The following is a 72,089-nucleotide window of genomic DNA, read 5'->3' as shown; positions in this document are numbered from 1 at the left end:
CATGCGAAGAGTTGACTCATTGGAAAAGACTCTGATGCTGAGAGGGATTGGGGGCAGGAGGAGAAGGGGATGACAGAGGATGAGATGGCTGGATGGCATCACTGACTCGATGGACATAAGTCTGAGTGAACTCCGGGAGTTGGTGATGGACAGGGAGGCCTGGCATGCTGGGATTCATGGGGTCACAAAGAGTCAGACACGACTGAGCGACTCAACTGAACTAACAATCATAGTAACTACTTAGTGCATTTTTGCAACTCAGTTTTGTAATTTTTCGCATAATGATAATAACAAAAATAACTAACATATTTGCATCTTTTGGAGAAGGCAATGGCAACCCACTCCAGTACTCTTGCCTGGAAAATCCCGTGATCGGAGAGCCTGGAAGGCTGCAATCCATGGGGTCGCTGAGGGTTGGACACGACTGAGCGACTTCACTTTCACTTTTCACTTTCATGCACTGGAGAAGGAAATGGCAACCGACTCCAGTGTTCTTTCCTGGAGAATCCCAGGGATGGGGGAGCCTAGTGGGCTGCCGTCTATGGGGTCACACAGAGTCAGACATGACTGAAGTGACTTAGCAGCAGCATTGCATCTTTACAATGTGTCACATGCTATTTTAAGTCTGTTTACGTTATCTTATTTCTTCTCAAGACATTTATAAAGCATGTAAAGCTCTGAGTTTGAACTGAGGTGTTGAAGAAGACTCTTGAGAGTCCTTTGGACTGCAAGAAGATCTAACCAGTCAATCCTAAAGGAAATCAGTCCTGAATATTCACTGGAAGAACTGATGCTGAAGCTGAAGCTCCAATACTTTGGCCACCTGATGTGAAGAACTGATTCATTGGAAAAGACCCTGATGGTGGGAAGGGTTGAAGGAAGGAGGAGAAGGGGATGACAGAGGATGAGATGGTTGGATGGCATTAATGACTTGATGTGCATGAGTTTGAGCAAGCTCCAGGAGTTGGTGATTGACAGGGAAGCCTGGTGCACTGCAGTCCATGGAATCGCAAAGAGTCGACATGACTGAGCAACTAAACTGAACTGAAAGTTCTTAGTTAATACTATGTCAGGAGTTATACTCAATAAGGTCTGGAAAGTTTTCTGCTTATCTCAACCAAGTAGGAGAAACACATTTACCTAAGCAGTTCAGTCAACAAAGACTGTTGTCCAGAAACACTGTAACAAGGTATAAACTTATGTTAGCAGCTATAATAGAATACAATAATTTATATTCTAACAGTGTGGCAAGACTGTGGGAGTTATAAGGAGGGAAAAATATCACTTCTATCAGAATCACTAAGGAAAGATACTATTTGACTCTGCTTTATCTAAATAAGCAAGTCTTAGGAAAAGTAAAAGAAAAAAATCATCCAGGCAAAAGGTAAACAGAGAGAACATATAATGTTTAGATGAAGACGATGGACTTTGAAGTTAAACACAGTTGAACTCCTCACCTGCCTTGTGACCTTGGGCATGCTGTCTCTTTCTGCTGTTTTCTTGCCTAGAAAATGGATTTGGTGATTACAACCTATCATAGATTGGTTGTGAGGATTAAATGAGTTGTGCATCGAGCACATCGTAGCCCATAGTGTTAATATATATCCCTTTAAATTGCCATTCACTGTAAACAGTAAGGGATTCCCAGGTGGCACTAGTGGCAAAGAACCCGCCTGGCAATACAGGAGACATAAGAGACGGGGGTTCAATCAGTGGGTCAGGAAGAACCCCTGGAAAAGGGCATGGCAACCCACTACAGTATTCTGGCCTGGAGAATCCCATGGACAGAGGAGTCTGGCAGGCTAAAGTCCACAGGGTCGCAAAGAGTCAGACACAACTAAAGCAAATTAAAATGCACGCATGCAAACAGTAAAGTGAAAGTAGTTCAGTCCCATCCGACTCTTTGTGACCCCATGGACTATACAGTCTGCAGGCCAGAATACTGGGGTGGGTAGCCTTTCCCTTCTCCAGGGGATCTTCTCAACCCAGGGATGGAACCGGGGTCCTCCTGCATTGCAGGCAGATTCTTTACCAACTGAGCTATTAATTGCTAGATTAAAAAAATATATATTATCAAGCAGAACTAACCACATTAAACACATATATTAATTATAAGATGTGTCTTAATTTCAGAAATACTAAAATATGAAAAATGTGCATCTCAAAATCAAGGAAAGTATATTATCATCATTATAAGGACCATCATGCAATAAATCTTTAATGTAATTCTGTGTATTTAGATATGATCCTATTGCTAAAATCATTCCATTCTTAGTGGTTTCGGGACATTTTGTAGTTCTTAAATCACAAATTATGGTTAATGTTTAGTTTTCTCATTCACGTGGTCTCTCTGTAAATGTTCTCAGCACACAGTGGACACTCCAAAGATCATGGAGTTAGTATCTGACCAACTTGGGGGTGGTTGAGGGTGAGAGGTGCTCATTACAGTCCCATTCTAGAGCTCAAAGGAATAAGCATTTGGCTCAATGCCAAATGAATGCCAAAAAAGCATTTTTGCCTGAACTTTATAGCTGATAGCTCACTTCCTCTGTGTATCTGGCAGTCCTATAGAAGTAACCAGTACAGCAGTGGTTACTAAACTTTTGTGAGCATCTGAGTCACATGTTAAAACCAATTGCTGAATCCCACCCCCAGAGTTTCTAATTCAGTAGGTCCAGGGGCAGAGCCCAAGAACTTGACTTTCTAACAACTTCCTCGGCAGTACCAACGCATCTGGTCTGAAGACTACTCTTTGAAAACTACTGATGTGGAGAAAGTTGAGCCTCCAGAGCCTCAGCCAGGGGCAATCTTTCTCTTGGGGGCCCTTGGCTCACTCTAGTGGGATGGGTAAGTCGGCCTCAAGGCCCAGAAGACTTGTGAGTCTCTCCAGCCCGCTGCTTGCTCTGATTTTACCTCCATTTTGTTTGGCATTCTCTGCATCCAAAATGACACTGATATATTGTCCTGGGAAGAAGTGACTGTGATCCCACTGAGCATTATTAACCAGGGAAGAGATGGCTGGGGAGGGAGACTGCCACGTGTCCCAGCTGTTGTCACTACAAACTGCCCTTGTTGTCCCTGCAGGCTCCGGCAGCTTCTGCTGAGGAAAGCTGCTGAGCGAAGTCTGTGGAAACAGCTTATATCCCACATATGACAGGAAGCTGCTGAGGGAAGTCTATGGAAACAGCTCCCCAGCATCTGAACCCAGGAATTACAGCTTGAGGGTGAGAATGTAGTCTCCCTCATCGAGAGACTTCTGAAGAATTTGGCCAGATGCCCACTTTGTCTTCAGCTTCCTCTCAGCAAAAGTACCAAAATTTAAAAAAAAAAAAAAAAAAAAAGAGGGAATGCTCCTGAGGCTTTCCTAAGGAGCTTCAGCCTGACCTGCCATAGCCAATTACATGCACAAATTGCCTTCAGCCACACTCGCTGCAATTGTTCAGAAGCTAGCTGGGAGAATATTCTGGATTTAGAAAATATCTGTTGACTGATACACAGAGGAATTAGAACTGTCAAGACCCTGAACCATAAACATGTAAAATATATAACTCAAATAATTAAACGTATATGGCATTTTATTGGGGGGTGTTTGGTCAGAATAGACTTCTCTTTCTCATAATTGTTCACATACACCTTCTCCTGCTTTGCTGTTGTAACAGTCACTGCTTTGATGACCTTCATCCCTGATTAACTTTGTCATTTACTTCATGGTTCATCCAAGCATTACTGCTTCACTGCAGAACAGCAAGGGGCTTCCCAGGGGGCTCAGTGGTGAAAAATCTGCCTGCCAAAGCAGGAGATGCAGGTTCAATCCCTGGGACAGGAAGATCCCCTAGAGACAGAAATGGCAACCCACTCCAGTATTCTTGCCTGGGAAATCCCATGGACAGAGGAGTCTGGTTCATGAGGTCGAAAAGAGTCAGACACAACTTAGTGACTAAATAACAACAGAACAGCTACTCAAGGACTGGGACCATTCTCCTCCAGTTATTCACTCCCAGTTTCCAACCTAGTGCTCAAAACACATGAGGTACTTAATGAACATTTTAAAAATAATGAACTAATAATGTTAACATCAACTTCCTGATCTCTAGTCATTATTATTTTATCCCTGATACCCTTTCCACAAGTTTACCTCAGTTGCTTTCTAAATTTTATGCCACATGTAAAATAGATAGCCAAAGGGAATTTGCTGTATGACTCAGGGACTCAAACCGGGACTCTGTAACAACCTAGATGGGTGGGATGGGGAGCGAGGTTCAAGAGGGAGGGGATATATGTAAACCTATGGTTGATTCATGTGAGCGTTGGCAGAAACCAACACAAATTCTGTAAAGCATTTATCCTTCAATTAAAAAATACATACTTTAGAAAGCTTAAAAAAGGTCTCTATCCTGGTGATAACTACTCTTTGTATTTCAGAAAGCAGACTGAGATGGCTCAGCATGGACGAACATACTCATATACTTCTAGTGTTCACCAAAACATGTAAATCTCTAATTAGGTTTAATTAGGTTTTTAAACAGATTCTAAGCACTTATTAGAGTCTTTCATATCTTTTGTCTTATTTCTACTGCTGTGCTTTTCAAAGCATGTCCAAGTATACTGACATTTCCTACCCAGCAATTCTTTTCTTAAACCCTAAATCCTCTGTAAGCTGGCTTTCATCTACCCTTTTCAAGAACTGCATACTGTTCATTCACCAAAATCTTATTCTTAGCAAATTTTAACTACCTCTTTGTTAAAAGAGGGGTTGAATGGTGCCCGCCCCCCACCAAGAGATAAGTCCACTCAAAACGTGTAAATGTGAAAAAGGCTCTTTGCAAACATGATTATGTTAAGTACCTCAAGATTAGCTCACACTAGATTAGGGTGGGTTTTAAATGCAATGACAATTGTCCTTAGGAAAGAAGGGGAGAGCCAGACATATCAGAGGAGAGAGTCATGTGAAGATGAAGGCAGAGATTGGAGTGATGCATCTACAAGCCAAGGAACTCCAGTGGTTGCTGGCAGCTGCTAAAAACTAAGAGAAAAGCATGGAACTGATTCTCCCATTGAGCCTCTGGAAGGAAGGAACTTTGCCAACACCTTGACTTCAGACTTCTGGGCTCCAGAACTTTGAGAAAATATCTGTTGTTTTATGCCATCAAGTTTGTGACAATTTATTACAGTAGCCCTAAGAAACTAATACATCATACAATGGAATACTAATTAGCAATTAAAATAAATGAAGTATTTTTCCAGCTTGAAATAAAATTCACATATAACACTGTGTACATATAACACTGTGTAAGGTGTATAAAATGAGGATTATATATATATATACACACACACACGCACATTTTTATATATACACATACATACACACATATAAAATGAAGGGCTTGCCAAAATAAACCTAGGTAACATGTCTTTCACCTTACATAGTCACCTTTTTTGTGTGTCTGGTGGCAACATGCAAGATTCTTTTAGCAATTTTTAAGTATACAATACAGTACTATTGACTATAGCCATCATGCTATACATTAGATCTCCAGAATTTATTCATCTTGTAACTAGAAGTTTGTATCTTTTGACCAGTATGACTGCAGCCCCTCACCCCCAGCCCCTGACAACCACCATTCTACTCTGTAACTTTGACTTTAGAATTTTAGATTCCACATATAAGTGAAATCACACAGTGTCTTTCTCTGTTTGACTTAATTTCCTTTAGCATAATGCTCTTAAGGGTTATCCATGTGACCACAAAAGGTAAGATTCCTTTCTTTTTTATGGCTGAATAAGAAAGAATGAACTACTGAAATAATAATGTTGAATGAAGTTCAAAATAAAATACTGAATAAGAGTTCATGCAAAAAAAGTGTATGTTGTATAATTTTATTTGCATAAAATTCTAGAAAATCCATACTATAATGAGAGAAAGCATATCAACGGTTGCTTGAGGATGGAAAAGGTGAAGATGACAGACAGGAGCATGAATAAGCATTACAAAGGGGCATAAGGAAACTTTTTGAGTCATGGACATGTTCACTACCTGGATTTTTTTTAAATTTATTTTTAATTGGAGGATAATTGCTTTACAATGTTGCACTGGTTTCTGGAGTACAACAATGTGAATCAGTCATAAGTGTACATATATCCCCTCCCTCTGAAGCCTCCCTCCCACCTTCCCACAATCCATCCCTATCCAACCCCTCTAGGTCATCACAGGTGGCTTTTAATAATGATTTCATGGGTGTACAAATACGCCCAAATTTGCCAAATATGTGCTTTTATTGTGTGTCAATTATAATTCAATAAATTTATTTGAGAACTAAACTTTTTAATTTAATCTAAATTTAATCTTTGTGTGTGTGTATGGGAAAGATCACATGTATTAAGTACTGCCAACTTACTTTTCTCCTTCTCACTCTTGGTGATCTCAGTTTGTAGGAGAAGGCAATATCATGGCAGAAGAAGGGTTCCTCTCCTCTGTGGGATACCCCTTGTATCCTTACCAATGGTTTCTATCCATTTCTTTGAGAGAAGTCTCTGTATTGTTGATTGGCTAATCATTCAACACACATTTGAGTTGTTTCTATATTCCAGACATGGTTCTTGGCATGGTAGATATAATCAATATTGAATAAGACAAAAGCTTTCATGGCGCTTATGTTCTATGAGATGAAACATGCAGACAAACAAAACTAATAAGAATTTATATTAATATGGCAAGTGATGATTAAAATAAATGTAAATCAAAATAAAGGGCTAGTCAGTGGCAGCAACTGCTGCCTTAGACAGGAGACACAGAAAGACCTCTCTGAGAAAACATCATTTGCACATAGACCCGAAGTAACCAAGGTCACCGAACCCACGTTTAGGAGAAGAATGTTCCAGAAAGAAGGGACAGCAAGAATGGAAACCATTAGCCAGATGCTCATGTGTGCTGGGCACACTTGAGGAAAAGCAAGGAAGCCAGGGTGACTGGAGCAGAATGAGCAAGATGGCAGCGTGCAGGAAATGATGTCTAAGGGGTAGGCCTGACTTGGAAGCTCTGTGTACTTTGTTCAAAGCGTGATGCAAAGGGAATACGGGGTTTTGAGAAGAAAGTTATGTGATTTGTATGCCTTTAAAGATGATCATTTTGGCTGCTGCAGGAAAATAATGGACAGATTAAAAGGTTTCAGCAATAGTCTGAAAGAGAAATGATATGGCTTGACCTGGATGAGAAGTGACCAGATTCAAGATACAGCCAATGAGATTTTCTGAACTGAGACAGGAAAAGAGGCAACTTGGTGATTCCAGGGTTTTTTAATTAAGCAACTGCATGAATGGTGGCACCATATAATGTGGTGGAGAGGAACAAGTTTTCAAGGTGGGAAGAATCAAGAATTCAGTTTTAAATGGTAAAAGATTTGGAGTGGTTAGAGAGAACTAGGAACTTGAGCTAGGCTATGGCATGTATCTGGCCATAAAAGACTAAAAGTTCCTGTATGTGGAGTCATGGAGGGAGGAGCTTAGACTTTTTGTGAAAACTGACGCAAACAAGGAGTCAGGTCATGATGGGAATGTCCCCAGTGGCCTCTGAGAGGGAGGGAGAGAGTAATCTCTAATCAGAGCTTCTTCTGATGACCAATCTTTTAAGTAGTTCATAATAGTAAGAAGGTGATATTCAGGGAGAGCCTATGGTGGTCTTGGTGTGTCTCATTAGTAGCACTTAAAGCTCTAAAATCTCTCTTCAAAGCTAGGGGTGGGCAGTATAATAGATCTTCCCTAAATACTGCTGAAGACAAGTAGGGGCAAGCAATGTCCATGCTTTTATCCATGAACCTACAATGGTCTTTTGCTACAGGGCTCACACACTGTGAGTCCTCGTCATATGTCAGACCTCTCCTCCTTCACTCTGTAATTTCTGCCTGAGGGATAGTCTGGATCTTTTCTGCCTGATGGATAGCCTGGGCAGGCTGTGGGGAACTGGAAGGTACCATGTTAGTCCCTGTCTGCCTAAGTACACACCACACCACAAGTCCCATTTTATCACAATCTCCTCCTGTTGGTGCAGCACACTCTCTGAGTCTGTTCTTCCAGGGTTCCAGTTGCAGGGAAGAAGTAGGTCCTTGGTCCCTTCTCTTCTAAGATTTCTATACATATTGGGAGATTTCACATGTGTGTGTATGTATGCTCAGTTGTATCTGCCTCTTTGTGACCCCATGGACTGTAACCCACCAGGTTCCTCTGTCCATGGAATTTTCCAGGCAAAAATACTAGAGTGGATTGCCATTTCCTATTTCAGGGGATCTTCCCAACCCACAGATCAAACCCATGTCTCTTGCATCTCCTGCACTGACAGGCAGATTCTCTACCACTGTGCCACCTGGGAAGCCCCAATTTACATACACGATCACCAAATAGTAACAGGTTCCTCTCAGAGCTGCACATCTACATCTAACTTTTCTCTGATACTCATTTCCTGCCTTCTTTTTAGCACTATTACACCTATTTTTAATATCTATAGATAAAAACTATCTTTTTTTCTGCAGAGAACTGTTTTCATCCCTTCTAAAACTTTACAGCCACAACAATTCACCAATCTTTGCTGCTCTTTCAAATCAAAGACTTTTGGAATTCAAAACAAAACCATTTTTCTCAAGGTGCTGTGCTATGCTCAGTTGTATCCAACTCTTTGCGACCCTATGGACTGAAGCCCACCAGGTTTCTCTGTCCATGGGATTCTCCAGGGAAGAATACTGGAATAGATTGCCTTGTCCTACTTCACAGGATCTCTTTGACCCAGGGATCAAAGCCAGGTCTCCTGCATTGCAGGCGTGTGAGTCACCAGGACCTAACTTCTGAAATCAAAAGACCTAACTCTTTAGACCCTATTTTGAAATTCAAAATAAAACACGGATTCTTCTGGGCTCATTCCTATCATCTCTCAGAAGTACAGAATGTCTAAGGCAATGGGTGGAGGTCAATGATGTAACAAAAATTCCCAGAAATTAAAATTTCACAGTATTATCTCACTATTGTATCATTTGTATGAAATGAAGCCTGGGTTGAGGGTGGGAGGGGACAGTCAGTTGTCTCAGATCTATGAGGTCACAGCTGAGGTCACAGAAGAGTTGAAAAGGGCTAGGTTGATAGGTGAGATGATAGGAAGCTGTTGTGAGATGCGGCTCAAGGAGGAGAAATTCTAGGAGGTTAGGGGTAGGGAGAAGAGCTATTTGGGGTGCCCAGTTGGGTACGTTTCTGGACATAATTTTCTTATTAGTTTCTGACTCAGGTTTGGAGATGGGAAGGATGGGAGGAGGGGTTCTGGGAAGCAACTTCTCAAAGGAGGATTTAACTCTGAGTCACTGATTTGACCTGTCAGCCCCACATGTTTTTGACAGTATCAGCTTTGGGGTTTCCCTCATGCCTCCAAGACACTTGAAGGCTGGAGCTTACAGACCTACAGCCTGTGGTGCTACCCTTAGCTGCCTGACTAGGATGGAGGATGGGATGGGAAATTGTCCATTCTTGAATTTATTATATTACTACTTCCTAACTTTGTCTTAGAGCCACCGTTACCTCAAGCAGCCACTGGCCCACTCCCTATCCCAATCCCAGCCAGCTATTATTTTTTCACTGAGTTTCTCTTTTCTCTATCTACCTTCTCACTGGAATTTCTTTATCTGGTGCAAACACTTCTTCCCTCACACCCTTATCTTTACACATATGTGTACACACACACACACACACATTCACACAAACACACTGACCCATTCAAAATACAAGTGCTTCCTGAACTACTGAGACATCTGTTCTGGTAGTTCTCCAACAGGGAAGTCTCCTCTCATCATTTACCTGCCCTCTTCCCCTATTCATTTACTCCTCTCCAGGACGTGGAGTTATCTCCATCTTCAGCTCCAGAGCATCTAGTTTCCGTTCAGACTAATGGCACAGCATGCCTTCCAAGATCAAGAACAAGAGGGAGGAAGGAACTCCAGGCAGCAGAAAAGGTAAATGGGGTTCATGATGACCTTCAAATGTCCTTAGATTGGATATTTTCTGTGGGAGAAGAATCAAGGTCCCCTGTCTCCCATACCTGCCACAGCTGCGCCTATTTCCTAGTTGGGGAAAGTTGGGACTTTCACGTATCTTTTCTCCTCTCCTTAATGGAAGGAACGAAAGCAAGTCATTCTCATTCTACTTAGAAGGTAGGCATCAATCTGAAATTCCTGTAGGAGGAGTTAGTTGAGAATACCACCAAGGGGCATTTATTTATCCCAAGACCAACTTTCTCTAAGAAGTTCTTATGTCCTCTACAATGTAAATCAAGGCCAGATGCCCGAAACTTTGCTTTCCTTGTCCTAGGGTACAGAGAATGGCCAGAATCTGCTGCTTTAGGCTGAATATGAGACCCAGGCAATATTATCCATAAAATCTGGAAAAAAAAAAAAAAAAAACCTAGGTTTTCTGTGCACTTATAGGTCAAGAAAGATTCAGAAAGGAACTGGAGCCTTGGTTTGAGCTTTTAAAGTATGCAGGAGATGTTATAAGAATTTATAGGAAGCAAAAACTGACAATATTGTAAAGAAGTTATACTCCAATTTTAAAAAAGCTACCTAATGTATGATTATATTTATAGGACATTCTGAAAATGGTACAACTACACTGAGAAGAAATAGATCAGTGCTTAGTTAACAAAGTCTGGGAGTAATGGAAAGAGACTGATTCCAAAGAGATAAGAGAGAATTTTGGAGAGTGAAGGGGGTGTTCTATACCTTTACTGTGATGGTGATTATGTGATGTTTGCATATGTCAATGAGCAAAATTGTACATGATAAAGAATAATATTTACTGTATATAAACTATTCCTCATAAACCCGGCTTTATAAATTGTGATTCTAATTACTCAATGTCTTCAGCACCATTTTAGCCAACTTCCATGAAATGCACAGTACCACTATTTCCAAATGTATTGAGATGTCTCTCATCATCAAAACAAAGAATGCAGGAATAAAAAAAAACACAGGATTTTGTGTAGTAAAGACTTTAAAGACCAAAAAAAGAAAAAGAAATTAGTTTAAAGGAATTCAGGAAGAAAAAGAGTTAAAAGTGTCTTCTAAGGTTTCTAGGTGGCATATCTGATTAAGGTGCTCATAATGATTAACTGAGCCTCAAGTCTGAGAGCCATTGAGAAATTGCAAAGCCTGACACCTGGAGGAAGATAGAAGCAAGTTCTAAGAATATGAGGAATAGTTATGTAGTTCCACTACAGAACTATGAGAAGAAAATAGTTGGTAGGTATGGAGTCAGAGAGTTCTATTTGGGAAAGTGCATTCTTGTTGTTCTGTTCAGTTGCTAAGTCGTATCCACTCTTCGCCACCCCACGAACTGCAGCACGCCAGGCTTCCCTGTCCATCACTATCTCCGTGAGTTTCCTCAAACTCATGGATGCCTTTTAATCCTTATTGTTGCCTAATTGCTCTGGTTAGGATTCCCAATATCCTGTTGAATAGGAAGGTGAGAGTGAGATTCCCTGTCTTTCCCTAACCTTGTAGGAAAAGCTTTTAGCTTTTTACCATTAAGTATGACATTGGTTATAGGTTTGTCATATACAGCCTTTATTATAGTGAGGTGAATTTCTTCTATAACTAGTTGTTGAGAGTTTTACCTTGAATGGATATTGAATTTTATCAAATTATTTTTATGCATCTATTTAGAACATTATATGATTTTTATCCTTCATTCTGTTGATTTTGGGCTTCCCTGGTGGCTCAGCTGGTAAAGAATCTGCCTGCAATGTGGGAGACCTGGGTTAGATCCCTGGGTTGGGAAGATCCCCTGGAGAAGGGAATGGCTACCCACTCCAGTATTCTGGTCTGGAGAATTTTGTGGACTGTATACTCCATGGGGTTGCAAAGAGTTAGACATGACAGTGACTTTCACATTCTGTTGATGTGGTGGTGTATCACAATTGATATCCATTTGTAGAATCATTCTTATAGCCCAGGGTACATCTCATCTGATCATAGTGTATGAGCCTTTTAATGCATTGCTGAATTCAGTTTGTTAGTATGAAGTTGAGGATTTTTGCATCTACATTCATCAGGAATATTGGTGTGTAGTTTCCTCCTTGTTGTATCCTTATCTGGATTTTGTATGAGAGAAATGTGGGCCTCATAGAGTGAGTCTGAGCATGTGCCTTCCTCTTCAATTTTTTGGAAGAGTTTGAGGAGGACTAGTGTCAATTCTTTGGTAGAAATTACCTGCAAAGCCATCTGGTTCTCAGCTTTTCTTCATAGGGAGGAGTTCGATTGCTAACTTAATCTTCTTACTCATTATTGGTTTGTTCAGATTTTTGTGTTTCATCATGATTTGGTCTTAGTAGGTTGTATGTGTGCATGCTAAGATGCTTCAGTTGTGTCTGACTCTTTGCGACCCAATGGACAGTAGCCTAACAGGCTCCTCTGCCTATGGGATTCTCCAGATAAGAATACTGGAGTGGTGCCGGGAGCCGGAATATTGCATATTGAGTGCATATTGCATATTGCATATTGAGTGCAGCACTTTCCACAGCATCATCTTTCAGGATCTGGAATAGCTCAACTGGAATTCTACCACTGCCAGGAGCCAGTGTGAGGAACTCCGCCCGTGGCAAAGGTCATGAGGAAGGAGGCTCGGCATACGCAAAGGCGGGATCGAGCCTCAGGAGTCCCCCTGGAAATTCTCGAGCATCTACCCCCAAAACCAGAGTCTGCCTACTTTCTGCTTTGTGCTTTCACCTACACCTCTGACTTTACGGGGGGCTGTCCCCCACTACCTCTCTCTGAAAAAAGAGTTAGCTTACAGCTCCAGTTAAATAATTCCTAGGTGTGACAGTGTTTCAACCTACAAACTCCTTTGGAAATCCTCTAGCCTGCCTGAATAGGTTTTTCCGGCCACATGTGATTGTTCAGAGCCTCCCAACTGTGAGAGGCAGGAGATGTTCTAAACTGTCTAAACACAGATTCCTTTGAGTAGTTAAAAGATTGATTAGAAATTGTATTGGTGAAGGGTTTTTCACTTATTGGGCCAATGTTTGCTGCTAAGTCTCCATATCCCTTACCTACTGTGTCCTTGGCAGTGTATTGATTAATATAATTGGTGTAAGTAGTAGCTTTAATGTTTGTAACCTTGGACCCTTGAGTTAATTCTTTTTCTTGTTGTAGCCCACCACACCTTTGCCCTATAGGAATGCAACTTTAATGCTTTTGGAGGGTGGCGCCTGACTAATCACCTTTAGAGAAAAATAAGTTTTCTGAAGAAAGGGTCTTAAAATGTTAACAGGCCTCCGGGCCAGAAGATGAGATGATGCAAATCACCTAAACTTTTGCATATGTTAAGTTTGCAGGAAGAAAGCCTGGCTTACTGCATGACTCTACCCCTTCCCCCATTATCCTCTATGCATAACTTAAGGTATAAAAACTACTTTGGAAAATAAAGTGCGGGCCTTGTTCACCGAAACTTGGTCTCCCCATGTCGTTCTTTCTCTCACCTTCTGGCTGAACTTTTCAGCCTCTTTTCTCCACTGAATTTCCTCACTGAGCTATCCTCATTCTATTACTCTTTATATCTTTGATGAATATTTAACTAAATAGGTCGCCGATGCCGTCTCTCCTTCGAATACCCTGGATCAGCCGGGACTGGACCCTGGCAGAGTGGGTTGCCATGCCCTTCTCCAGGGGAACTTCCTGATCCAGGAATCGAACCTGTGTCTCCTGCAACTCCTGCACTGCAAACAGATTCTTTTACTGCTGAGCCACCAGAGAAGCCTGAGTAGGTTGTATATTTCTAGGAATTTATCCATTTCTAATAAGATATCTACTTTTTTTTTGGTATATAGTTTTTCATAGTAGTCTCTTTGGTATTAGCTGTGATATCTTTTTATATTTTTATTTAAGTCATTCTTTTTCTTCAACATATTTGTTGTTTGAATGCTCTTTAATTTCCACATGTTGTTGAATTTTAAGAATTTCCTCTTGTTATTGATTTCCAGTTTAATATCATTGTGGTAGGAAAAAATACATGATATGTTATCAATATTAAGTTTGTTAAGCTTGCTTTGTGGCCCAGCATATGACTTTGCCTGGAGAATGTTCTGTGTGTGCTTGAGAAGAATGTGTATTTTGTTGTTATTGGATGCAGTGTTTTGTATAGATCCATTTTGTCTATAATGCCATATGTTTGTTATTTCCTTTATAACCCTGCCTGTATGATCTATTCACTATTGAAAATGGGGTATTGAGTTCTGCTCTTATTATTTTTGTCAGTTTTTCCCTTTGGTTCTGCTTATACTTGCTATATATATATTTAGGTGCTTCAAAATTGGATATATATATATTTACAACTGTCATATCATCTTGATGAACTAACTCTTTATTATATAATGACCTTCTTTGTCTCATATGACAAAGTGTACAGTTTTTGACTAAAAATCTGTTTTGTCTGATATAAATATAGCCAGTCCTGCTCTCGTTTGTGTACCATTTGCCTGAAATATCTTTTCTCATCCCTTTACTTTCAGCCTATGTGCGTGTGTGATAGCATACAGCTGGATAGTTTTAATCCATTTAACTCATCTGTTTGGAGAATTTAATCCATTTATGTTTAAATAATTATTAATATGTAACTATCAGTAATTACCATTATTACCATGTTGTTGTATTCTATTCTGTAGTTGCTTTGTTTCTTCCTTCCCTTCTTGCTATCTTGTTTTGTGATTTATTGAAATTCTGCAACAGTTTGCTCCGATTCCTTTTTTTAAATATAAATTAATTTATTTTAATTGGAGGCTAATTACTTTACAATGTTGTATTGGTTTTGCCATACATCAACATGAATCCATCACGGGTGTACACGTGTTCCCCATCTTTTGTGTATCTTCTAGAGGTTTACATTCCCATGAGACATATCCTACAGTATGTCTTTTTAAGCTGGTAACAGCAACTGAATACAAAAACTCTACATTTTTTCATTTCCCTTCACATTTTATGTCATTGATATCACTAGACCTCTTTATAATATGTATCCATTAAAAATTATTGTATTGATAGCTATAGCTACTTTTAATACTTTTAACTTTCACACTAGCACTACAAGTGATTTAATAAGCACCACCCTTACAATATTTAAGTCTTCAAATTTGATTATATATATCCCATTTCCAGTGAGATTCATACTTATGTTTTCCTCCTGCTGTTTAATATCCTTTCAACTTGAAGAACTCCCTTTAGCGTTTGTTGTATGCCAAGTCTAGTCATGATCAAGCTTTTGTTTGTCTGGGAAAGTCTTTATCTCCACTTTATTTCTGAAGAGTAGCTTTGCCAGGTAAAGTATTCTTGGTTAGCAAGTTTGTTTGTTTGTTTTCAACACTTAGATTGTATCATCTTACTCCCTTGTGGCATACAAGGTGTCTGCCGAGAATACTCTTTTGGGACTTCCCTTGTATGTGGTAATTCACTTTTCCTTGCTGCTTTCCAAATTCTATTTGTCTTTGACCTTAGACAATTTGATTATAATGTCTCAATGAAGATTTCCTAATGTTCAGCCTCCTTGGAATTTTTAAGCATTGTGGATCTAGATGTTAACTTCCCTACCAGATTTGGGAATTTTTTCTGTCATTATCTCATTAAATAAGCTTTCTACCATTTTCACTTTCCCTGTTCCTTCTGTGGCTTTCAAAGAGCCCATATTATGTCATTTGATGGTGTCCCATAGTCATATAGGCATTCTTTACTCTTCTCAGTTCTTTTCTTTTTATTCTTCTGAATTTCAAATTATTTGTCTTCAAGTTCAATCGTTCTCTTTTCTTCTTGATCAAGTCTGCTGTTGAAGACCTCTATTGAATTTTTCATCACAGCCATTCTTCAGTCCCAAGAGTTTGTCTGGTTCTTTTTTATAGTTTTCATTTCCTTGTTGAACTTCTCATTTTGCCGTTTTCTTGATTTCCGTTCACTGGTCATCTTCTCTTCTGGCTTAAAGATTCTTTAATATAACTGTTTAGAATTGCAATTGATCTCCATTCCTTTGAGATCCATCACTGGATCTTTTTGTTCTTTTGGTGGTGTTACGTTTCCTTGATTCTTCATGTTCCTTGAATTCTTGCATTTGTCTCTTTATTTGAAGAAGCAGTCCTCTTCCAGTCTTTACTGACTGGCTTCAAAAGTGAAAGATCTTCACCAGTCAGCCCAGCCAAAGATTTTGGGAGTCTTTCAGGTCTTTCCTATGGGTGCACTCTTCTCTGTTTTCTTGTTACCTCTTTAGGAGAGGCCTTCTCTTAATCCCAAAAAGTCAGTCTGGGTACTGAGAGCCTCCTGTTTATTTTCCCCAGAGTATTCAAGATTCTTTCAAATGTTCCTTCTCTCATTCTCACATAGTTTTGCCAGCTGCTGATATCTTCATACCATCTGAAGAGGCTTTTACTTGCCATCTGCAGAGGCTAACATGTTACCATCTCAAGGTTATGTGAAATACTAGGAGCATTTGTGGAGAAGGCAATGGCAACCCACTCCAGTACTCTTGCCTGGAAAATCCCATGGATGGAGGAGCCTGGTAGGCTGCAGTCCACAGGGGTCGCTAAGAGTCGGACACGACTGAGCGACTTCACTTTCACTTTTCACTTTCATGCATTGGAGGAGGAAATGGCAACCCACTCCAGTGTTCTTGCCTGGAGAATCCCAGGGACAGCGGGGCCTGGTGGGCTGCTGTCTATGGGGTCACACAGAGTTGGACACGACTGACGCGACTTAGCAGCAGGAGCATTTGTCAGTCAGTTGAGGGATGTTACTGACAGGTGAGAAGTCAAAAGGTGTTCTGGATAACCCTCTTGGTGGAGTTCACCTAGATCTAATAGGTGATCTGCAGCTGGTTCTGGAGATCCATGTAGTGAATGCCATGAGTGCCCGCCCCTTTCTTCTGTTCCCAACTCCCCCAATACTATTCAGCTGTGCCAATCACCTTAGCCATCTGGGTGGGATTAGACAGAAGTGGGCCTCCTAGTCAATGTCTTATAAGCCTGGGAAATCAGAGAGCTAATTCCACTCTCACTTCCCTCATAGGAGAAATCACAGGTTGAGAGGGTCTCTACTGGCACTAAGCTATGCTGCCTTTGGGGAGGAGTGTCTTGGGTGGGGGCGGGGGGGAGTGAAACTGTCTTTCTTATCCTCTTCAATGCATCTATTCATGGATTTCTTTTGCTTAAATGAGGTTTTGGAAGCTCTCCCCTGGACTCCTGATTTCCCAAAAGGTATTTCCATCCATGGATGGTTGTCAAAATTAATGTTTATGCTGAAGATATGAGGGCTGTAACCTCCTATTCTGACACTTTTTTTATGTCACCTATCTAGTGACTCATCAGATTTTTACCACCCTTTCTTTCCAGAAAATCCTTTGAAGAGACAATGAAACCAAAGGTGGGTAAGACTTCCAAATATACTAGTTCCTTTGGGCTTCCCTGGTAGCTCAGACGGTAAAGCGTCTGCCTGCAATGAGGGAGACCTGGGTTCGATCCCCAGGTCAGGAAGATTCCCTGGAGAAGGAAATGGGAACCCACTCCAGTACTCTTGCCTGGAAAATTCCATGGATGGAGGAGCCTGGTAGGCTACAGTCCATGGGATTGCAAAGAGTCAGATATGACTAAGCAGCTTCACTGGTTGGGAATCAAGGTTCCTGGGGAAAGCAGAGGTGAACAGGATGTGTCCAGGAGGCAGGAAAACTGTCTAACAAGAACCATATCTTGGAAGACTTGGGCACTATAGCTCAGAATGCTCTTGATCAAGTGGTGGGTCATTGTGCACCAAGACTAAGTAACATCTTCAATGCCACAACTACACTCAGTTCAGTTCAGTTCATTCGCTCAAGTCATGTCCGACTCTTTGTGACCCCATGAATTGCAGCACGCCAGGCCTCCCTGTCTACCACCAACTCCTGGAGTTCACTCAAACCCACATCCATCGAGTCAGTGATGCCATCCAGCCATCACATCCTCTGTCGTCCCTTTTCCTCCTGCCCACAATCCCTCCCAGCATTGGAGTCTTTTCCAATGAGTCAACTCTTCGCATGAGGTGGCCAAAGTACTAGAGTTTCAGCTTTAGCATCATTCCTTCCAAAGAACACCCAGGGCTGATCTCCTTTAGAATGGACTGGTTGGATCTCTTTGCAGTCCAAGGGACTCTCAAGAGTCTTCTCCAATACCACAACTACACTAGATGACTTCAAAAGCAGGCAGGCTATATATGTGGGTATTAATAAGGTGAGTCATCATAGGAGTCTGCTTATATCTATTACCGACTAGTTAGATTAAGAGATGACAAGGCATATGGGCTGAAAAATGGCTCAATAGGGCTGAAGAAGACTTAGGGCTGCCTGACAAATGGCATGCTTTTGAGTGTCCATCTCAACTCCAAAAAATGCGTCATATTCTATCTGTTTCATGATGTGTCAGTTCCGATTCTGGGAGAGTTAAGGTAATGTTCCCAATATGTGTATCTTATTTCAACAGGCAGTAGAATTAACGATCACTGAAACCCTGTGGGATCAGGTGAGTACAGAGGGGTCCTCTTTGACAGCATGGTGAGAGATGAGAGAAGGGAGAGAAGCTTAAAAAAGGAGTACATTTCCTTCCCCATGAGTAATTTACTGATTGATGGTAAGGAATTCCCATGCTCCCTCCCATCTTGTTCTACTACTCATCTAGTCCCAAATCCTCAGACACTCGTTGTGTTTGTGCATCTCAGTGCCCATTCTCAACATCCACTTCTCTGTTAGATAAGCCCTTTCAAGTATATTTTCTCTACCAGCATTGTATAAACACTGTAAAATTAATAATTTAAATCTCATCCACTAGCAAGTACCTTAGGGCAAGTACTGAAAAACCCATATATTTTAACTCTCATATGAGAGGAAGACAATTTACCATTTTGATACGAAAATTAAAGATCCTAACTCCATTTCTTATCAGAAAGAAATATTTTACCTCCAGAGCCACTCAGATGATATGACAAATTGTCTGCCAATAGCCCTTGATTCCTATGTCATAAAAAATAAAGATTTGGCTCTTCCAGAATGAGGTACCTTCAAAATTAACCTCTCAAAAATAAATACGTCAACCTAAAGAGTAGACACGTTTAATTTCATTCATTTGAATGAAAAGTTAACTATAAAATGACTAATTTCTGCATAATAACTAGTGAGCTGTTGTTTCTGAGGGAAACATGCCAATTGTTTCTGGAGTTCCTGTTTGTAACATGATTATGATCGTGTCATTAGCACAGAAGAGGATTCTTTTGTCCCATCGACTATGGTAAAAAGTCTATATAAAGGCATTAAAAGACATAGAATTTGCTTAAGTCACTCATATATAATTTAAACATAATTTCAATAGGTGGGACATCATTCTGTTTTGATTATTTACAGTGATAAACTGCTTTGTTACTGAATTTCTTTAGAGTATTTTAATAAAGATTCTGAAGAAGAATAAATGCCAGATTCACTCTGTGGCATCAGAAATTACCAACATGATTTTTTTAATGCTTCAAAATGTTCTACAGACCACCAAATTTATTGACAATAATTTAAATCAGAATAATGGCCAGTAGCAGAAACATTCATGGAGCTTTCCTGTCCTTTAACTTAATATATTTGAGAGATTCATACCTGCTATTGGAGAGGTCTGAGGTGTTGAAAAGAAAGGAATATGAGTTTGTACTTGGATGTGAAGAACTGCCCTTTGTGTGATTATGAAAAACAGGGTGTTTTAACATCATTTCAAGGAAATTAGATCAAATCATTAGAATTGTTTTAAAGAGAACAAGTCGAAAAAAAAATCTTCTTTTATAGAAGACAGATTAATCATATGTTTGGTAATGAATGAAACTGTTGAATCTATCAAGAGAGTGTTCTGGGTTCTGAAAACTTTTTGAGTTGAAAGAGAAATACAGGTTCATTAGGTCACCAATGGGAATTTGTTGCTTTCAGTCTTCTAACTGAGGCAATGTCATGAGCAGTTACGCTCAGAATCCACATGATTAAGCCCTGCATTTTGAAAATGCTTTAAAATAGACTTGTATTTAGAGAATGGGAGAGAAAATTATTTTAATTCTATAAAAAGGGATGTCTTTTTCACTTTGATGAAATTTCCTTGTTTCCCCAGAAATAGAAAAATGACAACCAAGGTGGCAATTCTCAAATATAGAAACACAAGATTTCACTTTATATTTAAATGATCTATTAGTGCAGAAGCTAACTATACTCATTAGTAGCCAAAGAAAACTGCTATAAACTTTCACAGAACACAGATATTCAGTTGGAGTTTCTGAGACCTTTCCAAAATTATCCGCTATTTCAGCTTCCCAATCTTGACATTCTAGTTGCATACACATTTAAACTGTGATATAGAGATGAGAATTAGAGGAAAAGTAATCACTTCTGAACCTATAATAGCGATTATCCACATGAAGCAAAGCAGAAAAAGACTTTAAATCAAAGACTATTAATTCTTTAAATTAAAAGAAAAAAGTAAGTGAAAGTCTCCATAGCCTCTCTCCTGCAAGGCCCCACTGAACAACACTATGTAATGTAATCAAATTATGTTGTACAAAAATAACTAATGTTCTTATAATTACTGTATTACTAAAGAGTTGATTATATAACAGTCAGAAAACCATCCTATGGGGAACCAGTACATAATTGGATACTTACCACGTAATAAAAGATGAATATAAAACAAATATAAATATATGAGATTTATATAAATATATAAGAGATGAATATAAAACTGCAGATGGTGAATGCAGCCATGAAATTAAAAGATGCTTGCTACTTGGAAGAAAACTTATGACCAACCTAGACAGCATATTAAAAAGCAGAGACATTATTTTGCCAACAAAGGTCTGTCTAGTCAAAGCTATGGTTTTTCCAGTAGTCATGTATGGATGTGAAAGTTGGACTATAAAGAAAGCTGAGCACCAAAGAATAGATGCTTTTGAACTGTGGTGTTGGAGAAGACTCTTGAGAGTCCCTTGGACTGCAAGGAGATCCAACCAGTCCATCCTCAAAGAAATCAGTCCTGAATATTCATTGAAAGGACTGATGCTAAAGCTGAAACTCCAATACTTTGGCCACCTGATGTGAAGAACTGACTCTTTTGAAAAGACCCTGATGCTGGGAAAGACTGAAGGCAGGAGGAAAAGGGGATGACAGAAGATGATATGGTTGGATGGCATCATCAACTCAATGGACATGAGTTTGAGTAAACTCTGGGAGTTGGTGATAGACAGGGAAGCCTGGCGTGCTGCAGTCCATGGGGTCGCAAAGAGTCGGACACAACTGAGTGACTGAACTGATAAAGAATGAACACAGGGTTGATGAGAAGCAATAAGCTGATAATTGGCACAGCCCATCCCACTGACTATTCAGATTCTATATGCTCCCTTATAAGCATGTGAAAGTAGGAAAGTCCACTATACCATTCAGGTATGACCTATATCAAATTCCTTATGATTACACAGTGGAGATTACAAATAGATTCAAGGGATTAGATCTGGTAGACGGAGTGCCAGAAGAACTATGGACAGAGGTTTGTAACATTGTACAGGACACAGTGACCAAAACCATTTCAAAGAAAAAGAAATGCAAGAAGGCAAAGTGGTTGTTTATGGAGGCTTTACTAATATCTGAGGAAAGAAAAGAAGCAAAAAGCAGGGGAGAAAGGGAAAGATATACACAACTGAATGCACAGTTCCAGAGAAAAGCAAGGAGAGATAAGAAAGCCTTCTTAAACTAACAATGCAAAGAAATAGAGGAAAACAAAAGAATGGAAATGACTAGAGGTCTCTTTAGGAAAACTGGAGATATCGAGGGAATACTTCAAACAAGGATGGCATGATAAGGGACCTAACAGAGGTATAGATTAAGAAGAGGTAGCAAGAATACACAGAAGAATTGCACAAAAAAGGTCTTTATGACCCAGATAACCATAATGGTGTGGTCACTCACCTAGAGCCAGACATCCTGGCATGTGAAGTCAAGTGGGCCTTAGGAAGTATTACTACCAACAAGGCTAGTGGAGGTGATTGAATACCACCTGAGCTATTTAAAATACTAAAAGATGATGCTGTTAAAGTGCTGCACTCAAAATGTCAGCAAATTTGGAAAACTCAGCAGTGGCCACAAGACCGGAAAAGATCAGTTTTTATTCCAATCCCAAAGAAGGGCAATGCCAAAGAATGTTCAAGCTACCATACAATTGTGCTCATTTCACAAGTTAGCAAAGTAATGCTCAACATCCTTCAAGCTAGGTTTAGCAGTACATGAACTGAGAACTTCCAGACATACAAGCTGGATTTCGAAGAGGCAGAGGAACCAAAGGTCAAATTGCCAACATTTGCTGGATCATAGAGAAAGCAAGCGAGTTACAGAAAAACATCTACATTTGCTTTATTGACTATGTTAAAGCCTTTGATGTGTGGATCACAACAAACTATGCAGATAAAGAGACGGGAGTGCCAGACCACCTCACCTGTCTCCTAAAAAACCTGTATGCAGGTCAAGAAGCAATGGTTAGAACCGGACATGGAACAATAGACTGGTTCAAAACTGGGAAAGGCTCTATATTGTCACTCTGCTTATTTAATTTTCTATGCAGAGTGTATCATGCAAATGTCAGGCTGGTTGAATCACAACTTGGAATCAAGATTGCCAGGAGAAATATCAATAACCTCAGATACGCAGATGATATCACTTTAACACCAGAAAGTGAAGAGCCTCTTTATGAGAGGGTAAAAGAGGAGAGTGAAAAAGCTGACTCAAAACTCAACATTCAAAAAACTAGTAAGATCATGGCACCCGGTCCCATCACTTCATGGCAAATAGATGATGAAAAAGTGGAAATGGTGACAGATTATATTTTCCCGGGCTCCAAAATCACTGTGGACAGTGACTGAAGCCATGAAACTAAAAGACACTTGCTCTTTGGAAGGAAAACTATGACAAACCTAGACAGCATATTAAAAACCAAGGACATCACTTTGCCAACAAAGGTCCATATAGTCAAAACTATGGTTTTTTCAGTAGTCATATACAGATGTGAGAGTTGGACCATAAAGAAAACTTGAATGCCAAAGAATTGATGCTTTCAAATTGTGGTGCTGGAGAAGACTCCTGAGAGTCCCCTGGACTGCAAGATCAAACTAGCCAATCCTAAAGAAAATCAACCCTGAATATTCACTGGAAGGACTGACGCTGAAGCTTTAATACTTTGGCAACCTAATATGAAGAGCTGACTCACCTGAAAGCCTGTGATGCTGGGAAAGATTGACGACAAAAGGATATGGGGATGTTAGAGGATGAGATGGTTAGATAGCATCACTGACTTAAAGCACATGAATCCGAGCAAACTCCAGAGGACAGAGGAGCCTGGGGTGCTGCAGTCCAAGGAATTGCAAAGAGTCGGACACAACTTAGTGAATGAACAACAAAGCATGTTAAAATTCCTGAATATCAACAAAAACAATTCTACATTTCAACTGAATAAGATATACCTATCTGTCTTAAAGTCCTCATCCTTTACCCACAAAGAAGAAACTCAGACTACCAATAGTCACTGTATCCATCTATGTCTGGATGAAGAATATAGGTACATGTTTAGTTTTAGAAGAATCTGCCAGAGCTTTTCCCACAGTAATCATACACTTCTGTTCTTCTTCCAACAATATATGAGAGTTTGAGCTTCTCTATGTTCTCATCAACACATGGTCTTGGTCTACTGGTGTGTTATAATCTAAATGCAAATGTGTTGATTTCCACAGCTATGTTTAGCTTCACAACAAACACCAATGAAATGAAGTACAGTAGTGGGTTTCATTGACATTCCTTTCACAACTTGGCCTTCTTTAAATAACTTCCTGTATTTCACCCACCTACCATAAATGGTGGCCCAGAAATATGAATGAGAGTGGAATTCAATGGGATTTATTTCTTTGAGCTAGGAAGCCATAGTCTGTTGGCATTCATACCCTACAGCCTAATAATGACTGAGAGATTCTATATATAAAATCCTTTTGTAATAAAGTCTGTAACATTAATTTTTCCATAATTTTTTTCCTCTGTCAGGTGCTAATGGCCTTTAAGGATATACAAAATGAGGTGAGATTAAATTTCCATTCTCCAAATTCCCTGGCCATATCACTTCTCTTGCTTCTGATTTTCCTATAGCCTTCTGTGCTGTTGACTTTGATCAAGCTTTTAATTTCATTTCTTTATCTAGGGATTTCTCCATTAAAAGACTAGCACTCATTTGTCAGTCTAGTAAGTAAAACCAGAAGATGCCTAACAATTCCCTTATGAAAATATGATACTACAGAGAGAAAATCATATCTATCAGAACTACTCTCAGCAAGAATACTATGCAGTTATGTGAAACAGATAGGTGACTGAGTTGGGAGGATCCAAATGACATGGTAAATTATTAGGATCGTATGTTTGTTAATTATAGGGTAATACAAATTAGAGTCCAGAGCGAAACTTCACTCTACAACAATCCTCCTCTTCTGCTCTTTCATGTAGGTTCTAGTATTTTTTATATACAAACACTAATTAAATATCTAAAAATATAGTCAAAAATGGAGTATATTATTGGCCTACCCCAGACATTGAGTTACTACATTTGCTTGCTCAAGGTGTTGATATGTCTCAGTCCTATCAAGGTTGGACCAAAAGGACCTGAAAGAAATTTCCTCTGCTTCACTAACTGGATAACTCATAGCCTTTGAACTAAGCCTTTTTCTATAGTCCAAGAAGCCATGCCATTGTATCCTGCTGCTGTGTCTGGGACTTGCCCTAGGAAAAAACTACAGCAGCCTCTGCCTCTGGCTGGAGGTAAAAAGGAGAAGAGATCAAAAGCTTGGTATTTTCACAAAGTATTCCTCGGCCTCAGGGCACCTCATATTACCCAGAATTTTAGTCCCCTGAGTCCTTCCTAAGTGTCCTCCAAGCAGGACTTGAGCTAGTGAGAGAAGGAGGTTTGTCCATAAGTGGGACTCACATGTGTTGATTTCATCCTCACAAGGCCCATAAGCAAAGTTAAATGTCCCACCTGACATCTTCTGTGCTGAAGCTCTATTCTAGGTCTAGTGGTTCTTCTGGAGTTCATCAGACACAGTCCCTGCCCTCATGGAACACCTGGGCTGGAGCAGACTGTTACGTCAGTCTGACAAACACTTTCAAACATATAGACACACTGAGAGAAGAAAATCAAGCAAAAGATATCTGGGAGAGACTGAACTAGAAAGCACTTCCTTGCCCCAGAGCACTGTTACGTAGAAACACCATCTAGCCAGCTCCTAGGAGCTCAGGGGCCCCAAACTACATAGCATCAGCAGCTATTTACTCTGGGGTGAGTAAGAGGGAATTTTTTAAAAAACAGATACTTAAAGGCTCATCTCAGAGAACCAATGCATAGAGGGTCTTTTCAAATGAGTCAGTTCTTCACATCATGTGGCCAAAGTATTGGAGTTTCAGCTTTAGCATCCGTCCTTCCAATGAATATTCAGGACTGACTTCCTTTAGGATGGACTGGTTGAATCTTCTTGCTGTCCAAGGGACTTGCAAGAGTCTTCTCCAAACCACAGTTCAAAAGCATCAATTCTTCGGTGCTCAGCTTTCTTCAGAGTACAACTCTCACATCCATACATGACTAATAGAAAAACCATAGCTTTGACTAGATGGACCTTTGTTGGCAAAGTAATGCCTCTGCTTTTTAATATGTTGTCTAGGTTGATCATAGCTTTTCTTCCAAGGAGCAAGGGTCTCTTAATTTCATGGCTGCAGTCACCATCTGCAGTAATTTTGGAGCCCCCCAAAATAAAGTTTCCCACTATTTCCATTGTTTCCCCATCTATTTGCTATGAAGTGATGAGACTGAATGCCATGATCTCTGTTTTCTGAACGTTGACTTTTAAGACAACTTTTTCACTCTCCTCTTTCACTTTCATCAAGAGGCTCTTGTTCTTCACTTTCTGCCATGAGGGTGGTGCCATCTGCATATCTGAGGTTACTGATATTTCTCCTGGTAATCTTGATTCCAGCTTGTGCTTCATCCAGCCCATCATTTCTCATGATATACTCTGCATATAAGTTAAATAAGTAGGGTGACAATACACAGCCTTGACGTAATCCTTTACCAATTTGGAACAAGTCTGTTGTTCCATGTCCAGTTCTAACTGTTGCTTCCTGACCTGCATAAAGATTTCTCAGGAGTCAGGTCAGGTAGTCTGGTATTCCCATCTCTTGAAGAATTTCCACAGTTTGTTGTGATCCACACAGTCAAAGGCTTTGGTGTAGTCAATAAAGCAGAAATAGATGTTTTTTTGCAACTATCTTGGTTTTTTGATGATGCAACGGATGTTGGCAATTTGACCTCTGGTTCCTCTACCTTTTCTAAATCCAACTTGAACATCTGGAAGTTCATGGTTCACGTACTGTTGAAGCCTGGCTTGGAGAATTTTGAGCATTACTTTGCTAGTGTGTGAGATGAGTGCAATTGTGCGGTAGTTTGAGCATTCTTTGGCATTGCCTTTCTTTGGGATTGGAATGAAAACTGACCTTTTCCAGTCCTGTGGCCACTGCTGAGTTTTCCAAATTTGCTGGCATATTGAGTGCAGCACTTTCACAGTATCATCTTTCAGGATTTGGAATATCTCAACTGCAATTCCATCACCTCCACTAGCTTTGTTCGTAGTGATGCTTCCTAAATCCCACTTGACTTCACATTCCAGGATGTCTGGCTCTAGGTCAGTGATCACACCATTGTGGTTATCTGTGCCACGAAGATCGTTTTTGTATAGTTCTTCTGTGTATTCTTGCCACCTCTTCGTAATATCTTCTGCTTCCCTTAGGTCCATACCATTTCTGTCCCTTATTGTGCCCATCTTTGCATGAAATATTCCTTTGGTATCTCTAATTTTCTTGAAGAAATCTACAGTCTTTCTCGCTCTATTGTTTTCCTCTATTTCTTTGCGTTGATCATTAAGGAAGGCTTTCTTTCTCTCTCTTCTTGCTATTCTTTGGAACTCTGCAATCATATGGTTATATCTTTCCTTTTCTCCTTTGCCTTTAGCTTCTCTTCTTTTCTCAGCTATTTGTAAGGCCTCCTCAGACAACCATTTTGCCTTTTTGTATTTCTTTTTCTTGGGGGTGGTCTTGATCATTGCCTCCTGTACAATGCCATGAACCTCTATCCATAGTTCTTCAGGGACTCTATCAGATCTAATCCCTTGAATCTATTTGTCACTTCCACAGTATAATCGTAAGGGATTTGATTCAGGTCATACCTGAATGATCTAGTGGTTTTTCCTACTTTCTTCAATTTAAGCCTGAATTTGGCAATAAGGAGTTCATGATCTGAGCCACAGTCAGCTCCTGTTCTTGTGTTTGCTGATTGTATAGAGCTTTCCCATCTTCAGCTGCAAAGAATATAATCAATCTGACTTTGTTATTGACCATCTGGTGATGTCCAGGTGTAGAGTCTTTTCTTGAATGAGGAGAGTGAAAGTGAAAAGAAAAGTGAATGTCACTCAGTCGTGCCCTGCTCTTTGTGATCCCATGGACTGTAGCCTGCCAGGCTCCTCTGTCCATGGGATTCTCCAGGCAAGAACACTGAAGTGGGTTGCCATTCTATTCCCTGGGGGATCATCCCAACCCAGGGATCAAACCTAGGTCTCCTGCCCGAAGAGAATGAAAGAGGTCAGAAAACAGCACAGAAAGGCCAGAAAAAATAAAAGAGGACAGGTCATTGCATGAATCATTATGACTGTAGGTAATGAACTGTGTATCTCCTACCCCTAATAAGGCCAGAGTTTGTCCTATTTATTATTCAGCAAACATTTATTGAATATGCTATATGCAGTGCATTGTGTTTGATGTGAGGCATAAAAAAACAACACACGCTCATTCAGGAAACTTGGAATTTCATTACATTCCCAAGAAGCCCACATGTCTCACACAGACACCCCTATAATTTTACCAAGTCTAGCTGGTACACTGAAGAGGAGAGTGGCCCCTGACTCTCTGACTTTCTCTCATTTTTTTCAGCTGCAAGAAGATGCTCGGACTCGAGGTAAAAAGCAATATTTCAAGGTTTGGGTAAACCAAGGGTGAGGGGAGGGAATAAGAACGAGTTTATATCAAAGTCTCAACGTGGGAGCTTCATTTGGCTGAAAGCTGGAGTCTGGGTCCCGCTAGTCTCTCCTCTTTCTGGTCCAGTTATCTGGACAGAGACAGCAGGGTCCCTTTCTCCCTTGGAATGGCTGTTGAGGGCCAGAGGACACTCTCAGCCCTGTCAGACATGGCACTTGTCAGGAGAGGAGAGACAACAATCGGAGGGAAGCTTCCCAGCTCTGTGTTTAGGGTTTAGGAGGCACAGAAGAGTGGGGAAGCCAAAATGGAATGATTATTTAGGGTAGTCAAATTATAGTACTCAAATGATCATATGCAGATTTTAAGTTTCAAATTAAAACATGTAGGTGCTGTGCTTAGTTGGCTCAGTCATGTCCAACACTTTGCAACCCCATGAACTGTAGCATACCAGGCTCCTCTATCCATGGGGATTTTCCAGGCAAGAATACTGGAGTGGATTGCCATGCCCTCCTCCAGGAGCCTAGAATTATAGCATAAATTTAGCCATAGTTGGAGTTCCTTCTTTTCCAAAAAGAAACTTATAAATAAGGGCTTTTCAAATATTTGAATGTATACAAATTACCTTGGTACTTAATTCAATAGGCCTGAGACTCATGTGATGCTGGAACCTGTGGTTCATGAATCAGACTTTGAATACTAAGGATATAAATGAATTCACTGAAATATCCTCTAATGTCACAAACACACACTACTATATATAAAACAGATAACCAACAAGGACTTACTGTATAGCACAGGGAACTCCACTCAACATTCCATAACAACCCATATGGGGAAAGAATCTGAAAAAGAATGAATATACGTATACATAAAATTGAATCACTTTGCTGTACACCTGAAACTGACATAACATTGGAAATCAACTACTTTTTTATTTTTAATTCAATGTATATTATTTTAATATTTGTCCATAAGAACATTTATAACTGATCATCTAATTTGGGTTAAATGTGTCACTGTGCTTAGTTGTTCAGTTGTGTCTGACTCTTTGTGATCCCACGGACTATAGCCCACCAGGATTCTCCAGGCAGGAATACTTGAGTTGGGTGCCATTGCCTACTCCAAGAAATCTTCCTGGTCCAGGGATCAGACCCATGTCTCTTCTGTCTCCTGCACTGGCTGGTGGATTATTTACCACTAGTGACTCCTGGGAAGCCCAAAAGTATCACTACTCAGTTTTGTCTTTTGAAGTGTTCTCCAAACAGGACTTGCTCAGTGATGTAAGCTATTTTGTTTTCTTTCTGTAGCATATGCTATCTCTGTACAGTTTGGAGGTGGTCTTAGCTTTGGAGGTGCACATAAGATTAATAGCATTCAGTGAGTGGTGTACTGAAAGTATCCGTAAGTTACCACCCAGGTATACACGTGTTCCCCTTGTTGATGTATGGCAAAACCAGTACGATATTGTAAAGTCATTAACCTCCAATTAAAATAAATAAATTTATATTAAAAAAAAAAAGTTACCACCCAGGAATCTCTGCTGAATTCTGAATATCAGTTTCCATTCCTTGGGCCCATGCAGGGCAGCAGACAGGACCAAAAATATGGAAATATGGCCAAGCAGAATCCATCTTGAGGTACAGGGAAAACTTCTCTTGGCGGCCAAGGCCTAAAGGTCTTCAGGTCAAAAGGGTTAAGTTTATCTAAGCTTGAAAGATGTTCTCCTTTATTCAAGGAAGGCTGTTTTCCAAATAGGTCACTACAGGCCCTGGAATACCTGCTTGATGACCCAATGTCAAAAACATGGATTTAGGATCTTGATTGTTGTTGTTTTCTGCTTCCTAAAAGGTGGGTGGGTGGGGGAATTCAGAATAAGACAAGAGGAATTCTTCTCATTGTATTTTCCATACTAGAAAAGGAGACAAGGTGGATTAGAAGACAGAGCTAGCAAGGAGACAGAGATAGCATATGCTGCAGAATGAAAACAAAATAGCTTACATCACTGAGCAAGTCCTGTTTGGAGAACACTTCAAAAGACAAAACTGAGTAGTGATACTTCTGGGCTTCCCAGGAGTCACCAGTGGTAAAGAATCCACTAATGACACCAATCTAGTGTCAGTGCCCTGGGACTGAGGAATTGGACTAACTCCAAATGCCCAGAGCTGGTTAAATCTGGTGGCCATGATTCGATATATACTTTGTAAGTGACCAGATGTCCAGTGTCACATTCTGCAACTGCCTCTCTGACAGGCCTATAGTTCTTTAGCTTCTCCACAAGTTCTGGTCTCTCCCACTTTGACTGGCCATACTCCAAACTAAGGATGTGAGCAGGGCTCAAGGCTTCTAAGGAGATACTTTCAGACCCCTGCAATGGAATGACTCCTTCCTGTGTCCCATTCAGGGATGAGCTCCGTGACACCCACATCATCTGCATCCAAGATTGGGTAAGTGACCCTCTTTTGAGAGTCCCTAAGGGAGATAGCATCCACCTGGATATGGTGTAGTGACTAGGAATACTGCAGTCTCTGAGCCTTGAGTCTTCAGAACACTGTACTTCCAACATATCTCTCTGGAGATGGTCCCCCACCACTCTCAATTAATGGTGAACTACAGAGCCAGGGCTTCTTCCTTCATCCTCAGCCCCACCAGAAATCTCTGGAATTTCAGGATCAGTCTGCACCTCACCATACAGATGTGGGGAAATTCTATTCACTCAATTTCGGAGAAGGCAATGGCACCCCACTCCAGTACTCTTGCCTGGAAAATCCCATGGACAGAGGAGCCTGGTAGACTACAGTCCATGGGGTCGCTAAGAGTCGGACACGACTGAGCAACTTCCCTTTAACTTTTCACTTTCATGCATTGGAGAAGGAAATGGCAACCCACTCCAGTGTTCTTGCTTGGAGAATCCCAGGGACGGGGGAGCCTGATGGGCTGCCGTCTATGGGGTCGCACAGAGTCGGACACGACTGAAGCAACTTAGCAGCAACAGCAGCATTCACTCAATTTAAGGGAAAAAAGGAGATGCAGAAAGAATGACAGATAAAAAAGGAAAGCCACACAAAGGAAAAAAAAAGTAAAATGAGGAACTTAGAAAGAGGACTTAGAAAAAGAAAATTTTAAAAACTTGAAAGTCCAATGCCTCAACACTGGGAGATGTCCATTTATTTTCCATCCAAAAGAAAGACTAGGAGGAAAAAAATCAGGCTATACCACCAGAGATTTAATTTAGATACTAGGAAAAACTTAGTGAAAACGGAAAAACAGTGTACTGGGTAGTAAGAGAGCAGCAGCATATTCGGCAGAGGACTTCGGAAATGCTTTTAAAAATCACTTTGACCTGTTTCAGATACGGTTCCACCTGAACCAGGAAATGGATAAGGTCAACTTCCTAGATCCCTGTTTCAACCCAATTTGATCCTATTCTAGAGAGTTGACCCTAGTGAAGTAAAAAAGCATTCCTCTTAAAAAGATATATCCCTATAGTTTAAATTGATCATTGCTGAAACCATGAAAGGAATAATGAACTGGAGATCTCATATTTACATAAATCTTAAATGTAATTATTATAAACCTTTACATATGAAGAGCACTTTTGATTGGTCAAAACCATATTGGATCAATGATTTTACTTTATTTCAGTATCCCTCTCTGAGGCAAACATGAGGAATTTACCTGAATTTCCTGATGAAAACATGGGCTCTGATAAGACACATCTCCTAATCCCATTAAGGGCGCTCTCTTATAGGTCACAAGATCATCAGGGAATTGCAATTCCCAGAGCTAGTGATGCCTGTTACCGGTGAAGTCTGACAACAAAATAAATCCTTAAGGACAGTGGAGGCCAGGGAGGGGGCCCCAGGGATGGGATCTCTCTCCCTCATACATTCACAGCCTCCTCTTATTTGGTACAAAGCACCAAGACTTCAGATGCTGCAACGACCCCAAAGTTGGGAAGACTGCTGTCAGGCACTGGAGAGCAGCCATCAGGGATCCAGGCCCAAAACCTAAGAGGACAGTCCTCTGATCAATCAGCTTGCTACCCTCAACCCTAATCCAACAATCAATGAAGAAGACCACCTTCAGGTATTTCACCGAGGTCTTTCCCCTGAACTCCACCCTTCATATCCTCAGGAACCCAGGCCTCATCAAGTCCTCACTCTACTATGGCAGAGTAGCAAACTCCATTCCCTCTCCAAAGCTGGGGTTACCTGAGGAACAATCAGTTGAGAAGGTAGAAGCCTGAGGGCAGGGCCAAGCTGAGATCTTTCAGTTTCTTGATTGAGGAAGAGCCAGACAGAGTGAGTCAGGTACAGATCTGTATAGGGAGGAGTGTTCAGAAATTGAGAGAGATAATTATGGGATAGAGAAATGGAAAGATAGAAAGTTTAAAAACACAGTAAGAAACATGAGGTCCTTTATCCCCTTCGGGAAAGTACTCTGGAAACCTATGTTATTTTGAGGACTTAATTCAGAAACAAGAGTCAAATACTGTAGGTCCACAATAGACTTCATTGTCAAGATTTTCATTAATAAAGCAGTTAAATAAACTGCCCTCAAAGGAGCTGCTTAAGTGATAGCCCATTTCCTCAACCTTTCAAACTCCCTGACTCTCTAGTTTCATCTGACACCTAATCTCCTTTGGAGAAAAAGACCATTCTCAGATATTTATTTGTGTCACAGGCTAAGCTAGTGATACCCTCTCTATGGCCCTATATAAAACTTACTGGGAACTGCTGAAAACAGAATCTGAGTGATGAATGGTAGAGAAAATCAGGTTCATCTGCATGTGTCTAAGTACAATGACTCTGTGTATTTTCCTGAATAGTCCCATTTCAAATATTTTATCTCATCTCCCCCATATAGCATCAAAATACAAAATGTCCCAATATTTTGGCAACAAGATCACACCTTTCTGAAAGAATATATACACCCACAAAACCTCTGTCATCATTTCAAACTCACTTGTGACTCAGAAATTAAGGCAGAAAATGTCCTTTCTCCTCAGTACAGCATAGGCAGCAAGTGTAGGACAGCAAAGCGTGGGCACCTACAGAGAAAGACAATGGTGTACAACCAGTGGGTCTCCTCCCTCAGTGTGTGTTTGATATCCTGGGAAACAGTCATGAGGGCAGAAGTATCATCTGTAGGACTGATTTTAATTTCGGTGCCATCTTCCTGGTAAACTAAATTTCTTTTATTCTCATCCATATGACTATGAAATCCAGGGCACAGCTTTGGTTGCCTGAAAAACAAAGTTATTGGGAAGGCATCACCACTGATCTGGAAGAGGGAGTGATATTCATGGGCAGAGATGCCAAGGTCTATGTCTACAACCGGGAACCTGGAAATCAAGTGAGACCTACATACATCACAACTGCCAAGCAAAGAAACCAGCAAACAACTGATAAAAATAAATGTGGTGTAAAAGACGTCTATCCGATTGGCTCTTAGTGGGTAGTGGAATGTAGTGCTTGAATGTCCAAGTATGGTCTTGCATTTGGTTCAGAGAACAGCATAGGTTAGAAGAAGATCTGGATTAGAAAGTCACAAACCCATTTTAATTTTACCCAACTTATGGATTCATAGGTCTCAGTTTCCTCCCCTATAAATAAGGAAACATAACTAGAAAATGCTGGAGGCTCCTTTCATTTCTAATATCTTGTGATCTGACGAGCCTCACAGTCTATGACTCCAACATGGCTATATCCCCCAAAACTACAGAAAAAGCCAACTAGTCCAAAAATACTTCCTGCAAGAAAAAAACTACTTAGGATATTTATCAAAGATGTTGCAAACACATATAAAGCATATATCATGACATAAAAGGTGGAGTTTTTAATCATTACTTGTTCTTTTCCCAATAAAATTTAGACAAAAAGAAAATAACATATTAAAAATGATACAACATAGAATTTAAAACCAGTGGTGAGAATTTGTCACAATACCAGTAAAATAATAAATAAAAATCCATTCTAACAATAAAATAAGTTTTAAAAAGTATCACCTCATTAGATACTGACTTGGCATTTGTTGAGAGACAAATCTTGAGTTTTTAAATTGAGACTACAAAAGTAATGGAATTTTTTTCACATGATAGAGAGACCCCATAATTTCAGGGTTGTACTGAAAACAGAAACAACACAAGGATCCCTTATATTTTCATGCCAATTCAGAAGTATTTAAAATGCTTTCAGTGCTTTTCCCAGTTCCCAGAGCAGATAAATATAAATCCCTGTAAGACATTTTATAGAAGTTGACAGACAGTAAAATTCATCAAGAAAAATAGGCAAAAAAAATTTTTTAAGGACTATTGATGAAGTTACCTTCAAAATTTTACTTCTAAAAGTCAAGAGAATGAGAAGACAAGTCACATATTGGCAGAAAATATTTGCAAAAGACACATCAGATAAACAAAAATATACCAAAAAATGTTTAAAACTCAACAATAAGAAAATGAACAACTAAGTTTAAAAATTGAGAACAGACTGCTCACTAAAGAAGATATACAGATAGAAAGAGTTCAGTCGCTCAGTCATGTCCGACTCTTTGCGACCCCATGAATTGCAGCACGCCAGGCCTCCCTGTCCATCACCAACTCCCAGAGTTCACACAAACTCACGTCCATCGAGTCAGTGATGCCATCCAGCCATCTCATGCTCTGTCGTCCCCTTCTCCTCCTGCCTCCAATCCCTCCCAGCATCAGAGTCTTTTCCAATGAGTCAGCTCTTCGCATGAGGTGGCCAAAGTACTGGAGTTTCAGCTTTAGCATCATTCCTTCCAAAGAAATCCCAGGGCTGATCTCCTTCAGAATGGACTGGTTGGATCTCCTTGCAGTCCAAGAGACTCTCAAGAATCTTCTCCAACACCACAGTTCAAAAGCATCACTTCTTTGGTGCTCAGCTTTCTTCACAGTCCAACTCTCACATCCATACATGACTACTGGAAAAACCATAGCCTTAACTAGATGGACCTTGTTGGCAAAGTAATGTCTCTGCTTTTGAATATGCTATCTAGGTTGGTCATAACTTTCTTTCCAAGGAGTAAGCGTCTTTTCATTTCATGGGTTAATATTCCGGAAAGCATGAAAAAAAAATAAGTGCAAACGTGCTCTATAATCAAAATGTACCTCAAAGGGAAAGAAAAGAAGAGGGAGAGGGTGGGATGATGTGGGAGAATTGCGTTGAAACATGTATAATATCATATAAGAAACGAATCGCCAGTCCAGGTTCGATACAGGATACAGGATGCTTGGGGCTGGTGCACTGGGATGATCCAGAGGGATGATACGGGGAGGAAGGTGGGAGGGGGGTTCAGGATGGGGAACATGTGTATACCCGTGGTGGATTCATGTTGATGTATGGCAAAACCAATACAATATTGTAATTAGCCTCCAATTAAAATAAATACATTTAAATTAAAAAAAAAAAAGTTACTCTAAAAAAAAACAAACAAAAAACATAGCTCATAAAGCCCTGGTGAGGCAAGGCGAGAGAAGGCCTCGCGCGCTGGATGCCTGGTTCCACACCACTGTTTACCGTGTGGTTTGGCACCAACAGGCGGATTCGGCTCCTGCAGATCAGGTGGCTGGTGGCAAGAAGGGAGAGGACTGTGAAGAAGGTTCGAGTTTAGAAGGCAGCCTGCCCCCGGGCCAACGCAAGCACACCTCTCCTCGTGGCCCCTCCGCAGCACTCACAGGTGCTTTGGCCCTTGGCCTCAGTCTAACCACGCAGGCCAGCTCCACCCACCTGGCAGCACCATGGTAATCGTGATGAAGCTTAAAGTTGGTTTCTTCAAGCTGGCTCCTTCGGCCATGGTGCTAGCATAATGGAGGACAAGCTGATGGAAGTTGTCGAGACCTGGGAGAGTGAGGAGCAGAAGCGGTGCGTGGCATCCTGAGAATCATCAAACTCCGCAACCAAGTACATATTCAGTCCATCCCCATCCTGCGCCAGTACGGCTCCTGGGAGGTCAGTGAGGGCTACTGGGTCCAGCAGAGCTTAGCATTGCACACCCTGCAAAGTAAGTATTGGTTAGTGAGAAGATGTGAGTGCAGATAAAGTAAAAGCTTTGGTTTGCCTGCTGACGTATAAATGCGCTATGTTGATGTGCCATTTGGCAGTGCTAAAGCTGATGTTAAGATCAATCGCAGGAACCATACTGATAATTAAGTGGAAAAGATCACAAGGAAGTTCACCATGGAGCTGGAAAAACAGAGCTTTATTGGTCCCGGCATTGATGTGCCTTCCCCAGTCAGGGCCACAGGTGAGCGAGAAAATGTCCTGGATTGCTGATACCTGTGACAGCACCGTTGGGCACTGAGATATTAATGCACATCCCTGCTATTACTGGTAAATCCATCAGTCAGAGTGGCATCCACAGAGGTATCTCTGCCACTGGTAATGGTGTTTGCCATGGGATTGAAAATTTCCTCAATGAAGTTTCTTACACAAGCATTTTACGAATACACCGGGATTTGGAGATAAAACATTTCTTTCCAGAGATTTGGTAATGTGGGCCTATACTGTATGGCATATTTACATCATATTGGTGCTAAATGTGTTGATGGTGGTGAAGTTGATGGTAGCACATGAAATTCAGATGGCACTGACCCAAAGGAACTAGAAGACTACAAATTGCAACATGAATCAATTCTGGACTTCCCCAAGGCAAAACCCTTGGAAGGAAGCATCTTGGAAGCAGACTGTGACATACCAGTCCCTGCAGCCAATGAGAAGCAGTTGACCAAATCCAGTGCATTGAAAGCAAGATCATTGCTGAAGCTGCCAGTGGGTCAACAACTCCAGAACCTTAGTTTTTTCTGGGGAAGAACAGTATGGTTATTTCTGATCTCTACATGAATGCTAAGGGCTTCCCTGGTAACTCAGACAGTAAAGAATCGGCCCACAATGCGGGAGACCAGGGTTTGATCCCTGGGTCGGGAAGATCCCCTGGAGAAGGGAATGGCAACCCACTCCAGTATTCTTGCCTGGAGAATCCCATGGACAGAGGAGCCTGGCAGGCTACAGTTCATGGGGTCTCAAGAGTTGGACACAACTGAGTGACTAACACACATATACACACTTGAATGCTAAGGGAGTGGCTGAGGAATATAATCATGTCAGCTGTGGCCATTTGACCTTCAAATATGACAGATTCTAACCACCACTTGCTCACGTTTTTTCAAGAGAATTTAGAAAGAAAATTTGGAGGGTGTGGTGGAAATATTCCCATTGTACCCACAGCAGATTCTAAAACAGAGTACCAGGTACATCCAAGAAAGATATTGTGTAATTTGGTTTAGCTTACACTATGGAATTTTCTGCCAGGCAAATCATGCCCACAGCCACAAAGTATAACCTAGGATTGGCTGCCTATGTCAGTGCCACTGAGAAAGTCTTTGGGGTATACAATGAAGCTGGTTAACTTCTTCACTACCCTATTTATCTATAACTTCTGCTAAACTATCATAAGTTCTATAACCACAGATATCTTTTTCTGTTACAGACATTATTCTCAACAAGTCAACCCAAATCAGCCCTTTAAGAAAGAAATTAAGGTTTAGAATATCATAGACAGGTTGAAGAGTGTGAAAGTATTACAGAAATTAACTGTGCCAGAGGGCTGTTTGGAATATCATACCTTTAAATAAAAAGACTCTTTTCATCTAGTCATGCTCCCTTGCTCCATAGCTTGTTCTCAATATGTTAGTTACCTGTTGTTTGACCTCAGTAATCAGTTGCTTGCAATATTTTGCTCTTGCCAACTCTGAGATGGGACTGTAACTTCGCATTTAAGAAGTGGGTGTGTAGCATTTTCGGAAAGTGGTATGGTCCTTAAGTGAGTTTTATTACTTCACATCAGCAAAATAACTCAATTTCACAGGTTGCAAGCAAAAATAACAGTTGTTTCTCTTTATGAAATCCATTATTTTAGAATGAAGTAAGGACACGATGCTGTAATAAAATTGCCTTTAATCACTTAAGCCTATACTGGAAGCAATGAATGCTTATAAACATGAGTTTAGAAAGCTAGCATTTTTATGATATCAGCGGTATCATTTGTAGCTCATCAGTTCTGTATTGTTATCCTGCAAACATAAAAAGCTAGATGGATAATTGCTACAGTTTTGAATATAACAACTATCCATCTATAAAGGATAGATGGTGGAAGCTGTTTTTGTTATGGCTCTTTGAATTTGCTAAATGCAAATATGACATGCAGTCCAAAAAATGCAGTAATCTCCTTATCATGTTAATTAGTTTTTCATTTCTCTAATTATCTATTGAATTCAAGTAGAGTAACCCAGAAAAATACTACTTAGTCTCCTTGTCTGGAGTCTGCCTGGCAGCTCTAAGCACTGCCGATGTCCCCAGCCCTGCCTGATTTTGTATCCCTTTTCTTTTAGAGGCCGCACATATACACACAAGCTTAATTAACACAGTGGAGCTTAAAACATTGAGTTGAGTGTTTTGTTTGGCATTTTTTAGTTAAGGCCTTTTGAACAGCAGAATATCAGTGAAACACTAGACATTATTTATGTAATGAGTGAGTCATTTTTTTAAAAACAGACATTCTCTTTCATAAATTTCTAATTACTGTGTAATTTTATGACTTAACCTGGTAATAAAATTAACTGTTTAAAATTTACCTTTCAAAACAAAACAAAACAAAAAAATGAAAGGGAAATATTTTCAGACAAGAAATAGCTGAAGACATTTGGCACCAGTATACTTTCCCAACAGAAATAACTGAAAATATTTTTTATACAGAAGGAATAAGTTCCTAAATGGAAACATTTTGAAATAGAGGAATGAATTTAGAGCAGCTGAAAGTTTGAACATGTAGGTAAATTTAAATGGCTATTGATCTCATAATAACAATAATGTCTTGAGGAACATTATACACACATGTACATATGCATACATACATACACACATAATCAAAATACATGATAATAACTTTACAAAAGGCTGGAGAGGGGCAAAAGTTTAAAACTATGCTGAGATCTTTATATTGTCCCAAAAATACTATAAAGTACTCATTTACGGGATGCATATGCCAAAATGGGACTTCCTAGGTGGCTCAGTAGTAAAGAATATGCCTGCCAAGCAGGAGACACAGGTTTTATCCTTGGGTCAGAAATATCCCCTGGAGAAGGAAATGGAAACCCACTCCAATATTCTTGCCTGGGAAATCCCTTGGACAGAGGAGCCTGGTGGGCTACAGTCCACGGGGTCACAAAGGGTCGGACATGATTTAGTGAAACAACATCAACATGTGCTAACATCCAGGGTAACAACTAAAACAGGGGTAAAATTTTGTCTCTTAACAGAAAGAAAAGGTTTTTTCTTTTTAAAGATTTTTTTTAAAAAAAGTTGATCCAAAAGAAAGTAATAGAGAAAAAGGATATCAAACAGGTATGACAGTAGTAAGATGGGAAGTTAAATCCAACACATCACTAAGTATATTAAGTGTGATGGACTAAATACTGACTAAAAGAGATTATCAACCAAATTCTGCTTTATCTTAAATATCAGACACAGAAAGTTTGACAACAAAAGCACAAAAAAATTCTACATCTTCTAAATAAAAAAAAAAGCTTGTAAGGCAATAATAGGGGCTACCCCTGTGGTTCAGCTGGTAAAGAACGTACCTGCCAATGCAGGAGACGCAAGAGACACAGGTTCATCCCCTAGGTCAGGAAGATTCCTTGGAGAAAGGAATGGCAACCCACTTCAGTATTCTTGCCTGGAAAATTCCACAAACAAAGGAGTCCTTGGGGTTGAAGAGTCAGACATGATTGAGCACACACACACCACCACTACCAAGGCAGCAATAAGAACTTGGTCAAAGGCTCTCCTTTGTCTTTTTCCAGGGAGAGATGCTAGAGTTGGAGAGGTAAATCTAAGATTGTTGAAGTGGGATGGCACTTACAGTCAATTCTAGTTTGTACACATGAGGCAATATCAATAATCAATAATCCAGAGGTGCTTTTGGAAAATAAGCAGTCTAATTCAAAAGAATGGCCGTTGTTCAGTCGGTAAGTCATGTCCAACTCTTTGCAACCCCATAAACCGCAGCATGTCAGGCTTCCCTGTCCCTCACTATTTCCCCAAGTTTGCTCAAACTCATGTCCATTGAGTTGGTGATACCATCCAACCATTTCATCTCCTGTCGCCCCCTTCTCCTCCTGCCCTCAATCTTTTCCAAAATCAGGGTCTCTTCCAAAGAGTCACCTCTTTACATCAGGTGGCCAAAGTATTGGATCTTCAGTTTCAGCATCAGTCTTTTCAATGAATATTTTGTGTTGATATCCTTTAGAATTGGCTGGTTTGATCTCCTTGCTGTCCAAGGGACTCTCAAGGGTCTTCTTCAGCACCGCAGTTCGAAATCATCAATTCTTTGGTGCTCGGCCTTCTTTATGGTCCAAAAAAATAGAGATAGTAGCATTTGAGAAGCAATATTCTCTTTAGCTCAAACACACAGGTATAGTCCTGGGCCTGGGATCACTGGAGCTGCTAAAAATAAAATTAAATGTTTTTTAAAGCCCAGTGTCCAGAAATCTCTTTTAAAAGGCTCCACATTTACCATTCCTCATTTTCAGGTCAGACACACAATGACTGAATTGAGTTAGGAAGCCTTTTATGATCCTATCATGTCTTTAATTAAAATGTCTGAATTTCATATTCTAATTGTTCAATTAAGTCACTGCTTTATGGATTTTTAAAGGTCCTTAAAATACCTGTTTCCAGGATCTTGATAGTATTTCAGCTGCTGTTTCAGTTAAAGAGTAAGCAAAGTACCAAGGAGAAATAAGTATCTATTTTTACAGAAATCTTTTTTGAATCTTCCATAAACATTGGGAGTGGCCCTGTGTCAACCACCTTTTAGCATTATATCACTCTTTGTTCTTGGGAGATTCTCTCCTAGGCCGATTTTGAATAGTTTTTCTCCTGTTAACATCCAGGATATTGCATTAGTAACTTCCACAGCAGAGACTTTGGTGAGTGACAGGAGACTATGTTTTTGTAACAGGCATTGTTGCATGGCTTGGACACTTCCATTCCTATTTATAGCATGTATCCAACTGGCTGCCTTCAGAAAGTAGACCAATGCATCACCTTGGTATGCCAGTTCTCTGAGTCAGTAATTGGGTTATTTTGCTGAGTATCTATGTGATCTACTCTAATTTTCTTTCTAAAATTCCATAGGTCTTCCACAACTGTTCTTTACACACATTCTTTAATTGTTCATCCATCAAACATTTACTAGCTAGACCATTGGGCCACTGGCTATGGCCTAAGTCTGTGATAACCTGACTTTTTATGTACCATTTTACCAATTAGGACTTTGTTCTAGAGCAAAATTATTTTTGTACTGCTAGTGAACTGCTTTCAGTTCAGTACATTGTGCAGAATACTTTTGCCTTTTCAACAAGGGATTTACTGTCCACTGGGCACATCGCTGGAGAAGGAAATGGCAACCCACTCTAGTATTCTTGCCTGGAAAATCCCATGGACAGAGGAGCCTGGCAGGCTACAGTCCTTGGGGTTGCAAGGAGTCAGACAAAATAGCCACTGAGTAGGCACGCATGGCCACATAGCAGCAGGCTTCTACAAGAAATGTCATTTTTCAATACAGGAGCTCCCACTGGTGGAGCAAGCAGACCATTACACTTCAATGAGAAGGGGTCATAAAAGTCAGAGCATTTAGATCCTACCAATAGAGAGGCTACCTACTCATGAATATGAAACCATGTACAAGCACTGTGTCCTTGTCTTTTGAAGTAAAATGCTGATTCAAGAATTAATGATTGGGAAATGTGAAGATACAGAAACAAAGAATAGTTGTTGGACTAGGGAACTGATAACAATTTAGACTATAATTCTGCCACATAATTAGTATTACCATACACCCAGTTCCCTGGAAGATAGAAAGGCCTGACACACATTCCTAAGTTGTTTTACAGAAAGCAGACTCCCCTCCAGACGAAAACTGCTGACCACAAGAACATACACCCTCGATTGGTTGAAACCAGAAGGCTGATGATGCTTGAAACTTCACCTTGATGCCAACCAATCCCAGAACTGACCACGAGCTGATCACGCTTTGCTCCCTGGACATTATAAAACTATTCACTACCTCCTCCAGGGTGGGTCAGATGGTCTTCAGGGAATTAGCCCACTGCAGCCCTTTTCCCGGGCAAAGCAATAAAAGCTACTCTTTTCTACTTCACCCAGAACTCTGTCTCCATTTCTATTTACCACCAGTGAACAGAGGCTGAGTTTCAGCAACAAATAAGGTACACTCACTCCATCTCAGCATATTCCTAAGTATAGCATTTACATTTTTTCAAGGAATTTTGTTGTACAGTGCTCTCCTTGTATGAATGTCTTCCTTAAATCACTCATATCTTGGTAACTGGTTGTCCTTCAGCCAAATGGGTTGTTTCCACCAGAGCTTAAAAGCATGCTAGGAGCTGTGTGTGAAGTGGGTTGTACTTAGTCACAGCATAATTTTCTAATTCAAAACACCACTAACTGCCGTTGGGTGGCAGAATTAGACTTTTGCTAATAACTTCATTCTACCTGAATGTTAATAGTAGACATGTATAAAATCATTGGTCCATTAGTATTATATAGTAACAGAGGTGCAGCTTGTATTATTACCCTTTGAATATCCTCAAAGATACCCTTTGTTCCAGTTTATTCATATATAGTCTTTTTCTCTAGTTGACTCTATGAGAGATGACAGGATACACAAATGTGGTATGTGTCCACTAGAACCTATAGCTCCACAAGACCTTGTCCCTGTTCTTGTTACTAGGACCCACTACAGATAGTAATTCATTCCTTACTATTTATGAAATGTAACTAGAGGCCTCAACTTGGGAATCCCCAAATATTTGATTTGTTTCAGCCCTAAATCAGTCATCCTTGGCTATTCTTTCACACAGTAATTTCCAAATTCTCTTGGCTTCCTTTCCCAAAGAGGAAATTTTATTAGCAATAATATTGATAATAATAATATTATTATTATATTGATAATAATATTGAGAATATTATCAATGTCATGAATCAACTTACTTTTGGAAGTGGTCATATCTAAATCTCATCAGGTTGTGACAGTGAGTACGATGCATAATTCAGGTACCCTTATAGAAGGGCAGTAATTGAATAATGGAGTCCATCTTGCAGGAAGAGGAACTGTATCTGACCTGCTTTCCAGAATGAGGTATAAAAAAACCAAGTCACTTTAAGCAAAGCATTGACCTTTAAACTGCTGAACTATCCCCATATCTGGCATAGCCAAGGTTGTGGATAGAAGCACTTAAAAATTCAAGTCAATAGTCAGCTGTCCAATGTTTTCCATAAGCCATATATGAATATTACAGGTAGACTTAGAGGAGACTTGTACTCCTATTCTAACGCTTCTTAATAAGGGCTGAGGTTCACTGCTCTCTTGTACTCTGGTACCCTATAAAACAGGGTGTGGGCAGTGCTAATGGATCCCACTTAACTTAATTGGAACCAAGCAAAGGGTGAACTTTCCCAACTTTGGCTACAAGCTGACAAACGCAAGGCCCTCTACTCAAGTACCTCCTCTCTTCAACACATTTGGCCCAATGTGATGTCATCTCGAGATGTACATCTCTCACTTCTCATTTCCTGTCTACACTTTTACTCGACCTTGGTACCTTCTGCCACAAAATCAGCATAACACCTCAAGGTTTATTTTGGGTTCCTGATCATTGCTTTCTGATTTCCCTGCAAAATACAACAGACATCATGTAGCAGAATTCCTAGAGGAGTTAGTATGTTTTCAGTGTTAAAAAGCATAGAGGTTATCATAATACTAATTTGGGGATGATCATGGACAAATTTAAGAGATGAGATCAAAAAGATTAGAAATGATGTTTTTCATGCCTATACACAGAATTGCCAGAGCCAAGTATCTTCAACAGCTGTATGGTTTTCAATTAAAACAAATATTTTTTTTTTGCTTAATAAGCTGAGACATTTGGAGAATTGATGTCCTTTTTCACACTGTAGCAGCTAATGGTGCAATGTGCTGTGTTCAGTCACATGTGTCTGACTCTGAAACCCCATGGACTGCAGCCTGCCAGGCTCCTCTGTCCATGGGATTTTCCAGGCAAGAATACTGGGTGGAATAAGTTGCCATTTCCTTCTCAAGGGGATCTTCCTGACCCACAGATAGAACCTGCATCTCCTGCATTGCAGGCAGATTCTTTACCACTGAGTCACCTGGGAAGCCGTCTATTTCTTAAGCTTATATGCAAAACTGACAGAGGGAGAGTGAAAATCACTAGGAAACACTGCAGTCTGAATGATAACATTACAACACATCATAGTCTATTATGACTCAATGCATGATCCATTCAACAAGTAAATACTTCTTTAAATAAAATCTTAATCACTAAGCCTTGAAATTGTCCTACAGCTATTGCAAGGCCTGAGGATATATAGATTCATCATACTACAAAAAGTTTACTGGGTAGTTTAAGCAAATGACTGGTTACTGAGTTTTTCTCCTTTAAGTTTGTCATAATTTTCTACTCATTTTATCTTCAACTCACATGTACTTTGGAGTAGGAAATGGCAACCTACTCCAGTATTCTTTCTTTTTTTTAACCATTTATCATTTATTTATTATTATTATTATTTTACTTTACAATATTGTATTGGTTTTGCCATACATCAACATGAATCTGCCACGGGAGTACACGTGTTCCCCATCTTGAACCCTGCTCCCACCTCCCTCCCCATACCATCCCTTTGGGTCATCCCAGTGCACCAGACCCAAGCATCCTGTATCCAGTATTCTTGTCTGAAAAATCCCATGAACAGATGAGCCTGGTGGGCTACGGTGCATGGGGTTGCAAAGAGTTAGATATGACTGAGCACGTGCACGCGCACGCGCGCACACAAACACACACACACACACACATGCATGCACCTGTACTAAGTCACTTCAGCCGTGTCTGACTCTTTGCAACCCTATGGGCCATAGCCCGCCAGGCTCCTCTGTCCTTGGGCTTCTCCAGGCAAGAATACTGGAGTGAGTTGCCAAGCCCTCCTTTAGGGGATCTCCCTGACCCAGGAATTGAACCATGTCTGTTCCATCGCCTTCATTGGCAGTCTGGTTCTTTACCACTAGTGCCGCTTGGGAGGCCCACATACATGTATACATAGTGTCAACTGAAAAATATTTTTATAAGGAAAATAGTTAAATACCCTCTGCCTCCTCTTTTCCTATGAAACTCCTTAGCAAGAGTTCACATTTTATAGTTCTGGTCATTGCTTCAACTTAGAAATTCCAAATGCCACATTTAAGGGAGTCCCATTGGCACTACTGACTACAAAGTCTTACCTCAAGTTCTCACCACAGGGAATAACTGGCTCTGCTTCAGCCATCCTCTGGGCAACTGATGCCTGGGAGTCAAACTCCGACTACCTAAGCACAGCTGAGGATCAATTAGACCGTGTATTCTATAAATGGTTGAGACTAACCATTTAGAAAAACAGGTACAAATGAAGAGGTGGCAGGATGATGGTGTCTCGGACAATCTGAGAGAATTGCCCTATATTATTTCACTTTAATGATGAAGAATACAAGAAAACATTATCAGTAGAATTTTATACCGTCAGTCATAAAGCCAGATGTAAAGCAAATATTTTCTCCAGATTATTTTCATTCTTAGCAGGTGAATCAAACATAAGCCCTGCAGCCACACTGGGGAACAGACTGTCTTCTGAAGCAGATGTACAGGTAACATACATTTGGGTACTGGGAAAGGACTTGGGATGTGTTCATGACTGAACAGCTGAAAAGTAAGGACTCAAAGTCCCCCTTAGATGGGTTATGAGTTTATTGGGCAGAGGGCAGTAAAGGAATGGCCAGGGACAGAAAAATAGACTTAGCCACTATGACAAGTCCTACAAGTGACCCAAAGGTCCAATTCTAGCACATCAGACCAAAGCTGGAACTCACGGGTAACATCCAGTGTTCAAACAGAGTATTTCTGTATATCAGACCTGAGTGAGTAAAAACCAGGTCAAGGGACACAGAAAGGTCTTGGTACTGGAATATTGAGAAAAGTGTATTAGGATGAAAGTCAAAGGATAAATCCAAATATCTGCACAATTGAGATATATAGGACTGAATGCTTGCTCTATTTCCCTCCTTAGGAAGCCTTCTTAGGGGAATTAACATATACACACTATCATATATAAAATAAGCAACAAGACCTACAGTATAATACTCCAGTACATGCATGCTCAATCATGTCCAACTCTTTGCGACCCTACAGACTGACATCCGCCAGGGTCCTCTGCCATGGAATTTTCCAGACAAGAATACTGGAGTGGGTTGCCATTTCCTCTTCCAGGGGATCTTTCCAACCCAGGAATTGAACCCAAGTCTCCTGCACTGCAGATGAATTCTTTACTGGATGTATTGTATAGTACAGGGAACCATATTCAATTTCTTATAATAACCTATAATAGAAAAGAATCTGAATATATATATATATATATATCACTGAATATCATTGAATCACTATATACCCAAAACCAACACACTAAATTAACTGTACTTCAATTTAAAAAAATGGTAAAAAAATAAATAAAATTTTTAAAAAGAAGCCTTAGAATGAGCACAGAAATATTATTTAGTAAGGATTTCTTCTTGTGGCACAGGAAACAGCCACAGTTGGTAATTCCAAAAGAATTTAGGTGTCCTGGCAAGCTCTCAAAGTTCTAGGAACATGGGACCCTGCCCTGGGTGCCTGCTCAGTCATGTCCAACTCTTTGTGATCCCATGGACTGTAGCCTGCCAGGCTCCTCTGTCCATGGGATTTCCCAGGCAAGAATACTAGAAAGCATAGCCATTTCCTTCTCTAGGGGATCTTCCTGACCCAGGGATCAAACCAACATTTCCTGCATTTCAGGCAAATGCTTTACCACTGAACCACCAGGGAAGCCCACTTGGGTCCCTACTTTACTACTGTGCCCAAGTGAGTTGTCTACGCCATGGACCCTGGCACAGTACTCCTTTAAATCACCTCTTCCTTATTCGAATGGAGGCCTGATGCTTCATGGAAAACACATCCACTCCACAAAGTAATTTTAGGACAGGAGCCAAGGGTCCATGTTCTCTTTTCCCTGTCATTTCTTGAGTCTGGCTGCCCTTTCCTCCTGAACAATGCTGTCCTCAGTAACTTCAAGTTATCTGATACTTGGACACATCAGTGTGATTCCAAATGCCAGACTGTCTTCCAGCTGGGAGATGGGAAAAGGAGAACAGCTACGTTTAATGATTTTAAAATGGCTTTATTACACCCCCTTCGATAAGGAAGAGGATCAAAAGTGGAAAGAACAGCTTTAACTCTGATAAGGGGATCATCCTACCTGAGGATATTATTTTTGTTGGCTAAATTATAATTACAAATAATAATGATGATTATTACATTGAGTAATACTATATAGAGTTTTTAACGCACTTCATGTGTTATCACATTTAACTCTCATAACAACTCTAACAGAGTAATCTATTGTTACCCCAATTTTCAGCAAGGAAACAGAAGTCTAGGAAAATTATATGACATGCACAGGGCGAAGCTGGGATTTGATCCTAGTCTAATGCAAGAGCCTATATCTTTAGTCATTGTACTAGGTTTTTTTACCCATATTCTGAGCTCTAGCTATTAAGAAATGTCCATGTTTTACCAAACATATCTTGCTGCTTCTCAATGCTAAACCTCCTGGTACACAGCTTTATTGTTGCTGTTCAGTTGGTCAGTGGTGTCTGACTCTTTGCAACCCCATGGACTGCAGCATGTCAGGCTTCCCTGTCATTTACCATCTCCCAGAGCTTGCTCAAACTCATGTCCATTGAATCAGTGAGGCTATCCAACCATCTCATCCTTGTCATCCCCTTCTCCTCCTGCCTTCAATCTTTCCCAGCATCAGGGTCTTTCCTAATTAGTCTGCTTTTCACGTCAGGTAGTTAAAGTATTGAAACTTCAGCTTCAGCATCAGTCCTTCCAATGACTATTCAGTACTTATTTCTTTTAGGATTGACTGACTAGATCTCTCTGCAGTCAAAGGGACTCTCAAGAATCTTCTCCAACACCACACTTCAAAAGCATCTTCAGCCTTCTTTATGGTCCATCATCCATACATGACTATTGGAAAAACCATAGCTTTGACTAGACAGACTTTTGTTGGCAAAGTAATGTCTCTGCTTTTTAATATGCTAAGTTTCTCATAGCTTTTCTTCCAAGGAGCAAGCATCTTTAATTTCATGGCTGCCGTCACCATCTGCAGTGATTTTGGAGCCCAAGAAAATAAAGTCTCTCACTATTTCCATTGTTTCCCCATCTATTTGTCATGAAGTGATGGGACCAGATGCTACATTCTTAGTGGGTTTTTTTTTAATTTAAATTTATTTATTTTAATTAGAGGCTAATTATTTTACAATATTGTATTGGTTTTCCCATACATCAACATGAATCCACCATGGGTGTACGTGTGTTCCCAATCCTGAACCCCCTCCCTAGTTTTTCGAATGTTGAGTTACTGCAAGCATCTAGAATGCAGTCGTTTTAAGCCAGGTTTTTCACTCTCCTCTTTCACCTTCATCAAGAGGCTCTTTAGGTCCTCTTCACTTTCTGCCTTAAGAGTGGTGTCATCTGCATACCTGAGGTTGCTGATATTTCTCCTGGAAATCTTGATTCCAGTATCTGCTTCATCCAGCCCAGTCTTTTGCATGATGTACTCTGCATTTAAGTTAAATAAGCAGGTGACAATATATATCCTTGATGTACTCCTTTCCCAATTTGGAATCAGTCCATTTTTCCATATGTGGTTCTAACTTGCTTCTTGACCTGCATATAGGTTTCTCAGGAGGCATGTCAGGTGGTCTGGTATTCCCATCTCTTTAAAAACTTTCCAGTTTGTTGTGACCCACAGAGTCAAAGGCTTTAGCCAAGTCAATGAAGCAGAAGTAGATGTTTTTCTGGAATTCCCTTGCTTTTTCTATGATCCAACAGATGTTGGCAAATTTATCTCTGGTTCCTCTGCCTTTTCTAAATCCAGCTTGAACATCTGAGAGTTCTTGGTTCACATACTGTTGAAGCCTAACTTGGAGAATTTTGAGCATTATTTTGCTAGCTTGTAAAATGAGTGCAATTGTGCAATAGTTTGAACATTCTTTGGCATTGCCCTTCTTTAGGATTGGAATGAAAACTGACCTTTTCCAGTCCTGTGGCCACTGCTGAGTTTTCCAAATTTGCTGGCATATTGAGTGCAGCATTTTCACAGCATCATCGTTTAGGATTTGAAATAGCTCAGTTGGAATTCCATCACCTCCACTAGCTTTGTTCATAATGATGCTTCCTAAGACCTACTTGACTTCACATTCCAGGATGTCTGGCTCTAAGTGGGTAATCACATCATCATGTTATCTGAGTCATTAAGATCTTTTTGGGGTAGTTCTTCAATGTATTCTTGCCACCTCTTAATATCTCCTGCCTCTGTTAGGTTCATACCATTTCTGTCCTTCATTGTGCCCATCTTTGCATGAAATGTTCCCTTGGTATCTCTAATTTTCTTGAAGAGATCTCTAGTCTTTCCCATTCTATTGTTTTCCTCTATTTCTTTGCATTGTTCACATAGGAAGGTTTTCTAATCTCTACTTGCTATTTTTTGAACTCTGCGTTCAGATGGTTATATCTTTCCTTTTCTCCTTTGCCTTTCACTTCTCGTCTTTCTCAGCTATTTGTAAGACCTCAGGCAAACACTTTGCCTTTTTGCATTTCTTTTTCTTGGGAATGGTTTTGATCACTACCTCCTGTACAATGTTATGAACCTCCATTCACAGTTCTTCAGACACTATCAGATCTAATCCCTTGAGTGTTTGTCACATACACTGTATAATCATTAGGGATTTGATTAAGGTCATACCTGAATGATTGAGTGGTTTTGCCTACTTTCTTCAATATAAGTCTGAATTTTACAATAAGGATTTTGTGATCTGAACCATAGTCAGCTTCCAGTGTTATTTCTGCTGATTATATAGAGCTTCTCCAACTTCAGCTGCAAAGAATATAATCAATCTGATTTTGGTATTGACCATCCAGTTATTTTCATGTGTAGAGTCATCTCTTGTATTGTTAGAAGAGGATGTTTGCTCTGACCAGTGTTTCTCTCGGCAAAACTCTGTTAGCGTATGCCCTGCTCCACTCTGTACTCCAAGGCCAAACTTGCCTGTTACTCCAGGTATCTCTTGACTTCCTACTTTTGCATTCCAGTCTCCTATCATGAAAAGAACATCTTTTTTGGGTGTCAATTCTAGGTCTTGTAGGCCTTGAAGGTCTACACAGCTACCTCAGTGTAAATGTGCTTCCATTCCATGCGTCCATAGAGAAATGATACTTATCCTTAACAATTGTGTTCCATTACCTTAAATTAGATGATATCACCAACTTTTCTCTAAATCACAGAGTTCCCATTGCAGTTAATCACACTGTGTTTCAATTATTTACCTTTATTTTTATATTCTTTTTTGAACTACTGCCTTTTAAAAAATTAGCAATGAATCTCATTCTCTATGTTCCATGAGACTGACACAAAACTTGACCCAAGTTGAAGTCATATTTCCTGAATGCTTGTGATATTAAAAGACAATCAGTGCAGTATGAAAATTGCTTGGAGGAGGATAGTAGAAAGTTCACTGTCATGCTTTTCTTTATCACATTTAGGGACAAGTCTCTGTAAATGGCCTTGGGAAACCACAGCACCATGATGGCATTTATCCTCCTTGGGCTGTCTAGTGATCCGCATATCCAGGCTCTGCTCTTTGTGCTGTTCCTGCTGGTTTACCTCCTGACCTCGACAGGAAACATGACAATGATACTGGTAATCAGGGCTGATTCTCACCTTCACACCCCCATGTACTACTTCCTGAGTCACCTCTCCTTAGACCTCTGTTTTTCTTCTGTTACTGTGCCAAAGATGTTGGAAAACCTCCTTTCTAAAAAGAAAACCATCTCAGTAGAGAGCTGTCTGGCTCGGGTTTTCTTGTGTTTATCACTGCAGGGACTGAAGCCTATCTACTCTCAGTCATGGCCTATGACTGCTATGTTGCCATCTGCCAACCACTACTCTACAGCCAGGTGGTGAGTAAACAGCGGTATGTACTGCTTGTGTGGGGTTCATGGAGCCTGGGCATTCTGAACACACTCATCAATGTCCCTCTGGCAGCGAAAATGGGCTTCTGTGATACCCATATCATTCCACACTATAGTTGTGAACTGCCCTCGCTCTTCCTTCTCTCTTGCTCAGATGTTTCCACCAACCTCATTGTAATGTTCTGGTCCCTCATCCCACATGGCCTTGTAACGTCCCTCTCAATCTTCTTCTCTTACGCCTGCATAGTCTCCAGCATCTTGAGCATCACCTCTACCTCTGGCAGAAGCAAAGCTTTTTCTATGTGCTCCTCCCACCTCACCACAGTAATCTTGTTCTATGCTTCAGGTTTTCTCCGTTATTTCACGCCAACCTCAGGATCCTCTCTGGAGCTGGTCTTCTCCGTGCTGTACAGTGTAGTCATTCCCAGGCGGAATCCTCTCATCTACAGCTGGAGGAACAAGGAAGTTAAAACAGCTCTGCAAAGAACATCGGGCAAGTATTTACAATGTTTTTGAAGGCATAATAAAGAGATAATGACAAGTAATTGTAAGAGAAATACATAAAGCAAGATATCGCATCACTGACATTGGGAATTTTCTGGCTGCTCATAATGTCAAATTTGGAAAAATTAATCAGAAAAGACTAAAGAAAAAATAACATAGATCTATTATATAGTGGATCATTCAGTTCAATCTTCTCAGAGGCAAAACATTGATTAAATATTCATGTGATACTGTGAAAATTTGCTTAGAACATATTCATCAATATTTCCTACTTGTTCTCATATATGCGTATTAAGGTGAGTTTCGTGTAAATTAGATATCAGAATTTATAGCTGAGTTTGCAAAAGGCACTGAAAGCTATAGTTTTCCTAAGCAAAAAATTTCCTGAATCTTTGAAGGACAAAGGTCATAAGTTCATAGGGCCATTGGATAATGAGTTCAGGTTAAAGTTACAGGGAGATAAATGAGTGAGTCATCATAATGGGGCTAAAGCTATCCCAGATATTTTCTCTTACAGGGAGTTTAAGTTAGGAACTAGGCCTGTGGAGAATTCCACTCCAGTGTGTGTGTGTGTGTGTGTGTGTGTGTGTGTGTGTATGTGCGCGCGCGCTCAGTTGCTTCTGTCAAGTCTGACTCTTTGTAACCCCATGGACTGTAGCCCACCAGGCTCCTCTGTCCTAGGGTGGCATAACAAACCTACCCATCATTTCCTGGATTTCAGTAGGGCCCACAGCTACAGGTAGAGGCATACTGCCTGAAAAACACAAGGAAAAAGCACAAGTACCGGGGCGAAGCACTCCTGTTTCCAAAATGAGCATACAGAAGGTATGCTCTGGACAGAGCAGAAGGTAGGTTCTGGACAGAACTGCAAAGATGACATGGTCAGTGGCTTCTTCCTTTCCTTTGTGGATCCTTTCCAGTCCTTGATACCTCTTCTGATATAAGTGCTCAGGGCAACATTTTTATTCCCTGAAAGAATCTTGCATTTCCTTAGGTTAGCAGTTGAAAAATAACTCACTGAAACTGAATATTTCTAAATGTCCTTAATGGTACATTTCTATAGTAATACACTCATTTAAATTCTATCATCAAAATATTTTAAAATTTCTTATAGGAGAAAAACATTTGAGCACCTATAGTATTTTGAGATGTTTTTCACTTGGTTTTTGGAGAATGTGAAGGATTACTAGCCAACTGAGAAAAACCATTTTATGTTTAAATCATTTTAAATGCATATCAATAGGCCATCCTTGACATACAATTCATCAAGTATGCATTTTTGAATTATTTATCTGTTTTTTCTATTCATTCATATTTGCATACATATTATATCACAAGAAATTATAGATCAATTTAACTGCTGCTCAATATTCATTTCTGAATAATGAGGTATTGCTCTGTGGACAGCAAATGTGGCAGATGGTAATAGCTACAATAAAGCATTTGCTGTTAAGGTTCCATTAACTTTTCACTACATTCAAAATAAAATGTTTTGTTACTATATCAAGTAATACACATGACCATGAACCAATTTGAAAGAAATAGAATTTATCAAAAGTTTCCAAACAGAGAGATGACAGATCAGTCTCCCCTCCTTTCATGAATCCCTATGTTTTTAAGTAAATTTCTTGGTGCTTCCTTTACTTGATATCCAGGAAGGGAGTCATCCATGTCTCACCTACAAGAAGGGGAGGAAATGTTTGTCCATCAAACACACTTTGGAATTCTGCACAAGGACAAAAGCATGAAGGCTCACTCTCCTGCCTTGAAGACCTCATAATTTCTTTTATGTATTGTTCAGTGTGTGTTAGAATAATAGTATCAGATCTTTTTTATCACCTGTTAGAAAGCTGAGGCGGAAAGGATCTAATCACAGCTGCTGACAGTTTTATTTAAAATGAGGAATTCAGCATCTCCTCCACTGTGAGCACAATAAATACATTTAATCTGGTCTGGCATAACTGATTCCAACTTGTATATTTTCTTAGAATGTCTTTTAATACCATGGGCTTCTTCTTTTTGATAGAATGTTAAGTTTTATGCATTCAAATCTGCTTAACTTCTTTTACAAAGATTCTTTTTTCCCTAAGCTTATAAAATGATTTCATTAATATTTGGTAAACAATAATATCAAACATGTTTTGAACATTTAATTTGTCTTAGAACTCAAATACTTTACATTGACCCTCCCATTAATTATCGACATTATACCTTATTATGTATAAGGTAGAGTTTGATCAGCCATGTTACATGGACAAGGAAACAGAATCAAAGAGGTTAATAAAAATAACTCAGTCATCCATATTAAATGGTGTAACTCTGAATCAAACTAGGCAGCTCAGAATCTAGAGGCCATGTTCTTAACTAATGCAAAACAAACAAGCTGAAACAAATGTGACTTGATTATTGATGTAAATAATGACTTGCTCTAGCTTTCTATATGCACACATGCAGACACACACATACACTTACAGAGAACTATTTGTTGTCCACTTGTACAAGCATGCAAATTTCAAGTCTGAAATGCTACAAAGAAGCTTTGCAATATAGAAATTTCTATTCTTCGTATAATCTTCATTGTCTGATGAGGAAAACTTTTTTCCAATTCCTTTTTATTTTCACATCCATTCGTCTTACGGTATAAGGGTGTATGCATTTGCAGAACACAGGCTACACATAGTAGCCCAGACTAGTCGTCGGGTTTTGTTATCTTTAGTGGGTCCTGAGACCGTCTTTGTGGTTCTCTGTCAAATAGGTAACTAGTGAATGTTTAGTGCATGCTGTGTTAGATGATTCTAATGCCAGGTGCTTAAGTCTGATACAAGAAGTCATGTCTTTCTAAAAATTACAAATACATTTTAACATGGCTTTGCATATTTCATTTATATTTAAAATTATCTGATTTACTGTTTTCATAAGCTCCCTTGGACTGCAAGGAGATCCAACCAGTCCATCCTAAAGGAGATCAGTCCTGGGTGTTCATTGGAAGGACTGATGTTGAAGCTGAAACTCCAGTACTCTGGCCACCTGATGCGAAGAGCTGCCTCATTTGAAAAGACCATGATGCTGGGAAACATTGAAGGCGGGAGAAGAAGAGGACGACAGAGGATGAGATGGTTGGATGGCATCACCGACTCAACGGATATGAGTTTGAGTAAACTCCAGGAGTTGGTGATGGACAGGGAGGCCATGCTGCAGTCCACGGGGCCACAAAGAGTCGGACATGACTGAGGCACGACTGAGGGACTGAACTGACTGACTGTTATTACGTGAAAATGAAAGTGAAGTCTCTCAGTCGTGTCCGACTCTTTGCGACCCCATGGACTGCAGCCTACCAGGCTGCTCTGTCCATGGGATTCTCCAGGCAAGAATACTGGAGTGGGTTGCCATTTCCTTCTCCAGGGGATCTTTCCGACCAGGGATTGAACCCAGGTCTCCCACATTGCAGGCAGATGCTTTAACCTCTGAGCCACCAGGGAAGCCCTATATTATTTGAAAAGTGATGCTAAAGGAATCAGAATTTCCAGAATTATTTAATGTCAATTTATACCTTTCTCAAGCCCCATTTACAAATTCATATTTAATGATTTGACTTAAATAATGGCCTTTCTTACTCTTTTGGTATCTGACGTCCTTCAAGTGGAATCTTTTCACAATCACTACTTTTAAAAAATAAACAAGTAAACAAACAATTCTGAAAGCTTTATAACCTTCCATAGAATGTTCCCGGTGTCCACCTAGTATGGGGCAGTTTAGGGTTGCCAGATAAAACCGAACTTTAAGGCCAGTCAAAAGGGAATTATTATTTATTCTCTTGATGTTTATTTTGGTAAGCAGTTTTTAATTGCTATGGGCCTTTTTAGGTGGCTTAGTGGTAAAGAATCCACCTGCCAATGCAGGAGACATAGAAGGAAGAGTTGGATCTCTGGGACGGAAAGATCCCCTGGAGTAGGAAATGGCAACCACTCCAGTATTCTTGCCTGGAAAATCCCATGGACAGAGGAGCCTGGTGGGCTGCAGTCCATAGGGTCACAAAGAGTAGGCCAAATTCATCAATCTTTCCTTTTATGTTTAATTAGACTTTTTCTTTCTTATTTAAGAATCACTGCATATCTGAAAGTCATAAAGAAATTATCCTTTTTTCTCTACAACATTTATTGTTTTACCTTTATGTTTGTGTCTCTGCAATAAATTAATCTGATTATGAGTCAGGAGTCAAGGTTTACTTTGTCTATAATATATTTGACTTGTCAAAAAGACTGTTAATACTCTCCCCCTCGCCCCCGCCACTGAATTTGAATGTAATCTTTGCTACATTCATATAAATGTTTCATATAAAAACATTGCTATCAGATGATGTTATATGAAACAATCTGTTTCCAGACTCTCAGCTCTCTACAGTTTGTCTATTTCTCTCTCCATCAATATGACTCCATTCTCTAAGCTTTACACATTCTTGTTTTTAAGATTGTTTCTAGGCTGTTCTAGGTTCTTTGCATTTTTATATAAATTTTAAAACAATGATGTCAATTTTTATACAAATAACCTGCTAGACTTTTACATTAGAGATCAATTTAAGGAGAAATGACAGCTTACATTTATAATCTTCCAATACATGAATATGGTATATTACTCAGTTTATTTAGGTCTTCTTTATTTTTTTTTAATTTTATTTTTAAACTGTACATAATTGTATTAGTTTTGCCAAATATCAAAATGAATCCGCCACAGGTATACATGTGTTCCCCATATTTAGGTCTTCTTTAATTTATCTCTGCAAAGTTTATAGTTTGAGGTGTAGAAGTTGTCTGTGTCTTCTGTAAAATTTATTCCTAAGAAAATGACTTTTTTATTCCATTGAATTAGAATTATTCTTTATTTTTCCAACTGATTAATACTAGTAGTTATGAACAAAATAGACTTTTGTATATAGAGCCTATATATCAGCTACTTTGTTAACTTTACTTGGTTCTAGAGATGGGTGAGATTTTAGGCTGTTTTTTCCTACATTCACAGTTATATTATCAGGTGGTTTTATTCTTCATTTCCAGATTGCTATGCACAAAGTTTCTTTATCTTATTTTATTGCACTGACTAGGAACTCTTCATCTTATTTTATTGCACTGACTAGGAACTCTAGTAAAAATACTTAGAAGTTCTGAAAGTATTAATGGACATCTTCATTTTCCTAAATTCAGAGGGAAAAGTATTTAGCATTTGATGCTTAATAATGTTACCTGTAGATTTTTTTGTAAATGCTTTTTATCATATTGAGAATGTGTGCTTACATTCCTAATTTGTTGAGAATTATAGTCATTATTGAATGCTGAATACTGTAAGTTGTTTTTCATAAATCTATTGATGTGATCTTACATTTGTATTATGTTTTTAATTTGATGAATTACATTGATTCTTTAAATTTTAAAATTGTGGTAAAATAGTCATGACACAAAATTTGCCATTTTAACCACTTTCTAGTGCAAATTCAGTTCAGAGGCATTAAGAACATTACATTGTTGTATAACCATCATTGCAATCCATCTCCAGGACTTTTTCATCTTCCAAAACAGAAACTCCATAGCCATTAAATAATAACTCCCATTTCTCCTTCCCTTAGTCCATGACAACCGCCATTCTACTTTCTGTTTCTATGAATTTGATTATTCTAGATGTCTCATGTAAATGAAATCATACAATATCTGTTACTGGTTTATTTCACTTGATGTCATCAGAGTTCATCTTTGTTGGAGCACATATCAGAGTTTCCTTTCCTTGTCAGGTTGAACAATCTTCCATCTATGTATATACCATGTGGTGTTTATCCATTCATCCACTGAGGGACATTTGGATTTTTCCACCTTTTGGCTACTGTGAATAATGCTGCTTTGAACAATGTGGTGCAAGTGCTTGTTTGAGTCCTCGCTTTCAATTCCTTTGGGTATATACTTAGAGGAAGAATTGCTGGATCACATGATAATTCTGTGTTTAATTTTATTTTGAGGAACCATCATACTGTTTTCCACAGTATCTACACCATTTTAGATTTCCACCAACTTACAGGATTCCAGTCTCTCCACATCCTAGGTAACACTTCTTATTTTCTGGGTTTTGTTGTTTTGCTATTATAACAGCTATTCGAATGGATGTGAAGTGTTTTCTCATTGTGATTTAGATTTATTTCCCATTGAATTTTGACTACTGCTGCTAAGTCACTTCAGTCGTGTCCAACTCTGTGCAACCCCATAGACGACAGCCCACCAGGCTCCCCCATCCCTGGGATTCTCCAGGCAAGAACACTGGAGTGGGTTGCCATTTCCTTCTCCAAACTAGTCTATTAGCATCATTTCCCCCATAAAATTGTTTTAATTAAGGTACATACATTATTTTTTTAGACGTAATGCTACTGCACACTTAATATAGCATGTAACTTTTACGTGCACTGGGAAACTAAAAAATTTGTGTGACTCACTTTATTGTGATACTTGCTTCATTGCAATGGTGTGTAACTGAACCCACAACATCTCTGAGATATGCCTATAAACAGAAGGACATCCTGTGTTCATGGGCTGTAAGACTAAATATTGTTAAGTTGTCAGTAGGACCCAAAGTGGTCTACAGATCCAATGCAATCCCAATCAGAATTTCACCTGCCTTTTTATGGGGAAGTGGAAAAGCCAAACTTCAAATGCTTATGGAATTGCAAAGGACCCCAAAACAATCTTGAAAAAGAAGAACAGGGTCTATCCAACAGGAAAAGAACCTTTTCCTCAACAAATGGTGCAGAGACAACTGCATAACTACTTGCAAAAGTTGGACCCCCACTTTCCACTATATACAAAAATTAGCTCAAAATGAATCAAAGACCTAAATATAAGAGCTAAAATGATAAAGTTCTTCTCAGCCATTAATTTTTAATACTGTTTTTAAATTTTTATTTATTTATTAGATTGTGCTGGGTCTTGGTTGCTTTGTGTGGGCTTTCTCTAGTTGCAGCAAGTACGGGTTATTCTTCGTTGTGGTGCTTCAGCTTCTCATTGCGGTGGTTTCAGAGCACAGGCTCTACGCCCATGGGCTTCAGTAGTTGTGGCATACAGGCTCAGTACTTGCTGCTCATGGGCTCAGGAGTTGTGACACATGAGCTCAGCTGCTTCTTGGCATGTGGGATCTTCCTGGACCAGGGATCGAACTCGTATCCCCTGCATTGGCAGGCAGATTCTTATCCACTTCGTCACCAGGGAAGTTCGCCATTACTTCTTCAAATAACTTTTTTCTGCCCCTTTCTTACTCTCTTCTAAGATTTCCATAATGCATAGTGAAATTAAAGTTGCTCAGTCGTGTCCAACTCTTTGAGATCCCATGGACTATACAGTCCACGGAATTCTCTAGGCCACAATACTGGAGTGGGTGGCCTTTTCCTTCTCCAGGGGATCTACCCAGCCCAGGGATCAAACCCAGGTCTCCCACATTGCAGGCAGATTCTTTACCAGCTAAGCCACATAATGCATATGTTGGTACATTTAATGGTGTCTCATAGGTCCCTTAGGTACTGTTCATTTTTATTCATCTTTCTTTCTAGTCCTGCCCTATCTTGAAGGTTTTTTTGACTACTATTACATTAATCTAGCATCCCCAAAATGCACTCATTATAGTACTTTATCTTTTTTAATGCATATACTTCTGAAACTTTTACAGCTTTTATTTTGAAATATATATACTTTTTAAATTTTTTATTTTTTATTAAAGTGCAGTTGATTTACAATGTTTCAGGTGTACAGCAAAATGATTCAGCTATATACATGAGTATATATATTCTATTCCTTTTTTAGATCCTTTTTCATTACAGGTGGTTATAAAATATTGAATATGGTCTCCTGTGCTATACAGTAGGTTCTTGTTGGTTATCTGTTTTATACATAGTTCAGTTCAGTTCAGTTCAGTCATTTAGTCATGTCCGACTCTTTGCAACCCCATGAACTGCAGCATGCCAGGCCTCCCTGTCCATCACCAATTCCTGGAATTCACTCAGACTCACGTCCATCGAGTCAGTGATGCCATCCAGCCATCACATCCTCTGTCGTCCCCTTCTCCTCCTGCCCCCAATCCCTCCCAGCATCAGAGTCTTTTCCAATGAGTCAACTCTTCGCATGAGGTGGCCAAAATACTGGAGTTTCAGCTTTAGCATCATTCCTTCCAAAGAAAGCCCAGGGCTGATTTCCTTCAGAATGGACTGGTTGGATCTCCTTGCAGTCCAAGGGACTCTCAAGAGTCTTCTCCAACACCACAGTTCAAAAGCATCAATTCTTCAGTGCTCATCTTTCTTCACAGTCCAACTCTCACATCCATACATGACCACAGGAAAAACCATAGCCTGTTGGCAAAGTAATGTCTCTGCTTTTCAATATGCTGTCTAGGTTGAGTATCTGTTAATCCCAAATTCCAAATTTATTCCTCCCTTCCCTTTTCCCTTTGGTAACCATAAGTTTATTTCCTATGTCTGTGAGTCTAATTCTGTTTTTTAAATAAGTTTATTTGTATAATTTTTAAGGTTCTACATCTAAGTGACATTGTATGACATTTATCTTTCTCTGTCTGACTTATTTCACTTAGTATGATAATCTCTAAGTCCATCCATGACCTAATAAAAAGGCATTATTTCATTCATTTCTATGGCGAGGTAATATCCCATTGTATATATATTTATACCACATCTTCTTTACCTATTCATCATCAGGGAACATTTAGGGTGCTTTCATGTCTTGGCTATTGCAAATAGTGTTTCCATGAACATTGGGGCACGTGTGTCTTTTCAAATTAGAATTTTCTCCAGGTATGTATGCCCAGGAGTGGGATTGCCACATCATATGGTAACTCTATTTTAGTTTTTTAAGGAACCTTCATACTGTTCTCCATAGTGGCTGCATAAATTTATATCTCAATAGACACACAACTTACATCTTACAACTTACATCTCTTACATAGATGCAGGAAAAGCTTCAGATAAAATTCAACATTCATTAATGATAAAAACTCTCCAGAAAGTGGCCATAGAGAAAACATACCTCAACATAATAAAAGCCACATATGACAAACCCACAGCTAACATCATACTCAATGGTGAAAAACTAAAAGTATTCCCTACAAGATCAGGAACAAGACAAAATGCCCTCTCTCACCACTTTCGCTCAACATAGTTTTGGAACTTCTAACCACTGCAATCAGAGTAGAAAAGGAAATACAAGAAATTCAAATTGAAAAAAAAGAAGTAAAATTGTCACTTTTGCAAATGACATAATACTACACATAAAAAATCCTAAATGTACTATCAGAAAACTGTTAGCACTCATCAATGAATTTGGGAAAGTTGCAGGATACAAAATTAATATACAAAAATCTATTGCATTTCTATACACTAACAACAAAAGAAACAGTCCCATTTACCATCACATCATGAAGAATAAAATATCTCAGAATAAAGCTACCTAAAGAGGCAAAAGAACTGTACCCCAATACTTATAAGACAATGAGGAAAGGAAATGAAGATGACATAAACAGATAGAAAGATGGATTGGAAGACTCATTACTTTAAAATGAGCATACAACCCAAGGCAATCTACAGATTCAATGCAATCCCTATCAAATTACCAATGGCATTTTTCAGAGAACTAAAACAGAACAAAATATTATATTTGCATGGAAACATAAAAGACCCTAAATAGCCAAAACAACCTTTTTTATTTTTTAATTTTATTTTATTTTTAAACTTTATGTAATTGTATTAGTTTTGCCAAACATCAAAATGAATCCATCACAGGTATACATATGCTCCCCCTCCTGAACCCTCCTCCCTCCTCCCTCCCCATACCATCCCTCCAGGTCGTCCCAGTGCACCAGCCCCAAGCATCCAGTATCGTGCATTGAACCTGGACTGGCATCTTGTTTCATACGTGATATTTTACATGTTTCAATGCCGTTCTCCCAAACAACCTTTAGAAAGAAGAATGGAGCTGGAGGAATCATGCTCCCTGACTTCAGATTATATTGCAAACCTACACTAACAAAAACAGTATGGTACTGGCACAAAAAAACAGACACAAAGATAAGGAAGAGGATAGAAAGTCCATAAATAAACCATGCACTTATGGCCAATTAATATGAAAAAAAGGAGGCAAGAATATAAATATGAATAAGGCTCTTTAATAAGTGGTGCTGAGAAAACTGGACAGCTACATGTAAAAGAATGAAATTAGAACATTGTCTAACACCATACACAAAAAATAAGCTCAAAATAGATTAAAGACCTAAATGTAAGATCATATGCTATAAAATTCCTAGAGAAAACTCTTGGACATAAAACACAACAAAATTCTTTTGATTCATCTTCTCAAATAATGGAAATAAAAACAAAAATAAATAAATGGGGCCTAATTAAACATAAAAGATTTTGCACAGTAAAAGAAACCATTCATAACATGAAAAGACAACCTATGAAATGGGAGGAAATATCTGCAAACAATGTGACCAACAAGGGATTAATTTTGAAAATACACAAATATCTCATACAGTTCAACATTCTAAAATATTGAAAAATAAGAAGACCTAAATAGATATTTCTCCAAAGAAGTCCTAGATAAACAACAGGTAAATGAAAAGATGCCCAATATTACTAATTATTAGAGAAATGAAAATCAAAACTATGATGAGCTATCAACTTACAAAAATCAGAGCAGCCAATCATAAAACCTACAAATAATAAATGCTACAGAGAGTGTGGAGAAAAGGGAATCCTCCCACACTGTTGGTTGGAATGTAATATGTTATCTTTTTAATATATTGCTTGACCATATTTGCTATGTTTTGTTTGCAATTTTTCCATTGACATTCATGATACATACTATTTTATTTTATTTTCTTTTAAATGTTCCTGTCAGATTTTAGTTTCAGCGTTGTTACTGACTTCATAAAACAGGTTGAGAACAGTTCTGACCATCTATATTCTCTAAATAAATTTGCATATAACATTGGAAAGATTTCTTTGTCAGGGAAATTATGAGTTTCTAGAGTTTCTTTATGGAAAATTTTATAACAATGGCAACCCACTCCAGTACTCTTGCCTGGAAAATCCCATGGACGGAGGAGCCTGGTAGGTGCAGTCCATGGGGTCGCTAAGAGTCGGACACGACTGAATGACTTCACTTTCACTTTTCACTTTCATGCATTGGAGAAGGAAATGGCAACCCACTCCAGTGTTCTTGCCTGGAGAATCCTAGGGATGGGGGAGCCTGGTGGGCTGCCATCTATGGGGACGCACAGAGTCGGACATGACTGAAGCGACTTAGCAGCAGCAGTAGCAGCATTGCAGTAATCAAATATATCTCTTCTTATGTTATATTTGTTAGATTGAATTTCTCAAAGAATTTGTGTATTTAATATGTTTTCATATTCAACATTCAAATTTCATACTTCATGTTTCAACATTGAAAAAACAAAGATCATGGCATCCAGTCCCATCATTACATGGCAAATAGATGGGAAAACAATGGAAACAATGACAGACTTTATTCTGGGGGCTCCAAAGTCACTGCAGATGGTGACTGCAGCCATGAAACTAAAAGACACTTACTCCTTGGAAGAAAAGCTATGATCAACCTAGACAGCATATTTAAAAAAGGAACATTAGTTTGCCAACAAAGGTCCATCTAGTCAAAGCTATGGTTTTTCCAGTAGTCATGTATGTGAGAGTTGGACTGTCAAGAAAGCTGAGAGCCAAACAATTGATGCTTCTGAACTGTGGTGTTGGAGAAGACTCTTGAGAGTCCCTTGGACTGCAAGGAGATCCAACCAGTCCATGCTAAAGGAAATCAGTCCTAAATATTCATTGGAAGAACTGATGCTGAGGCTGAAACTCCAATACTTTGGCCACCTGATGTGAAGAACTGACTCATTTGAAAAGACCCTGATGCTGGGAAAGACTGAATGGGGAGGAAAAGGGAACAACAGAGTATGAGATGGTTGGAGGGCATCACCGACTCGATGGACATAAGTTTGATCAAGCTCTAGGAGTTGATGATGCACAGGGAAGCCTGGCGTGCTACAGTCCATGGGGTTGCAAAGAATCAGACATGACTGAGTGACTGAACTGAACTGAACATGTTTTTTAAAGTATTTGGTAAATTTGTACATCATATGTTTATAATATCTTTTTAATGTCTGTAGGATTTGTAATAATATCATCCTTTCAATTCAGGTATCACAAATTTCTCTTTCTTTCTTTCCTTTCTTCTTTCTTTCTTTCCTTCCTTCCTTGTCATCACTGCGAGGAGTTTGTCGGCTATACTAATTTTTTTGTGAAATCAACTCTGGTTTGCTTATTTTCCATTGTATCAGTTCAGTTCAGTCGCTCAGTCGTGTCCGACTCTTTGCGACCCCATGAACGGCAGCACACCAGGCCTCGTGTCCATCACTAACTCTCAGAGCCTACCCAAACTCATGTCCATTGAGTCAGTGATGCCATCCAACCATCTCATCCTCTGCCATCCCCTTCTTCTCCTGCCTTCAATCTTTCCCAACATCAGGGTCTTTTTAAATGTGTCAGCTCTTCGCATCAGGTGGCCAAAGTATTGGAGTTTCAGCTTCAACATCAGTCCTTCCAATGAACACCCAGGACTGATCTCCTTTAGGATGGACTGGTTGGATCTCCTTGCAGTCCAAGAGACTCTCAAGGGTCTCCTCCAACACCACAGTTCAAAAGCATCAATTCTTCTGTGGTCAGCTTTCTTTATACTCCAACTCTCACATCCATACATGACTACTGGAAAAACCATAGCCTTGACTAGACAGACCTTTGTTAACAAAGTAATGTCCCTGCTTTTTAATACACTGTCTAGGTTGGTCATAACTTTCCTTCCAAGGAGTAAGAGTCTTTTAATTTCATGGCTGCAGTCACCATCTGCAGTGATTTTGGAGACCCCCCAAAATAAAGTCAGCCACTGTTTCCACTATTTCCCCATCTATTTGCCATGAAGTGATGGGACCAGATGCCATGATCTTCGTTTTCTGAATGTTGAGCTGGAAGCCAAATTTTTCACTCTCCTCTTTCACTTTCATCAAGAGGCTCTTTCATTCTTCCTTACTTTCTGCCATAAGGGTGGTGTCATCTGCGTATCTGAGGTTACTGATATTTCTCCTGGCAATCTTGATTCCAGCTTGTGCTTCTTCCAGCCCAGAATTTCTCATGATGTACTCTGCATATAAGCAGGATGACAATATACAGCCTTGACGTATACAGCTTTTCCTATTTGGAACCAATCTGTTGTTCCATGTCCAGTTCTAACTGTTGCTTCCTGACCTGCATACAGATGTCTCAAGAGGCAGGTCAGGTGGTCTGGTATTCCCACCTCTTTCAGAATTTTCCACAGTTTATTGTGATCCACACAGTCAAAGGCTTTGGCATAGTCAATAAAGCAGAAATAGACATTTTTCTGGAACTCTCTTGCTTTTTTGATGGTCCAGCGAATGTTGTATATATGCTTTATATTCTGTGTTTACTGTTCTTGATTATTTTTTTCTCTTTTCATTTTTCTATATATAACTTATTGGTTTTTTTCCCCAAAATTCTTGAGGCACAAGTCTCTAACAGATTAAAGAGTTTGTGTCCATCTTAGCATTGCCATAGGTACAACTCATAGATTTTGTTACATCATTTTCATTTTCTTTTAAATCAAGGTATTTTCTTATTTCCTTTGCAATGTCTCTTTTAACCCTTATACATTGAGAAATGTATTGGAGACTTTTCTCTTTTTTTGTTTGTTATTCATTCTCCATCATAAATTCAACTAGCTGGAAAGTGAAGCCTGTTTTATTTTATTTTTTTTTTATTCTTCTTCTTATTTTTTTTTTTACTTTACAGTTTTGTATTGGTTTTGCCATACATCAACATGAATCCACCACGGGTGTACACATGATCCCCATCCTGAACCCCCCTCCCATGGATGTTTGGGGCTGGTGCACTGGGATGACCCAGAGGGATGGAGACTTTTCTATTTATTTTTTTTCATATTGCTTTCTAGTTCAATATCTCTTTGCCAGAAAATATATTTACTTTATTTCATGATAAAATGTGGTCTTTTTCAGTAAATTTTTTTTATTCAACTTTATTTATTCAAGCTATGTATTTCTAATTCTATTTATTTTGTTATACAGCTAGTTCATATTTCACTCTTCTCCAGCTCAGTTTTCCTTCTGCATTTGGCCCTTTTTGGCTTTTGATTGAAAACTGCAGAAAATTTTACAAACCACTCAGAAGCACAGATATGTGAATTAAATGTTTGCAAAATACGAAATATGTCCTTCGCAATAGAGATATAGAATTGTATCAGTTCAGTTCAGTCACTCAGTCATGTCCTTCTCTTTGCAACCCCATGGACTGCAGCACACCAGGCTTCCCTGTCCATCACCAACTCCAGGAGCTTGCTCAAACTCATGTCCACCGAGTCTGCGATGCCATCCAACTGAGAGGGTAACAGGCAGGAAGGTGAGGGGTCTCCAAATGGAGGAAATAGGCTGGAAGTGTCAAACATTTTTTGTCTCTTAAGTGGCTGGAGGAAACAAATTACAAGTGTTAAGATTTTTTCCCCTTCTCTGTACAAAATTAAAAAGAGGCTCCTCTTAAAATTCTGTGTTGCCATGACAACACTTGGCTCCACCTGAACTTTTCTCAAACCCTGAGCTAACCAATGTGTTTCTCTTATGGAAATGTTTGTCTTAACTATGGTAATGAACTATGTATTTACCCTAGACTCTGTCTTTCTTCAAGTCGGTTTCACCTAAGACTCAAACTGATTTGACAAACCTGTATATTTTACTCATACATTGTTCTCCTAATCTATGTTAATGAAACTATATATTTACTTGGAAAACTGCCTTTCTTCAAGATACATGGCTCCGGATGATTATGGCCCGGGATGAATCACCTGGTGCCAATGTTACCTCAAACTGCCTGCTGTGGGTGATGGGCCTGGTGCCAATCTGAGTTTTGAGACTTTTCCTTTCTCTAATCAGCAGACTGCTAGTAGTTAAATAACATCGGGCTAAAGACTAGGAGCAGAGCCCTTTTTCTGCCCCCTTCTGATGTCTATGTCAGAAGCTTTCTCTATCTCTTTACTTTAATAAAATTTATTACACAAAAGCTCTGAGCAATCAAGCCTCGGCCCTGGCCCCAGAATGAATTCCTCTCCTCCTGAAGCCAAAAATCCCAGTTTCATTCTTGTTTCAGCAACAACCTTTCACAACCATCTCATCCTCTGTTGTCCCCTTCTCCACCAGCCTTCAATCTTTCCCAGCATCACGGTGTTTTCCAATGAGTCAGTTCTTTGCATCAGGTGGCCAGAGTATTGAAGTTTCAACTTCAGCATCAGTCCTTCCAACGAATATCAGGACTGATGTCTTCTCCAATACCACAGTTTAAAAGTATCAATTTTTCAGCACTTAGCTTTCTTTATAGTCCAACTCTCACATCCATACATGACCACAGGAAAAACCATAGCCTTGACTAGATGGGCCTTTGTTGGCAAAGTAATGTCTCTGCTTTTTAATATGCTGTCTAGGTGGGTCATAACTTTTCTTCCAAGAAGCAAACGTCTTTTAATTTCATGGCTGCAGTCACCATCTGCAGTGATTTTAGAGCCCCCAAAAATAAAGTCTGTCTTTGTTTCCATTGTTTCCCGATCTATTTGCCTTGAAGTGATGGGACTAGGTGCCATGATTTTAGTTTTCTGAATGTTGAGTTTTAAGCCAACTTTTTCACTGTCCTCTTTCACTTTCATCAAGAGGATCTTTACTTCTTCTTAGCTTTCTGCCAAAAGGGTGATGTCATCCATATATCTGAGGTTATTGATATTTCTCCTGGCAATCTTGATTCCAGCTTGTGCTTCACCCAGCCCTGTATTTCGCATGATGTACTCTGCATATAAGTTAAATAAGCACGGTGACAGTATATAGCCTTGACGTACTCCTTTTCCTATTTGGAACCAGTCTGTTGTTTCATGTCCAGTGCTAACTGTTGTTTCTTGTCCTGCAAACAGATTTCTCAGGAGGCAGGTCAGGTGGTCTGGTATCGCCATCTCTTGAATTCTTTTCCACAGCTTGTTGTGATCCACCCAGCCAAAGGCTTTGGTGTAGTCAATAAAGCAGAAATAGATGTTTTTCTGGACTTCTCTGGTTTTCTGTTATCCAATGGATGTTGGCAATTTGATATCTGGTTCCTCTCTCTGGAACCTTGATCTCTGGTTCAAGCTGGCCTTTTCTAACTCCAGCTTGAACATCTGGAAGTTCTTGGTTCATGTACTGTTGAAGCCTGGCTTGGAGGATTTTGAGCATTACTTTGCTAGTGTGTGAGATAAGTGCAATTGTGTGGTAGTTTGAACATTCTTTGTCACTGCCTTTCTTTGGGATTGGAATGAAAACTGACCTTTTCCAGTCCTGTGGCCACTGCTGAGTTTTCCAAATTTGCTGGCATATTGAGTGCAGCATTTTCACAGCATCATCTTTCAGGATTTGAAATAGCTCAACTAGAATTCCATCGCCTCCACTAGCTTTGTTCATAGTGAAGTTTCCTAAGGCCCACTTGACTTCTCATTCCAGGATGTCTGGCTGTAGGTGAGTGATCTCACCATCGTGGTTATCTGGATCATAAAAATCTTTTTTGTATAGCTCTTCTGTGTATTCTTGCCATCTCTTCTTAATATCTTCTGCTTCTGTTAGGTCCATACCCTTTCTGTCCTTTATTTTGCCCATCTTTGCATGAAATATTCCCTTGGTATGTCTAATTTTCTTGAAGAGATCTATAGTCTTTCCCATTCTATTGTTTCCCTCTATTTCTTTGCATTGATCACTGAGGAAGGCTTTCTTATCTTTCTTTGCTATTCTTTGGAACTCTGCATTCAAATGGGTATCGTTCCTTTTCTCCTTTGCCTTTAGCTTCTCTTCTTTTCACAGCTATTTGTAAGGCCTCCTCAGACAACCATTTTGCCTTTTTTATTTCTTTTTCTTGGGGATGATCTTGATCACTGCCTCCTATATGATGTCACGAACCTCCATCCATAGTTCTTCAGGCACTCTGTCTATCAGATCTAACCCCTTGAATCTATTTGTCACTTCCACTGCATAATCATAAGGGATTTGATTTAGGTCATACCTGAATGGTCTAGTGGTTTTCCCTACTTTCTTCAATTTAAGCCTGAATTTGGCAATAAAGAGTTCATGATCTGAGCCACAGTCAGTTCCCAGTCTTTTTTTGCTGATTGTATAGAGTTTCTCCATCTTTGGCTGCAAAGAATATAATCAATCTGATTTTGGTATTGACCATCTGGTGATGTCCATGTGTAGAGTCCTCTCTTGTGTTGTTGGAAGAGGGTGTTTGCTATGATCAGTGCGTTCTCTTGGCAAAACACTGTTAGCTTTTAAAAAACCTGTTTTATTTTGTACTCCAAGGCCAAATTTGCCTATTACTCTAGGTATCTCTTGACTTCCTACGTTTGCATTGTATACTAAATATCCAAAATTATATTCACCCTAGTGAATATAAAGTGAAATAAAATTTTTATGAATAAATTATAAAATTAATTGTACTAGTAATATTCAATGTTGGTGAAAATCTAAGAGATAAGCATAATCATATAATCATATGCTTTAGACCAAAGTGTATTCTGGTTCAATATTTCTAGATGTGTGGTTAAATGTATCACAAAGCTCATATTCTTTTCCCCTTTATTTTAGTTTCACTTAATAAATGATATATTGCATCAATGTTTAGCCACCAGATTGCTTATCAGAATTTTTCATGATACTGAAGAAAATTGTAAACTCTTTAATTGATATACTAGGGAATGCACAGCTTGATTAAGGTAAATCCATTCTATTGAATACTGTAATCCATATTTTGAAATCACATTTAGAAAAGTAGTGGTCGTGTGTGAATGTGAGAGTTGGACTATAAAGAAAGCTGAGCACCGAAGAATTGATGCTTTTGAACTGTGATGTTGGAGAAGACTCTTGAGAGTTCCTTGGACTGCGAGGAGATCCAACCAGTCAATCCTAAAAGAAATCAGTCCAGAATATTCATTGGAAGGACTGATGCTGAAGCCGAAACTCCAATACTTTGGCCACCTGATGCAAAGAACTGATTCAATGGAAAACACCCTGATGCTGGGAAAGATTGAAGGAAGGAGGAGAAGGGGACAATAGAGGATGAAATGGTTGGATGGCATCATTGACTTGATGGACATGCATTTGAGCAAGCTCCAGGAATTGGTGATGGATAGGGAAGCCTGGCGTGCTGCAGTCCATGGGGTTGCAAAGAGTTGGACATAACTGAGCGACTGAATTGAACTTAGAAAAATATCTAATATAAGAAAAATTTACATGTTAAAATCCTCCATAAAAATGATACTAAATTATATTTGGATGTAATCCACTGTTTAACCAAGCTTTTATGCACAAATGAAGATGTGGTGAATGTAGATCTTAATTTGATAAAGCAAGCATGGAGCCTAAGAGTCTGGTTCTAACAAATTCCCAGATGATGCAATTAATACTAGCCCATAGACCATAATTTGAGTTTGGAAGCAAAGGTGTAATCATTTTTGAGGGGAAAGTTGATGGTAGATACATGGATACATGGATTGTAGATGGGTGAAAGATAGATGGGTAGAATTAAAAGAAAAATATTAATACCTTAATATTAGAATATTTATCTCTGTGGCAAATAAAGAGGGTTTTATATCAATGCAGGAGACAGGGGTCAATCCCTAGGTCAGGAAGATCCCCTGGAGGAGGAAATAGCGACCCATTCACAGTATTCATGCCTGGAGAATCCCATGGACAGAGGAGCCTGGTGAGCTACAGTCCATAGTATCACAAAGAGTCTGATGTGCTGAAGCGACTTAGCATGCACCAGAGTATTTGCCTCTGGTGCAAATAAAGAGGGCTTTATATCTTCTTATGCTTTTATTTTACTTAAGCTTGCATTACTTTTGTTCTGATACTTTTTATTTCCTTATTTTAGTAGATGCTCAATATAGAAACACAGGGAATCCCCTCAAAAAGAATAATTAATTAAAATAATATATAATATTGTCCATTAAGAGATAACTACTATTAATACTTGGTACTTGTTCTGCAACACATGCAGATACCATCACATAAAAATATACCAACATGCATGTAACAAGTCATTAACCATATTCTTAGATTTTATATATATAGCTTTTATAGCCAGAGAAATAAATGAAAATTTTACTTTTTGCATAGATTTTTCTATAGAGAAACAGTGGTCTGTACCTGAGCTGTCCAATGTGGTAGCTACTAATCACATGACTATTTAAATTTTATTTTTAATTAATTAAAATTAAATAAAATTAAAAATCCACTTCCTCAGTCTCACTGGCCATATTTCAAAGGCTCAATAATCACGTGTCTAGTGGTTACTTTACTGGACAGTGTGTATATCGAACATTTTCCTTATGGTAGAAATTTCTACTGGACCACACCTCTCTCTAGACAGAGAGGTGGACCTGAGTTTTCCAATTTTGTTGGACTTTTGTTTGCTCTCCTAATAAATATTAAGGATTACTTTTTATTCTAGAGTTAGTATTATTAATAAGCTTAAAACTCATTTTAATAAATAAATGGAAATTTGTTTTATATCAGGAGTATGCTAATTTAAACAAATGATTTGTCACATGATATCTCAATCTGTGAGCACTCAAACTTTAACAGAACCCTTAAGTGGACTGAATCTACACAGATGTATCACACAAAGCCAGTCAAACTGTTTAGAAAAATGATTGAGTTCACTCATTTTTTTCTCTTTACTAATTTGATAATCAATTTAGTGAGTCAGCAACTCACTTTCAAGTGAATTCCCATTGCCTTATGGGGACCAGTCAAATATTCTTGGTACAGTCTATATCCAATTAACTCCCTCTAGAAGAGTACTGGAGTGGGGTGCCATTGCCTTCTCCGTGACTAACGAAGGTTCATGAGTAGTGCTTCATGGTCATTACACCAAGCCAGTAGTTCCATAGTAGTTCCACATTCAGGCACTCTTTCTGAATTTTAACTTGCTGACATTCTTGAGTACAGCTGCTAAAGTTCTTAAGTACAAGACTGGCTTCAAATTGTGACTATCGGGAATAGCAGAGCTGTCATTCCTCTGAACCTCTAAAGCCAGGGA

The 72,089-nt window shown here is 39.4% G+C and overlaps 1 protein-coding gene and 2 pseudogenes across 1 annotated transcript; all 3 read left to right on the top strand.

Moving 5' to 3' along the window:
• The first annotated feature begins 16,383 nt into the window (after positions 1–16,383).
• C5H12orf54 (chromosome 5 C12orf54 homolog) lies at positions 16,384–33,576 on the top strand. Its single transcript, XM_086399717.1, has 7 exons — positions 16,384–17,420; positions 18,509–18,547; positions 24,118–24,150; positions 28,096–28,120; positions 30,542–30,584; positions 32,057–32,226; positions 33,369–33,576. The coding sequence occupies exons 1-6, from the start codon at positions 17,409–17,411 to the stop codon at positions 32,193–32,195; spliced, it is 291 nt and encodes a 96-aa protein (XP_086255843.1). The 5' UTR covers positions 16,384–17,408; the 3' UTR covers positions 32,196–32,226; positions 33,369–33,576.
• On the top strand, positions 32,207–50,597 carry LOC147371707 (glutamate dehydrogenase 1, mitochondrial-like; annotated as a pseudogene).
• A 309-nt stretch (positions 50,598–50,906) lies between these two features.
• Positions 50,907–51,871, top strand: LOC147371706 (olfactory receptor 8S1-like; annotated as a pseudogene).
• Positions 51,872–72,089: the final 20,218 nt, after the last annotated feature.

This window comes from Bos grunniens, chromosome 5 (assembly GCF_055505025.1).
Source record: "Bos grunniens cultivar Pamir isolate PY7600 chromosome 5, Bosgru_T2T1.0, whole genome shotgun sequence".
NCBI lineage: Eukaryota > Metazoa > Chordata > Mammalia > Artiodactyla > Bovidae > Bos > Bos grunniens.
The sequence above is the reverse complement of the archived record's forward strand: the minus strand, read 5'-3'. Positions and strand labels throughout refer to the sequence as shown.

Bases quoted from the DNA above. Each gene is read 5' to 3' on its own strand.
- C5H12orf54 (XM_086399717.1), top strand. The intron at 18,548-24,117 runs GTGAGTACAGAG...TTCCTCTGTCAG, and splicing joins CTGAAACCCTGTGGGATCAG to GTGCTAATGGCCTTTAAGGA. The intron at 30,585-32,056 runs GTAAGTGACCCT...TTTGGTACAAAG, and splicing joins TCATCTGCATCCAAGATTGG to CACCAAGACTTCAGATGCTG.